This window comes from Rhipicephalus microplus, chromosome X, assembly GCF_043290135.1.
Source record: "Rhipicephalus microplus isolate Deutch F79 chromosome X, USDA_Rmic, whole genome shotgun sequence".
NCBI lineage: Eukaryota > Metazoa > Arthropoda > Arachnida > Ixodida > Ixodidae > Rhipicephalus > Rhipicephalus microplus.
Genome location: NC_134710.1, coordinates 313808892 through 313880980, shown reverse-complemented (window position 1 = coordinate 313880980; position 72089 = coordinate 313808892). Strand labels below are relative to the sequence as shown.

The window sequence follows — 72089 nt, the reverse complement described above, 5'->3', positions numbered from 1 at the left end:
GTGTTCAAAATGCCTGCCTTCGGCAGCAACGCAAAGCATGAACCGCTGTCGCGTCGACTCGATGACTCGGCGCAGTACTTCTGCAGGAATACTCGCACAGGCAGATGTTATCCTGTCCTTCATGTCATTAACATCGCTGGGCTCTGTTACGTAAACTCGATCTTTAACGTAGCCCCAAAGGAAAAAGTCGAGCGGAGAAAGGTCAGGTGATCTTGGTGGCCAAAACATCGCTCCTGCGCGCCCAATCCACTGTTGTGGAAAACGTCTGTCCAACCAGTTCTTCGCCCTGGTAGAAAAATGTGGTGGTGCTCCATCGTGCTGAAACCATACTTGGCGCAGGTCATTCAGGGAAAGACTGCAGACAAGATCATCAATGACAACACCTAATATTTCTTCTGTGTACATCTTTCCGTTCAAGTTGTCCTCAAAAAAGTGAGGTCCGATGATCCTGTCCCCGAGTATGCCGCACCACACATTCACACTCCAGCGAACTTGATGCTTGTGCTGCCTCAGCCAGTGTGGGTTTTCTTGTGCCCAATAATGGGCGTTGTGAAGATTAACACTTCCATTTCGGCAAAACCGAGCTTCATCAGTCCAAATTATTCTGTGCAAAAAGTCATTTTCTTGATCAGTTTTGATGAGGCCCCAATTGCAGAAGTCAACTCGCCTTTCAAAGTCCGCCTCATTTAGGTCCTGATGAAGGTAAACGTGATATGGATGGAACTTGTGCTTTCTTAAAACATTTGTGACTGTTCCGATGCTGCGACCGCACTGATCGGCAATCTGTCGGATGCTGAGCTCTGGCATCGAGGTTACGCACGCGACAACGTCGATTTCAAAGTCTTCATCGACGATTGCCTTCCTGGTCCGTCTCGGAAGGTGGACAGAGCCTGTTGTGCAGAAGCGTCGAAACAGGTTTGTGAAAGTGGGCCTTGTTGGAAGGGGACGGTGTGGGTGGCGAGACGCGTAAAGCTCCATTGCTAACGAAGCGTTGCCATTCATTTCAGCCATTGCAAGCACCACGTCTACTTTTACTTTGGTAGAATACCTCACGCCAGAAGCAGCCATATTAGCTCGAAAGGACTCCACGTGGATTTCCTTGGTAGACCTTCAATGCAGAGACGCTGTGCTCTAACCGGAGGCACCCTAGTGCAGGACGGTCCTGCTAACGCGTTCACAAGAAGATGTCTCAGTGTGATCTAAAGTCACGAAAAAACGTCGCGAAAAATGGTCTCCTGTTATCGCGTTCATCAGGATCATGCGTAAGGCTCATGGCGCACCGCGCTGTCACATTTTGATTTCGCCGGCCGAAGAGGGCAAGGGTAATTGCTATCACCTATGCCTACGCTTCCACCCTCTTCACACACTAAACACCACACGCAACAGATGCGTCACTTTAGGGAGGAGCTTTGCGCGGACCCTCACCCTCTTGCATGCGTAATCGTGCGAAAGACAATTAAACTTTGGAGCCGGATATTTCGGAACACAGGCGTGCTAGAAAAAATCTTCCAACTGAAACTGTGTACAAACACCACTGCCTACATTTTTTCAATATAAACATGCCAACTTACCGCAGCCAGTAAAAAGTTAATTATTAAATTTTAGTTAATTGGGCTGCTGACAGCGATAATTATCATCTAACTTTCTGTCCCCCTGGCCGCTTAACTTATTTGCACAAGTGGTTCTCACGTGCCTTCGAGCGCCTAATTTTAAAAAAATCATAAAGCTTAATTTTGAACACCCGGTATATATATATATATATATATATATATATATATATATATATATATATATATATATATGTATATATGTATATATATGTATATATATATATATCTTTGTGTGTATATGTGTGTGTGTGTGTGTGTGTGTGTGTGTGTGTGTGTGTGTGTGTGTGTGTGTGTAATGATACCCCATCATCACGTAACAAGACTTAGCAAAAGGGGAATGGCTCAGTGCATAATCACTCAGTGCATAATCTTGCCCCTATACGAAAGTAGGCAGGACTAATTATTGTTAGTTGCCTAACTATTTAGTCGAGATTATCGATGCAACTCAAAAAGTAGTCACCTAATTTTTGAAATGTCAATGAAGCAGCGGTGCACAAGTGAAAACGATATCTTTTTAGTGACACTTGCAACAACATATTATTTGCGTGCGCATCTTTTTCCGCGAATAAAAAAAGCCCGTGAAATGTGAAAAAAACAACACGTGACTGCGCTGCCACCCACAAAAAAAAAAGCAAAACCTTGTAATAGGCTTACTGAAACCAACCACTTTGCCTCTCTTCTGTTGCCATACGCGGCCTTTTGCACATTGGCGAGGGTACAGGTCGAGTGCCAACAACATGTGTCGCAGTGTTCCAGGCATTCTTTACGCTCGTTTGTGGAGTAAGATGCACTGTTAAGATAAACACGCCAACGAGTGGCCGCGGCCCGCGTGGCGCGAACTGGTGGCGAGATTTGTAAACGTACTGCACGCGAATGAAAGCGTGAAGGCGGCGCTTGTCGGATTTCGTGTGCTGCTTTCCGCCCCTACGCTTGCCGAGCACTTTCGTTTGTCTGCGGAGCGATTCATGCCACCGCTGGTCTGCCGGCGCCCCGCCATGTTGTCAGCAGGAACATAAATGGTCCAGCTTGCTTCTTGTCTTTTATTTCGCCAGTTTTGAAACGTTTGATCCCAGCCACAGCGGTGAAATTCAGTTTAAAGGCGATATACAATGAAAAGCCATGAAATTTTATTTAGAAGCATGTTCATAAGCGTTTAATAATCATAAATTTTAAAATTTACCATCGCAGAACAGCGGTACAATTATGAGCGACGCAGTGGAAGCGCCAGAAATTTCAACCACCTGAACTTGCATTCAAAGTACACGAGCCTCGAATATTCCCGCATCAATGGATAATGCGGCTGCCGCGGCTGGGATTTGATCCCGTGACCTCAGGCCAGCTGTCGAGTACCACAACTCCTATACTATCATGGCAAGTTAGCAAAACACTTGACGAAAGCTCTTCGAAGGATAAAGACGGCGTGATCCCTATGTTCTGGCTCTGGCTTGCTACATCCAGGCAAATATTAGTGTTAACGTTTGAAATCTTGTGAGCTTTTGATTAAAGAAGCAACATCTGACAAAGTTCCATATTTCTGATTTCGATATTATGCGCTTTTATGAAAAGTACGACGCTTCCTCAACATGCTCGCGCATGAGAAAAGAAGTGCGCAAAACACGAAAGAGAAAATTTATTCGTCATATTTTTGTGACGAAAGATGGAGAAGGCCAAATCTGCAGCCTCTTAACGTTAGAAGAATAAAAAGCTTCGTTGAGTATCAGCTGATGTCACCTCCAGCATCGAGTACGACCATCATCCTTGCAGGCGGAGATATGTGCAGAGCTACCGTGAAGGATGAATCATGCTTAAGCTGCTCCCACACTTTCTTTACGGAAGCGCAGTCGTCGTACATAGATTTGACGCGAAGAGTTTAGCGAAGGAGAGCAGATTTCGTTCCCCCACACGATTTTAATTAAGGTGAAGTCAGGTGACGGGGAGGGGGGAGGGAAGGGTTACATAAGTACCGTTACGGTTTTCAGTGGCCTGTTTACTACGGCAGCGACAGTACACTGACCGTATTCTTTAGTAAAGAGCTCGACCATGAGAAGCATTTCATTCTCAAGTGCTCTTGCCATGCCACATATAAGAGCAGGCACCACCAGAAATTTGTTCAGCGAAGGTTTACGCCCGCAGCTGTGGAATTCTGTGAAAGCGATAATGAAGCCCATCACTTACATAACCTGCAGTGCGAATGCTCACAGAAACGTAAGTCAGAAGCTTAAATTTGCACAACGTTCAAAACAGCCGGCTGCCTTTGATAACGATCAACAAAATTGGTGCTTCACGCAACGAGAACAGGCGGCTTCTTCGAACCACTGAAACATAGCACGGTGTTAGCGCGCGCCGAGCACTATAGGCGGAGAAGTAGCAGATCACGGAGGGGACAAACCACTCACGCGATTCTGTGCGCATGCTTCGCGTTTCTAAATCTCGCCAGCAGTTGGTGCACCGCCGGCCGCGCTCTGACGTGTTCCCTCTAACAGTGAACTATACTGTACGTCGCTATCACTATTCATAGCCCACGATCAACTGCTCTCATTCATAGCGCGGCCTGATCACTGTTCTGATTAAAGCGATTGTAGCTTGACTGTGTATACGATCAAGGTGGCATGTTTCTTTGGACGGAAAGTAAAAGTAGAAAACACCCGCTATCCACAATTTTTTTCTTTCTAAATTTCATTTATTGCTACTGGCTACGTCAAAGTGAGCTTGTTTGAGGGCGATTTTCCTCATGCGCGCAGTAGTCGAGTCTTGATTTATTGGTTGTAATTCGCGGGCTTTCATTGTTAAGACAAAAAAAATCTGCACGAAATTAGTATACGTTGTTCAGGGAAGACCAAAGTGATGTTTGAACATGCGCACATTCGCCTTATTGACATTTTGATAATTAGGCAAGTATTTCTTGATGCGAAGCATTTCTGAACCAACTTCGGCGACGTTGATCTATCCACATATCTATAAAGCCGCCTACAACATTTAGCTCTCCTAGCCATTTCGATAAATGGATCAATACTGAAATTGACACAGCGGCATACCATGACTGTATGACTTGCTCAAATGACTAGTCAAAACACAAAAATCATGACACATGAATATCATGAATGTCATGATTTACATGGCATAGCTTTGCTGCCTATGCGGTGGATTCGCTCATATAACACATTGCAAAACTTGTATGGTATGGCATGACTGCATGCCGAACATAAATAACACGCGCTAAGGGTGAAATCATTACATGCATGTCACATGAGTCATGACTACATGCCGCGCTCAAGGTGCGCTCATAGTTGTTTCGCTAGTTTCAGATATAAAAAATTAGTTTCACGTGACGTGAACGGAAGAGGATGGCAAATGACACGTCCCTACATGATAATCATGGCATGCGTGTCATGTAAAACATGACTACATGCTACGCTCATAGCGTTCACATACACCAAACTTGGTATTACGTGACGTGAATAGACGACGAGCACAAATTTCAGGTGCAAGCATGATAATCATGTCATGTAAGTCATGTACGGCACAGTTTACATGCCACGGGTGGTGCGCTGGCAACCACTTCGCTAAATTTATATACACTTCGGTAAACGTTGAGTGATGTCACTGTATTGCGAACATGAATTACCAAGACCTAACATGCCAATCATGACATGCATGTGATGTACCGCATGATATACCTATCCCGCTCATGGTGCGCTTGCGGCCAGATCGCTAGCTTAGTATACATCATATCAGCCTACCCCTGCGAAGCAAGGGCGGCAGTGTACAACGCTCCTATCTACGTCCAAGTACCGTATTCGCAAAGTGACGTCAACACATTGTTGAGATCACTCATGCGCGAATGCGCTGCCACTTACTCGTTGCTACCAGATCGCCGAAACAAGCGTCTGCGGGAAACAGACCCCGGTATCACTTTTCGTCTTCCAGACAAATTCAGCCGAAGACATGCTAATATACTGCACCGGGTTCGCCTGGGCGTCGCCTTCACTCGCCACTACACCCACCTAATCGGCCGTGCGGACAGCCCGAATTGTGAGCGCTTTCATGTGCGCGACACTTCAGCTCACATGTTTTGTGACTGTGCATTATACGTGGTGCAAAAAAATGCTAACTACAACGTTGGCAAGGATCAGGCAAACGCCATTGAGTGAAAGCCTCATATTGTCAGCAATGAACGACCAAACAATGTCAAACACTGCTACAATGGCTGTTTTAGATTTTATAAAAAACACTGCACTGGATGCTAGACTGTATGGTACAATGCTAAGTGGCTACTGTACATACGCACCACCCCTTCTTGTCCCCATCATCACCATCCCTCTTTCCTTCCCCTTCCCTTATCCGCTGTGTAGCGTAGCAGGCTAGAGCGAAATAGCTCAGGCCGACCTCTCTGCCTGCTAAAAAATTCTCACTCACTCACACACTACCCTTGCTGGTGCTGGTATTACAAACGCTAGTGGGGCCGTTGTTAAGCGACTATTAAGGACATAATTTATTCTTATCTAAATTCGTGAGTGCGCATAACATTGCTACTTGTGTTTACTGTGTACTACGTCCGTCCGCCTCGTAACGTTGTGCTGATGTTACAGAGACATATCAACCTTCTTCTTCCGTGCTTCGCATACCATCGATGCCCACTGTCTGTGCGATATGCCAGTTTTTTAGTTACAAATATGATTGATTACTATTCCTTAATTTGCTGTCATTACGAAAACATTAGTTGCAGCTTGTACACGGGAAATAATATACCCTGTATTGTGTGTTGCTTCGGGTAACGCCATACGTTTTTGTAAATTGCACTGTGTGATATATATCTATATACGGAGAAAGGGTTTTCTCCTAACACCCTTTTTATTCACCCTCAAGCCAGAGACCCTCTGCTTGAACAAACCCAAGCGGTGATGGTATCTACCGGTGAGAGGGTGAATATTATGCATAATGCTCACAATAATTTTCCCGCGTATTGAAGCGGCCAGGCAGGCCACGACTTAGACTTGTGAAGGACCTCACACTACAGGTTTTGCGCGGGAAACATAGACAATCTGACGACATGAACGAAACAAAAAAAGAAAAACTGTTGATTACGTTTTTTCTCGCCTTCACACAATTCTTTTTCTACCTGATGTTTGCATAACTTATTTGCAAAAACAGACACAAACAGTCGCCGCAGCGAAAACAACGCAATTTTAGGTGCCATGCAATCTGTTACGAGGTAGAAGTGCTTATTCGCAAGATTATGACCTGTCTTTAGCTAACAATAATTTTTCTAGATAAAGAATAACTGCAATTTCATGAAATCTCACTCATGCACTGAATCAAAATACATGTCACTTGAGCCAATAAACAATTTTCTCGTAAACGAGCTGTGCAGAAATGCAAACATTTTCTTTTTTTTTTACTGTGAAGGAATTCACGAAAAGAATACGCGAAGTGAAGAGCACAAAAAAAGCTACCTGCGCAGAACAGAATAATGCGAGAAATGTTAGTTTAAGGCTTCAATGACGAATGCAACACGCACTTTATAAAGTACTGATGGTGTTCATACCTAGCAGCACTCGAGGTGAGAGGCAGACGAAACAAGTGAAGACAACGACGCATGCCGGGCACCTTATCACACATCTGTTATGGCATCTTCCGGCCGATCTTTGTACTTCTTCATTGCCTTAAATGCTCATGAACACGGAGAGAACGTTAAAAACGTCGCCGTCGCATCGACGCCATGTGTACTTCTCTCGCATAGGATTCACGCCTGATCCCATCCCGACGATATCCCAACGCAACATCGGAGACGATAAAGACAGATTCAAGCCGCAATCAGAGTAGCAAAAACATGTAGATGTGTAATGCACAAGGCCCCGCCGCGGTGGTCTAGTGGCTAAGGTGCTCGGCTGCTGACCCGCTGGTCGTGGGTTCAAATCCCGGCTGCGGCGGCTGCATTTCCGATGGAGGCGGAAATGTCGTAGGCCCGTGTGCTCAGATTTGGGTGCACGTTAAAGAACCCCAGCTGGTCAAAATTTCCGGAGCCCTCCACTACGGCATCTCTCATAATCATATGGTGGTTTTGGGACGTTAAACCCCACAAATCAATCAATCAATGCACAAGAAAATGTACTGTAGTAAATAACTAGCATGCGTATTTCTTAGAAGCAGTGAGTGCTGTGTTGCCATCTAACGGCCGGCGTGAAGCTGCGTATCACCATCGCTTTTGGCCAGAGTGACAACTCTTGTAATTTTTAAAGATGATAGTCTTTCTTGGGGACCTTCTGCGGAAAAATTTTGGTCTGTCTGTATGTCTGTGTGTACATTCGTCTGTTTGTCCGCCCTAACGATACCTCAAACGGCACCAAACGGCCTACCCCATTCGCAGCGCCCGCCAATATTCCCCAAGGTTTAGCGTTCATAGTTGTGCGATTGTCAATTAACAAGAAATTATTGCGCATATCTGAGGCGCCATAACAACACTTCCAAGTTTTGCATGTTTGCCTTTATACTAGAAGAGGTACACAAAAGTAACTCTAAGGCATGTAGGGTTTTAGCGCACTATTCTGACAGTGCCACGCGATGTTAAAAACGTTGTTTCCAACGCTTTGTTACGACATCATTGAGGTGGAACCTGCCCGTCGCTTTGCGTTCTACACCTTATTACCTCCGAGACTGGCGCGCATCTTTCTCCGCGGTCTGAACGCCTTCGTTTTGCAAGATGGCAGATGGCGCTTGTGTCTAAGGTGCCTCGATGCGCTCGTTCACTTCCACTACACGCACCAGGCGCTCTAACGCAGCGCCTCCAGAATACCCTTCACCAATTTTCTTGCGAAGAACATCAAATAAACGTTTTGTTCACTCTCTCCAAACGCAAAACTATTGTCTTTCGACTACATTTGCTGTGTAACACACAGATTTGGAACCGATTTTTTGTTACTCCAAGACGTTCCCTAGGAGCTCATAGATCGCTATCGCGTCGTGGCGACCGCGGTTTTGTGCGCCGTGGTTGCAGCGAACTGTAGTTTCTTTTTCAATCCACGTGTGTTGGCTTCGCATGTGCCTTCAGAACTTTGTTGTTTTATGCTATCTATGAACGCATCTGCTGCGGTCTTGTCAAAGCAGCGTTGTTTTCACTGGTAGAGCGTTGAACACCAGCGCACTTTCGGAGTGCTGCCAGTAGCGTCGTCGCCAAACATGATTGTTACAAGAACGACCGTGGTTTTGTCCACAGAGGTTGTGGCAACCACGCTCTGTAGAATACAGTAAGGGCGCCGGTCGCAGGCGTATTTCTGAAGCTTAGAGTAAGCTGGTCTCGGGCTTCATTCGATGGTTTTGGTACTGAAGTTCATTTCACACGCTGAAGTTAGGAAAAGTGTTTGGAACTCTGGTTATCACTTCGGTCTCGGTCTCGCTGACACAGAGGAAGTCATGCAATAAACACAGGGGAATTTGGCAGGGGAATTTTACGAATACGTATTTCACGTGGTTTCCCATCATTGAGACTTCTGTACGTTTAGATGAACTCCTCCTAAATTTGCTTATATTAAAATGCGGTGGTTTCGCAAAAAGCCTGGAGCCAACTTACCTGCATTTCTGTTGATGCGGCTAGATCAAGCACGAACAAAAATTTTGATTCCCGAGAGATTTTGAGTACAACCGTACAAACAAGAAACGGTCCGACTACGGGAGTTGCCCGCACAATCTGGGAGTATTCTAAGCACTGCACCAGAGACAAGGAAGGCATGTCACGGAGACAAAGGGTTGGGGCGGGAGGAGGGGAGAAAAACCAGCGTCATACGTTGAAATAATAGAAAAAGGGCGAGATGGAGGCGCAAATTTCACTCTTATAGATTGACATGGTTGGGAGGACGGCGCTGAGACAAACTTTGACCCTCCCCTGAAAGGGAAGCTCGTGCACGCTTATGTCCCAGCCCCCGTACACAACATTGAAAGCTTATTACTTCAATAGCTCAATTTCAGTGCACGTTAAAAAACTCCAGGGGGTAGAAACTTCCTGAGCCCTCTTCTACGGCATCTCTCATAGTCATATGATGGTTTTGGGACGTTAAACCCCATATATCAATCAATCTTAACACAGAAGGCACCAGCGCAATCACGCGGAAGTCGGAATAATTGATCGGACGATTCCGTGCTTTCGCAGCAGCGTAACCCTGCGCAAATGCAGTAGCGCACATGTACGATATGGCGACCATAACTTAATATTCGTTCACGATGCGTGCTGTTAACATAGCTTTCGGTTTCGATACCACCTTGTGGCGCAGCAAGGGCGCAAATTAGACAAAAAAGCCCCCTTTGGAGCAGTAGGGCGCTGTAATTTCCAATCGGCGCAGGTTTCCAACCACTGCACATGAGAGACCACAACCCCCCCCCTCCAAGGGTGGAACAGCCAAAATAAAATTTGGAGCGATTTCTTGAGCAGCAAAATGCTACTTTTGTAGCACTAGAATTTAAATTTGGAGCAGGATACGGGCAAATAATTTTCCTATAAAAGACCAGATTTTGAGCAGTAAGACAAGGAAGGCTTGCTTTAAAAAAATATATGTACTAAGCATTCAACCCACCTAAATCGTGTGTGGTGAACATGAGCACTGCCATTTCCATAAAAGTATAGCATTCTGAATTGCTCCACTAGGCAAACAATGAAGTCCACATTAGCATTTGTCGTGCCTGCGAAATGTTTTGACACATTCTGTGAATTCAAATGTGGCTCTACCAAGCTGGTGACCTTGAAATTCCCTAGATTTGTAAAATCGAAGAGTAGGGATGGGAAAAGAAAAAATGGCGCGCAAGATTTTCTTTCTTGTTAGGGGAGGGAGGTGCAGAAGAAGTGTCATTCGCTGCTCTAAATTATTTCCAGCAACTCTTCTAGACGCCAGCAATCACACTAGTACTGGCAGTTACGCAGTGTATACATACGTGAGTAATGTAACGAAATGTGCGGCGTTCCGCGACTAGCGCTAACAGCTCCTTCCAAATCAGAAAACACTTTTTCGCGACACAAATATGTATTGCGGCGAAGTTGGCTCTTAAGCAGCGTTCTGAGTGGCTTAGAACAAGGCCAAAGGACTTTCGAACCGCTACCCCGCCATTTTGTTTCCTAGGCGGGGAGGTTAGATTCAAGCACGGCCAGGCTGTACTGCACCTGTGCGCTCGCTTCTTAGGGCCTTCGCATCGATGTAGTACCTGCCTCTCGCCACTTGTTAGAGGGGGCGCTGTGACCCTGATCTCGCGTGGAGACGGGCATGGTGGATGAACGTGTTTTATTAGTGCTCCCGATTGACTGCGCAGATAATTGGTTTTGCATGTTTCGAGCTAGCTTTTTTAACTAATAAGGGAGCAGTTAATACCTTTGTTGCACTTATTACATTGTCCGGCTTTTTTTGAGCTCAGTCACCAGGTATTCACTAGTTTCTCTGTGTGTGCGTGTTTGTAGTTTTTTTATCTTGCCCCTTGTGTGTACGTACACCGAACACGCAAATTTTTGTAGTACAGCATAGACTTTTTTTTATAGAGAAGGCTTCGTCGTATGCCATGTTTTGTAATTACCGATTGGGACAATTCATAAGGACAAATCGTGTCAAAAAACATGAGTGAAAAGGTTGTAAATGTTCAGGATGCGGGGTGGGTTTGAAAATTGACGTAACTGCAGACGCGAAAATAGAGGAGGCTGACTCTAATTGTAGGGAATGTGAGGTCGAGAAAAAAACGGAGAAAATGATTATTTCCCAGAGTGAACAGCTCCTGCGAATCACCGTCCTGGATAGTACGTTGGTAACAGAGCAAGAGAAAACAAAGTGTGCGGAAGAAAGGCTGAAGTCCACCGAGGAGGCACTAGCGGAGGTGAACAAATCAGCGGCCGACGGAGAGAATGGTAGGGCACTGGAAACCAGAACGGCAGAAAAGAAAGAGCAAGCAAGCTTGGAAAAAACAGGTTCAGGCGGTTCAATGGTCGCAAGAGCCAGCTTCAGCGAAGTAGTTGTGGGGCTGGGAGGAGACAGAGCAGCCGTCCTCACAGGTGCAAATAACCCCCAGGTGCAGGACGCTCCATCTGAAAAGTCACAGCAAGTGATAACCGTCGGGGCTCGAATTTAAATCGATGCGCAGAAGCAATTAAAGAGAGGGTAAGAGGCGACGAGAGGGTTGGAATAGGGACGTTCCCAGGATGCAAGCTGGAAGCAGTCATAAGTCAAGCGAGGGCAAAACTCAAAACTACAGCTCAAGAATGAATGCTCGTGATAATTGCAGGCGGTTTAAACGATGTCTTAAATTAAGATATGGCAGGACTAGTGACAACACTGGCAAGAGGGGTCGATGATATGTGCGCCATTTTCCCCCAAGTACAGGTAATGATATGCACGATACCGGAGGTGCCAGTGCGTGACAGCAACCTGCAAAGAGCGGTTGTCAACCCAAACCAAGAAATATGGTGGATGAGTCGAGAGAAAGGCTTTGAGGTGGTGGAAATAGAGATTTACATAGGTGGGGTGGTTTTCAACGAGACAGAATTCACTTCGATGAGAGGCTAGGTCATGAGGTGGATGGGCGACATGCAGGACGCGTAATAGCTGTTTTGGGGGGCATGCGGGCCATTCGTGGTGCACGATAGCTAGTAATTAGGATAACAACCAGGCAGACTCTTTGACAGGTGGTATAGACAGCTACGATTCCAAAGTGGCACCAATATCTAAGACAAGTAGAGTCCGGGACAGAAACCGACGTAGCCACGATGGCCGAGGTGATTCAGACGTAGAGTATATTATTATGCAGGGTAGCAGAAATAGGATGAAGTGGGAAGAGATAGAAGATCAGCTGAAGGAGGAGAGGCCGATGGTGTATGGTTTTGTAGAAACACAATTTGGGGACATGGAGCAACCGCATAACAATCTGGCTATGCATGGGAATATTGTAATAAAATCTCTCTCTCTCTCTATCTATCTCTCATTGCTCCAAGTGCTTTATGCTTCCTGAAACGTGCCTCTCGACGGCAGAATAATCCGCAATTTCACTATGTTTCCTCCTGTATCTTCTACGAGCACATGCATACCTCCATTAAGCGGCAAGGCGTCTGTGAAGATTAGTGTATTTTTAACCAAATGATCCTCCTTCTAACCCCAACTTCTCAAACAATCCCTCTCCTTGTTTCCGTCGAGAACACCCCTTCCGCGGTTTCATATCGACTAACACTCTTAGGCCATGTATGCGATACAGGAGATGCAAGGTCAGAGTCGCAGCACCCCTACCTCCGTCATGTGGCGAAACATACTCAAAAACTCTCCCATTGCTTTTGCAATGGGTGAGAAGGCCATAAGAAAAAAATGCGCACGCAGGAGCAGTCTAGCCGAGTCATAGTATAGACGTTGGACTCTGCCCAGGCGTTGCTGCAAAAAACGCCGCCACCAGCACCCCCATCAACGTGCCGGCCATGTATGGGTAGTTCAAAAAGAGCCTTCCGCAAGCGAATTCGCACAGTCCTTCCTCTTTCGTTTCTCTTGAGGCGCGGTTTCATGAAAATCAAGGACCTGGCAAGCTTCTTGCTTCAATCAAACCTCGCTTCAGAAAGCTCATCAAAACAAACTGCGGGTACAATGCGAAAGATGTTTCAGTAATTTAGGCGTACTGCAACTGGCAATTTAAGTGTGTGGGAGCATCGCATGACATCGAGCCCGAGGTAAGTACCCCGGCGTAATTTCTGTAAGGCCTAAATGAATTAAACTTGGGCGTACGCCTGATGCCTAATTCTTGAAGATCATACACAAGAGATTTATTTTACGATCAGTGGTACGAAGTTCGCTTCATCAGGCATGAATATCCTGGCGATTTTTACCTTTGCAGTGCGTTGTCTGTCTATCTCTCCTGTGCGTTGAACTGTTTTATTAAGGATGCTAGAATGTTCTCTTGATGGTTCTCATCTATTTGTCTATACTGCAAATGGCGATACATGCGTGTCGACTTTATCGTTGTACAACGAAAGGCAAAAAACTGAGGCCTCTGAGATAGCTCTCTCTGAGACCTCTGAAATCTACCTGTATGCCATACGGGTTCGCATTTCCTAAAAAATCCGGAACTTGAGGTCTTGGAAGCCCTACACACATAATTCTGTGTGGTGGCGACAACTTCAGATTGTAAGTGGTCATGGCGTGTACGATGCCTATCGCGCGCATCGCTCTCTACTGCTGCACGGGGCGTGGTCGGAGGCTCTTTTAAGCTTCATAATCAAAGTCGCCACGGTTCTCTGTCAAAGCAACTGAAAATAATATCAGGACACGTGCATTATCATACTTTCTTTTTTGAATGGCTGTGGAGAACGCGAGTAACTCCCTTACCCAACACGTTCGCAACGACCCGTATCTAGCACTCTCGCAGTTCTGCTCCGCGATAGTAGCGGAAATCAGTGAAAATGAAGTCATTTACGTTCGTGGCCATTCACAGCACATCATTAGCGTCGACTACGGTCTTTTTTTTTTTGTAGAGCACCAAGCTGTTGCGTCTGCTATTGTTTTCACCGTAGTGCTGGCGAGTGAACCAGCAAGCACTTCACGGTGGTTCAGTGACGCGTCCGACTAGCAGAGAAATTCGTAGCTCTTTTTTCAAGTGCTCAACGTGCAAATACACCTATTTTTTGCTCGATCGTTGTTTCGTACATTCTAGTTGCACCTGGTTGCGCAGCAAACTCTGCAAGGGAGTTGAGCTTTGCACTACTTAAAACTGCGTCGACAGGTGGTGCTGCGTGTCCGCTAAACTCCAGAGTATGACGTCTATAGGGCGTAACTTCTACGCTTGCTTACTAGGCGCGTTCGACCAGCTATAGTAAAAATGGCGCGCACCCATTGGCCCGATGATAGATATCTATCGATGAATGACGCAACAGCAAGCCAGAAAAATGATTTATGTGCCGTTCCTATGGCAACAATCGTGTTGGCTGGCAATGAGGGTGTTCACAAAATCTCTAATACCCATGTTACACAGCCAAAGAGAGCGCGATTAAGACCAAACACTGTTAATCACGTTGAACCACGCTTAGTGCAAACCACGGTTCGCCGATGTTACAAAGCGCAAAAGCAACCTTAGTTAAGATGGCTAACGCTATCTGGAGTAGAACAAACTAACTAACGCACAAATAAACACCGCCACTTTATGTGTATATATGCTCTGAATACTTTCAGCAGCAACAGGATGAAATGCCAAATACGCCCCAAAGTATATTCATGTACTTACCGGTACTTCTTCTTCAGATTGTCTATCTTCATCTTAACCTCTACGCGAGCGGAAAACGCGGCATACATGCTCGAAATGTGATACGCACGTTTGCTGAATGGGAAATTAATATTTCCCGTGAATTCTTGGTGTCTGCGGCAACTTTTTTTTCCGGCTTGATGTCTCGTGGACCCACTAGGTAGCCGCTCTAGTCCGCAGACCAATGGTCGCATCGGTGGGCCCGCGGAACGATTGGCGCAAGGCGTTGTTACTTCGTTTTGTACTTCATCTGGTCGATGGCGATTCGCCTGTGTTCTGAACTAACTACCTAACTTAGAACGTGTTTTGCGGTTAGGGTTTGCCGCAGAGTTTGATTGATGACGCAAAGAACATATGGCCACTTTTCCATCATTTTCTCGCTACAATTGACGCACGTGAGATAATTTTGAAGCTGGTCAGGCATTTTGGCGCCGCGTGGCGCAGTCAAAGCATTTTTTTTTGTTTTGGCGAAGCTCGGGGCAAAAAATATTAAATGTATCAAATTGGCGCAATCGGCGCAACTGTTACACCCCTGCCCCCTCTCTCTCCCACACGCGCACGGCTAAGATTACACCCCCTACCAATTATTATCCTGCTAATGACAAGCGAGAAATCATGAAGAGGACACCCATCAACTTATGTTGTTGAAAGAAAATATCAGACTTTATTAGCGTAAACTTTTCGTGCTCATGTATAGCCACGCCAGTACTTCAAGGTTGTGGCCTCACTTTAGAATTGAACACGGCTAATCACATTCGTCGTGGACGGGCACTGCCACACCACGTCGTCGAGCTGCAAATACTGTCTTAGGTGAGCCCAGCAATGCTTGTCTAGGACGTCCAACTGTGTGAAGTTGTCATCACGTGGCTGACACGTTACATGTGTCTTGACGACACCGGCCAGTCGCATGAACTCGTGCATGCCTTCGATGCTTCGAAATCGCCGACTCACGGCGACCATGGCGTCGGCTACGGAGATGGAGAGTACTTTGGAGAGCTCTGCCACGATGGCTGGGTGCCGGTGTACTCGGTCGAAAGCGGCAGCACAGGGCCTGTAGGGAAATAAAGCGAAATAAATTTCGCGCATGCGGTAAAATGCTGGCTGTATTGATTTCGTCGAAATATGTGCACTCGCATAACATCCACGCGCCAACAAAAGGCCCAGGCGAATGTTTATGCTGTCATAGAGCAATAAATATGTCACTTTTTTTAGGTATCACAACTACCATGAGCTCACCACCTGCACGTGGATTCATTGATATGTAGTGTTCAACGTCAAAAAATCACCATATGAATATGAAACACCGTAATAGAGGGCTTCAAATATTTTGACCACCTGGAGTTCTTTAACGTGCGCTCAAATATGAGAACATGGGACTACAGCATTTTTGCCTCCATCGAAAATGCAGCCGCCGCAGCAGGAATTTGATTCATAGACCTGTGGGTCAGTAGACGAGAACACCACAGACATGTTAAAATTCCTTTTCTTTCCATTAACCATGTCTAAATCTTCATATATAATGTGCTCTAAAATTTCAATTGGTTAAGCATGCAAGTTTTATTCGCTTGTACTTCCTCAATGCATTAATATACATTAATCTTAATTGGTATGATTCACCTACGATTAGTTTTTATTATGACGTGATCATTGACGCAGGGAAGCCTTGAGAAGCTGCTAGCCCGTACGACTGCAATCCTAGAAAGCACGACTAAGAAAAAATTGTACTTCCGCTGAAGAATTCTATGGGTAATCACAGACTGTTGGGCAAGACTCCTTTCATCTGACATGATTGCGATTTCATTACGATATCCTTACGGTGGCGAAATCATTCCGTACCGCTGTGAACTCACGTGTCACACCGTTTGCAGTGCAGGAATTGGGCGGCACGTGCCACATAGCCACAGTTCCGACGTGCGATGTCAAGCACGATAGTGAGGCGGTGAGCTTCACTCGACGAGCAAGGGAACTCGAACCCCACGTCCACGTGGCACAAGGCGTAGTTCGCGAAGATGACAGAGTGCACGCCTCGAAGAAAGCTGTCACTTGCGGATGAGCACCAGCCACACAAACGGAGCTTTCGGATGGTGTTGCTTCGTGCTACAGCTTGACCTAGACATTCGACGCCTTTACAGTGGTCTTCCACGTGAACGCCTAGGCCCAGATCAATGATGCTCCTGTTTCGCAGCAGTGACTGCAATAGACCTGGCCACCAGTCGTGCGATTCGGTCGGAAAGCTCCTCCCTCTTAGCTCCAATTCGAGCGTTTGGAGAGGGCGGGCCACTGATACGAACTGAACGAGAAGCCAGCCCAACTCCTTTTTCCACTCTTCTATTACTAGGTGCAAAACTGTCAATGGGGGAAATGTGGAGAGCTCTTGATAAACTGACAGCACCTTACAAATGTCCCTGGCCCTAATATACGCAAACAGTTTGGAGTAATATTTGCAGTCTGCTAGCGAGATGCTGTCACCGGTGTAATAGTCTACGAAGGTGACTTTCTCTTCACAACCAATTTCTTCGAGCTTGTTCGCGATGTTGGCCAGGTGATCACGGTCGTATTTGTCTGTAACGAGAGTTGCCATCTTTAGGCTGCCTTGTCGTGACAAAACACGAAAGAATTGTTCCCAACGCTCGCTTGTCCATACGTTCAAGCCTAATGTCAAATTTTCGAGCGTGTCATTGTTGGAAATTGCTTCTAGCCAGGAGGCTGTGTCAATGAAATCTATGAGACCAAGCAGGTCGGTGAAGCAATGCCACAGCCTCAAGGTTTGCAACACTTTGCTCTGCGCAAGCATTCTGGCTCCCCTCTTGACACTTTCACCATCCAAACTGAGGTCGTGCGCTTCAAGACTGCTGACCGACCCATTCTCGAGCATGCCCTGAAATATCAGTTTCATGGCATCTCCGCTAACTTCACAGGGGAATCCGAACACGTTCAAGTGTTTTAGTACGTTCGTACCACTCATAAATTCTAAGAACAATTCAGGCTGTTTGAGAATAGCAGGGGCACTTAGCGTCAAATCTCGCAACATGGAGTTGACCTAGAGTGCTTTTAGCAGGAGCCCATTTTGCTCCTTTTTTACAATTGGTGCGGTGAAACCCAGCACGGTTAACGTCTCAGATGTACGAAGAAGCTCCGAAACCATCTCTGGAAACACGTCATGAGGTGAGAAGACTGCATAATTCAGTTCCTCGAGGCGTTTCATCGACAGGAGGACTGCGCGAATTCGCTCTCTTTTACATGGCAAAGGATCAACAAAGGTCAAAGATTTTACGGAATCATTTCCGCTAAGCGTGCAGCAAATTACGACGCTGCACCAATAGGTCATTACCGGATCGCCATTGTACTGTGGAATCTGAACGGACTCCACGCAGCGGTGCGTTTCCAGAAGCCAGTACAGCATGGCAGCGGCCTGCCGTATTTGGTTTTCTTCGGGCCACACATGACAAATGTTGCGGACGTGCACGAGTCCCAGTCGCCTCCCCTCTCCGGGCAACTCGCACAGCTCCAGCTCAATCCAGCTTAGAATTTTGTTCCATTTAGGAATGCTGGCAACGATCTGGCACCTTGTGTCATTGGAGGCTGTGCATGGCAAATGATGGTCGACCAGACTTCCAGAGAAGCCGCCGCTGAAACTTTCCTGGTTCACGAACAGGTCGTCGAGTTCGTCAGTGTAATCATCATTCGCTGGAGGTGCTGCCGCATCACTCTCTGTAGTGTCCATCTTGTCTGCGCAGAAAAAGGAGAAACAATAAAGTTAACACACTCATACACCGTCACCTTAAGCACTATCTCCATCACATTTTCACTTAAGCCCATCGAACATCTGTACCACCAGCAAAGTCTATCGTGCACGAACGGCCGTTATTTCTGTGTATCTTTGCCATTCGACTGAACTAAGATGCTAAAAGGGTAAGGACAAGTATGCCCAGAAGCACATGCACACAAAACAGTTGCTTTTGCAACTTTGTTCTATCAGATTGTGCTGACAGACAAAGGTGACCACTACGCATGGTAGTTGTGACTGACGGTGGGTGTGGCGCAAGGCGCAATTTGCGAAAACGAGTAACATTACTTACAATGCCCACTTCAAATGGCCGAATACATGACATATTGCGAACCATATTTACTTGAGCCCAATAGGGAGCCAACTCTATAAGCGCATTATTCTGGACAACAAAACAATAAAAGAAACTGCCCGTACCTACTTCAACTGTCATCCGTAAGGCGCAACTCCATGTCCCCCCGTAATCGTAATAATTTTGCGTGGACGTTCTCTATTAAACTATTGCGAAAAAAGCTAACTTATGGTGCAGCACGAATTCTACGGGCTATGAACGGAACTCGCTTTTAGTAACGTTGCTAGAATAAACTCAGTTTCAAAGCTCCATCGAAGAGGCTGGCCGTGTGATAGTCATGAGAACTAGTGGTGCTACAGTACAATCTTGCTGCAGCGACGAGGGGCGTGCGTGTTGTGATCGGCGGCAGCGACGTGCAAGCGACTCCCGCGAATAGTTTGCTGTACTCCCACTTCACTTCTCGGACTGTTTTTGGCACTGCGCAGTTTCTTGTACGTAAACACGGTTGTCATGTATAAGGCGTAGTGAGGGAGAGCAGATTTATCTACACGTTGAGATACGCGAACTGACTTTGCACCAGGCGCCTACAGCGGCAACCACAATGACGACTACGCTTCAAGCAACTTCTCATTTGTTTGTTTGTTTATAATTATTTAATTACTTCGAAAACATGGTTACACAGTGGCATGAGCCAACAGAAAAGCTGATATAAATAGCTTGAGAACCTTATTTATGTAGCCTCCGATCGCTTTCACCAAGTGGTGACGGGCTAGCAGACGAACGATCATAAGCGAGCTTGCTGTCTAGCCTTGCGTATCGTAGTGCATATAAAGATTGTATTTCCTTTATTGGAAATATTGTTAATAATATTAATATTATTACTATTAGTAGTAGTAGTAGTAGTAGTAGTAGTAGTAGAAGTAGTAGTGGTAGTAGTATTACATGCGGTAGAATTGGCGGATATGGCAGAAGTGACGCCATTGAGTATTATGTATAATGTGTGACAACAGTTAAAACACAACAATTACAAAACTTGAAGGACGCTTGAGTTTCGCCTTCAAGGCTAACTGGCAATAGCGTAACCGGCCCTGTGCGAATCTCTTTCTCAATTACTGGCCTATAGCTTCGGTCTCGGTGTATGCTTCCACCGTGCCACGAGGGAACGAACGACTGTGCGTACAACACTGGCCGTTTCAAACTGCGGTAGACTGTCTACTGCAAGCACAGTTGCGAAGTGCCCACAGCGCCATAGTTGTTCCTTTTGTGATGCAGCAAAGGGGCCTTTACACTTGCGTACAGCAACACGCAGGCATAAGTTTGAGCGCTCTGTAATGACTGGGCCTTTCTAGCACCCACTCGTTTCACCTCTTTTGACGCCCGGAGTTATACTACGCATCTATAATTAATATAGCGTGGATCGAAGAAATTCTTTCTACTACGTGAACAAAAGAAGTGTAAACATAAGGTCTCGCTTTTTTGGCTGGACGCAATATTAATGAGAACTTCTACTACCAGAAATTCGTATTGTTTCTTTTGTTCCGAATTTGTTTCGACCATTGACATGCTTCTCTGGTATACCAATTCTTGATTGCCACTCAGAGAGCCTGGTATCAATTCTCACTTGTACTGCATTTTGTTTTTGACTCCCAGGTTTCTTGATTTTTGCATAACAGGGATGGGGCTTTGAAACTGAGTCTATTCTAGTAACGATAGCTTTGAGTTTTCGATCTTTGAGTAGTATTAAAGAGACACTGAAGTCAAATAAGAATTCACGTCAGAGCGATAGCTCGCTGTATGACGACGTCTAAAACGACAATATCATCAACATCAGTGCTGTATCTATTGAGAAATTAAAGAAATGCACGAGAGCCCATGTGCTACGCGTCGGACATTTGCAAAGTGTGCCCGAAGACGTTAAAGTACCACCTGTTTTATTCACTAGTAATTGAACTAGCTGCACTAAAGAACTTTTTGTGCGCCAAGAGACGTAATAAAACGCTGCTTCTTCGTTTCTGCAGTAAGACAGTAAATTGGGTCAGTTGGTTAGGATCCAGCGCAACAGCAGATATATATATATATATATATATATATATATATATATATATATATATATATATATATATATATATATATATATATATATATATATATATATATATATATATATATATATATATATATAGGTACTGGGAGCTTACATCACGACATGCGCTGAACAAAAGGTTCACCAAGTTAGTGTTCTCATACTTATGGAGATAATAAAAATTGGCGTAAATACTTTAATTATTTTCATGCAGGGTGACGGATGGTTGACTAATGCAGTTGATACCCCTAATCTTAGTATGATATGCCTCAGCAATTTCTCTTGTTAGCTGGTTGCAGATTCATTCTTTCTAACATAGATAGTGCTTGGTGTTTAAATTCTGTGACCTTATCACTGATATGTCTGAACGTTTTTCTTAATTGCTGCCCCGCTCTTTTGTGAATACGCTTCAGAATTCATAACTTCAGAATTCATAAAGAAGGATACTTTACATGCAACTGCAACGTTTGGCAGCCAGCGTAAAAAGGGCAATAAACCTAGAGTTAGAGGTTTTCTTTAAGGGGAAATCGCACAAGGAAGGCATACCTTTTCGGGCTATAGTCTCGGAAAACGGTAGCTGGCAGTTAGATGTTTCGCGTTTTCTCCAAAGGAACCTAGCACGCCTGAATATATTTGACCCTTTCCTCATACCCAATTCTGATATTGTGTGCGAGTACCTGAAAAACACCTCGAAGAGCTTACGTAGCCCCTTCATCGTTGACGTGAAAAATTTAAATTATTCCCTTCTGCATAGCCAAGTTATGAAATGCGTAAAAGCCTGCATTGTGTTTTGCAACGATAAAGAATCGTTCATCGATGGTTGCGGTATATCTTTAGAATCAAGTCTTGAACTTTTGTCGTTTTACTTTTAGAGTATACCTTTGTGTCGTGGCGGGGGGCTCTTTATGTACAAATGTCTGGAGTCTGCATAAGGTGGTACGTAGCCCCTATCATTTGTGACATTGTTTTAGATAACATTGACAGGCAGCTTGAGGATCACCTTAGTAAGTGCTGCAGTGCCGTTTTTCGTTATGTCGACGATTTTGTAATTTTTTTCCGCAATGCTATTCACCATAAAGGCGTTGATCACATTCTCAAGTTGTTCAGTCAGATGGTATAGGTCTCGCCTTCACTAACGAGGTCTGTAAGAATTACGAGCTACAGTTTTTAGATCTAAAGCTAACCTTTGGTAAAACTCATGCGTCTTGGAATTATTACCCAAGATCAGTGAAGCCTATCTTAAACTACAAGTCTGGCCACTCTAAAATTGTAAAGAGAGTGATTGCAAAGACAATCTTAAATGCGTCGCTCAGGATATTTTGTGTGCACATGTCGAATACAGCTTTTCATAACCAGATGAAACGCTTAGTGGATGCTGGGTATCCTGACAAGGTGATTTCTTCTGTGCGTGAGTCGGTGGTTCGGAACGTTAAGCTCGTGAAACACAGAAGAGCTCAAGCAAATTGTGATGAAAAAAAAATAGAAGTTTTTCCTTATGTACACAAATTGGCGCATGGGCTGAAAAACGTAGGCTCACGGTATGGCATCGACGTTCTTTTGTCCGCCAAACATAAGGTAGGTAGCATTTGCCCGTTGGTTGGTAGTGCGCTGAAGAACAAACAAGCCAAAGGCAGATGCGCTGTGAATTATAAGAAAAGGTACAAAGCATGCGTAAAAAAAGCTGTGTATTTAGCTTCATTATCGTGTGGTAGGGAGTACGTGGTACAGCCTAAACGGTGTATGAATGTTCGTTTAAGGGAGCATGAGTTATAACTTCAAGGGATCTCCAAACTTCATCTACCGAAACATTGCAGGTCATGCGGTTGTCATCCCATTTTTGAGAGAACCAACATCATCATCAAGCATCCTGACCAACTAACAAGAGAAATTGCTGAAGCATATCATATTAAGATTAGAGGTAGCAAGTGTATTAGAGAACCATCCGTCAAACTGCAAGAAAAATAATGAAGGTATTTAGGCCAATTTCGATTATCGCCATAAGTATGACAACACTACCTCGGTAGACCTTTTGTTCGGCGCATGTCGTGATATATTTCGCCCCGTTTTTTTTATAAACAATAGTTGTTAGTCAGCGTAATCTTTTGCTTCTCTGTTGTTCGTTCCCTGTCTGTGTTTATGGTGTTGCGCTGTAAATAACTTCACGATTGTTCGTTTCTGTTTGGTTGATGGAAAAAAGAATCCAAAGACGTGACTACAGGGAGTGGCGCGGGTGTTTTGAAAGTTCGATTTTTAACTGTTTGAGGTGAGCAGGCCTTGCCATCTAGCGGGCGCGTTTGAACCAACCCCTTCTGTTCTTGTGGAAGTCTACGCAGAGGCAAAATACTTTCTCGCAGCTCAAATAACGTTGACGCTACTAACGAAAATTTTCAATTAACTTTCTATTCATTATTCTGAGGGGCTACATCCACATGGAGAAAATGTAGCATGTCCTGTTTAAGGCATACATAATTTTAATACTAAAAAATTACGTTGTTCGATATATTCAACATCAAATTCCGAGCATTAGATCTAGACTGACCGCGTCTGGCGTGCACCGAGCGCAGCGGCACAAAGAAGTGACAGAAAATCGAGGAAATGCGAATGACAGAGCGCAAACGCAGAATCTGGTGAGCAATATATCAGCAATCGTTCTTTGACACACTAGTAGACAGCTAAACGTGTCGGTGCAATGGGTGCCTCTTTTTGTATTGAGACGCGAAAAACCATTTCGTCTCTATGCGAGAATCACCACTGTGACCACTCCCGAGTTCCACAGTTAGCAGTCAAAGAAAAAGTTGATATTGCGGTTTCTATGCACCCAGTTTGAAAGAAACCGATGAGAGCCCGATACAACGGGTCAAAGCGAGGTGCTACACGGGTAAAAAGAGATCACGTGCGGCTTTCACGAAAACGTGGGGCCCCGGCACGCCGTCATTCAAGTTTCGTCTCTCTCATTTATGTAAAAGCCGTTCTTGCATGACGTGGAAGACCAGTAGCGATTTCTGCGCGCCTCGGCCGTTCCGTTACAGTGTCGCCTTTAAAGTTCGATGACTAATATCTCGAACTATGTGTCACTTTAGTGATCTCTAAAGAATGGGTAACCCTTAAACTGACACGTACTACAACCTAATTATAGAATAAAAACTGGAAATTTGGAAGTTATTTAACGAGCTCAATTTGTTTAGTCACAGCAATGCCATTAAAACTGCGGCAGAACACTTCCGCCTTGACATGTAGTTTGTGTGTGAAGATGACCTGAGCATAAGTGTATGAATGGCGAATTTTAAAAATCTGTATTGTCTAAGCAAAAGACAACCTGTATATTTTACTTTCCACGTTGAAAACCAACAATCAACACGGGCACACAAGCAACTAGAGCAATGAACAATCAACGAGCACATACTGCTCAAACACCAACGTGACAGCGGCGTGGTTGACCTAACAAACCATGGTATAGTGTTATTTTACAGCAGTGTTCGACGTGATCCCAGTTATGGCGGCACAGAGGAGAGAAAAAAAAACATTCGGAAATTTCATTCCGTTTTTAAAGCCTTATCACATACAACTACTTTTTCGACTGCAAGTTTAATACAATATGTCGTGTATGAAAACAATGCACAAATAAACAAGTGGGTAAAACGGCACCGCAATCGAGTTTGATATGTGTTACGGCAAGACTATGCAGATGACAAATATACAGGAGAGATAGAGATGGAGCAAAATTTGAATGAATGCGCACGAAAACCGAACATAGTGAGCGAAAATCAGCAATCATTCTCAGGTACACTAGTAGACGTCTAAAAGTTACGTACAGCTTGCCTAATCGTATCGACTTTCGGAATACGTTATGCTTACTTACCGCAAGTTCGACGGGCCCTTTGGAGAGAGCAATGTCGTCACCACTCCGCAAACTTTCCTTGCAAACCCATCCAACTGTACACGTTGACTGTACCAACTGCACTGCCGACTACTGCGCTCTTCAAGGTGAGCTTTTATTCAGAGGCCTCCAAGCAGCTCCGCTTACACTCTCTCCCATCATCCGGGACTCTGGCAGACGACCGCCATACCGGCTCCAAGTTTGCAGGCACGCAGACACGCAGGCGCCATTGACTGCTCTTCGCACGGCGATTGTGTCTCGGGTGTCACAGCCGTTGTGTGTGGTTTGGATAGCTTGGGAAAGTGATGCGGGTCGCTTCCTGGCGCGATATTACAGCGGACACAATATTATGGCCGACGGTGAGGCACGAAATGCGATGTGATGCAGCACCTTCTTTTAACGGTAAATACTTTCTAAATCCTCAGTGAAGGAATCGCCGGGAAGGTGATTTTTTCGCGAGAACTTTGTTATCAGGGAAAGAAAGAAATACGCACGCCTATTTTTTTCGCAGAACCCAAGTCCACATAACTAAATCACTGCGGTCAGCACGAGGCGAGCGAGTGAAGCCCAGAACCCAGTACCCAAGCGCGGTGGCGATGTTGCTTGTTAACAATGCGTTTTCTTCTTCACAGGTTTATCAATACTGACCCTTATCGCTACAAAATACCTTTTTACGGTTGTCTAAATTGGAAAAGAATTACATTATATCTCGTATTTCACAAATTAACTAAACAAAATGTGCAGTTAAAAACCGTAAATATGAAATAAATCCAGAATCAAACAATTTTTTTCGCTTTCTGAGTGTTTTAATACGCAGTAAGGTGTTTACTTTTTTTTTTAAAATTTCTGCTCGTCTTTTCAATGTTTTGGTTCTCTCCTCTCTTTCACCACTTAGTCCTGGAAGGATATAAAAAATATTGGAATTGTGTTACTTACTATTTTGGTTCATTAAACAACATAGTGAAAACAAAAAATAATTTTTTCTGAGCGAAGCCTTGCAAAATCTACAAAATACTCTAGTAGAAGTAAACCTCTGACAAAACGCTTTCAAAAATTCTTTAATTTGTCCCACCTTAACTTGTGGGTTTCAAAAACTCAAAACTACCTTATATCCTAAAAGAGCAATAGACTTTTCGTAAAAAGTGTGGACAAGAGTTCGCATAAAATTGCGAATACAAAAGTGTTTCGACATATTGTGGAAGGATGGCAACTAACCACACTGACTAGGACACAAAGATGACACGCTGCTGCACTAGCAGTGCGATGAAGCAACATCAATTGTCCAGCTGTGTGTCGTTCTTCTTTGTGTCCTCGTCACTTCGGTTGGCTGGAAACTTTCCTTTCTGAAACCAACTAGCCTACACAAACGCAATTCTGATGTCCCCATTGCAGTGACGAACGTAATATACGCAACTGCTGAACTTATCGTTTTACTCAGTAAACATGAACTTATTTCTGCCCATGTTGCCGAAATAGGTTCCTATATGTTCGCGCTACATATCCTACACGGCCGCGCTTTTACGAAAAGACTGATTTAGCATTCCATGAAAGTACGGCCCTGCGAAGCGTTTACATGCATGTCTGGTGCTGAACGGTAGGGCTTGAAATACTAAATTTCAGGTGGAGTCCTCAGTATGATTACGTTGTTTTTTCTCTCTCTCTCTAGTTAAAAATATGCAATGGACATCAATGAGAAAATTGTCTAAACTTAATCGGCTAGATCTGCGGATGTCCACTAATGGACATTCTGAGGAGACAGCATTTTTTTTTGAATGCGGGATAAAGTATACATCATACTGAATTGTAAATATAGGTGCCCTTCAATTTATAAACCAAAAACCTTAGATTTTTTTTTTGGTTGCACAGCTTTACCTTACGTCGTATTCAATTGAACGAGTAGATGTATGTTTTTTGTCATTAGACTGATTCAAGCTGCATGCCGAGTTTAAAAAATATATTCATTGGGGCATCTTTATAACCTGCTCATTATGATCAGTAGAAATTCAAAAAAGCATAGTTCTTGTTTTACATTTCCTTAAGGCTGTGACACATGACTGCTGATAATATTGCTGCATCTCACTCTTTGCTTCAGACCTTGATGTCCCAAATAACATTGCCTTGGACATTTTCGCACATAATGCAGATGCTTGCCTAAGCACTGGAATAAATTATTTCGTAATACGACGTCTTAGTAAACAAGTCCTAAAGCCTAAAAATACCTTTATTGGCGATGATTCAGGGAATAAACTGATGTTTAAAGCTAGCAAGGCTCCACAAGAAATCGGTTTATTCATGGAGGCATGGCGCTAGAAATTTGCAATCATATTCACGAAGCGAACCTAGACACACATCGACAAAACGAAGCTGATTACCGAACATAGGTGCTGGACATCTACTAACCTAATTTGTTAGGCTAATTAAACCTTTTCTGAAGCCGCGAGAAATGTAATTTAGTATGAGTGAAAGCCCAGTGCAAGAGATATCGATGTTACAAGGAGGGAACACTGAAACAAAAATATTTGAAGAACAGTGAGCTTCTTGGTGCGTGTGTTCAAACTAATGCGACTATTCGGCTATAGCGCGAAGTCGCAAAGATGTCGCGATTTTTGTAAGCATTCGGAAATTAAGTTTCTCTACCCATAGTTTTGATATTATGATTTCTAGAGAGATTACAGCGTAACTTAAAACAGAGAACAACCACACCAACGAAGACGAGTGCTGGCTTTCAAGTAAAGTTTAATGTCAAGAACAACTGCTTTATGAAAAATGACAATGCAATATAAGAGCGACAGTACGTGATAAAATAAATACACTCCCTACCCAAACAAAAAGCTAACTACCACAAAAAAGCACACTAAACCAACAAAACAAGCACATCCCTGTCAAGAACAACATGAGCTAATGTCGCAAGAAAGCGCTCTATTAATTTATCAGTTTAAGATGTCAATGGTTTTTCTTAACATTGACATATTCGGTATCGACCACTAAGTTTTTCTTTTTTTTATGTCTTCGATTACCGTTAGCAACCTCAAACATTCGCTTACGTTACGGAAATATTCGCTAATTCATTTTAATGCTCGCAGCATCCGAAAGAACTATGACGCGATTACCACTTTTCTTTCTCTACTGCACCACCAGTTTTCGTTTATCTGCCTTTCGGAAACGTGGTTGTGCGACGCAGACCGTAACATGTATTCTTTTCTACAGTATCAGGCAGAGTATTGTCACCGATCTTATGACGCGCATGGTGGGGCTGCAATTTTTGTTTCCAGTGGGGTTTCGTACACGCGCAGATTTGATCTGTCTTTCACCGTACCACAGTGCGAATCAGTGGTGATCGAATGTGGCAAGTCACCCCTAAACAACGGAAAAAAATTAATCATTGGAAGTGTGTATCGCTCTCCTTCATCTCCTGTTCTAGAATTTCTCTCAAATTTTGATAGATTACTTCACAAGCTATCTTTTGAGAATAAGCAAGTTGTACTGGTAGGGGACATCAACATAAACTTATTAGATATGGAATCCAGTGTCTACTTGGCTTACACGAACTGCTTCAGTGGCTTCGGCTACGAATCACTTATCACTGCTCCAACAAGGTGTGGCCACCAGGGTTCCCAATCTCTTTAGATCATGTCTTAAGCAATTTTTCTCCCGCCCCCGAGGCTGGCGTGGTTGACACATACATTACAGATCACTTCCCCGTTTACATAGCATTTAATGCTAGGCGCTCCAGTGTCAATAGCTGTTTTTACACATCTGTGCTGGATCATGACAAGTTTATCGATGCTATAGCTACAACTGACTGGTCACTTGTTAAGTCCGATATTCTTGATAATTCCTGCTCCGACGTAGAGGCTATGCTACAGAAATTCTGCGCTTTATTTTTAAAGGCCGTAACATCTAGTACATCAACTGTTAAATGCAAGAAACGGTATAAATTTTCCCACAATCCATGGATGACAAACGGCTTATTGACAAGTGTTCGTAAAAAATATAACCTTTACAAAAAAACAAAAAGACAGCCTTTTAATACTTCGCTTGCCCGCCGATGCAGGAAATATTGCAACAATTTGAAAATTTTACTCCGAGAAGCAAAAAAGCGTTATTATGAAAATGAGTTGACCAAACATCAGGGGGACCCTAAAAAACAATGGAACCTTTTGAACAACTTTCTAAACGAATCATCTGGAAACTCACCTATATCTGAAATAATATATAATAATATTTCTTTGCAACAGCCAACTTCTATTACAAATGCTTTCAGCGATTTTTTTTTCTAGGATTCCTACTACACAATCGGGCATACCAAAATGTTCCGTTTCTCGGGTCGCTTCTTCATTTTTTCTTTTGCCCGTAACCGCTGACGAAGTATGCTCAGTTCTCTTGAATCTAAAAAATAAATGCGCAGGTCTTGACAATATTTCTGCGTATCACTTAAAACAGGTTGCGCGTAATATTTCTGGGATACTTATTGATATCCTAATCTAATGTTTAAGCAAGGCGTATTTCTTAAACTTTTAAAGAAATCTAAAATAATTCCGGTATTCAAAAAGGGTGACAAAAGAACAGTTTCTAATTATCGGCCCATATCAATTCTTTCTTCCCTCAGCAAAGTTATTGAAAAACTGTTCGTTGATCGTTTAAGTAATTACCTAAGCAAATTTAATATACTTAATCCGTGTCAATTTGGCTTTCGTTCAAGCAGTTCGACAAGCTTAGCACTAGTTTCATTAATAGATTACTTAAAAAAATCGATTGACTCTGGTAAATTTGTTGGATCTGTCTTCCTAGATTTCACCGAGGCTTTTGACACCATTAATCATGCCACCCTGTTTAACAAATTTGAGGCCTATGGGGTAACTGGAGCTCCATTAACCTTCCTGAAAAATTATCTGCACAATAGAGAATGCTCAGTGTACGTATCAGGCGCTTCTTCTGAAAATAAGCTAATCAATCAAGGCGTGCCCCAGGGGTCTATTTTGGGCCCTTTATTATTTATTATTTATATTAATAATTTTGTCGATGCAATTAAATCAACTCACTGCGTGTTATACGCAGACGACACGACTATAACTGGAGCTGAGGACTCTCTAACTGCTCTTACTTTACACTTGAATAACACACTTCTAGATATTACTATATGGTGCTACGAGAACCAACTTATTATTAACCCAGCCAAAACCAAGTTTATGATATTTAGGTCCGCTCAAAGGCCATTGCCTTTTCATCAACCCTTAACCCTAGGTCCTCACTCTATACCCACCTGTGATACTGTAATTTTTCTTGGTGTACATCTTGACTGCCATTTAAAGTTTAATCTTCACACTGATCACCTCAAAAAGAAAACTGCATTCGGAATTCGGGCTATAATAAAAGCTCGTGAAGTTTTTCATATAAACGTACTTATGTCTCTGTATTTCGCTTTCATTCATTCCCATATCATGTATGGTATCGCTGCTTGGGGAAACACGTATGACTGTCATCTATCACCCATTCAGAACATACAAAATCAGGCGATCCGCATTATCACTAATAGCTCACGATACTCCAGTGCAGGCCATCTACTCCAAGACAACAAAATCCTACCTGTTCGTAATTTATTTTTTATAGCATAGCCGTTCTTCTGTTTCAATTGCGCAATGCACTGCTACCGTTTGAGTTGATTTATTCAGTTTTCTTACAAAACAACAATGTAACCAGATTTGCAATGAACCTTAACTTTTTGCTACCCGCGTCACGCACAAATTATTGAAAAATGACTACTGCCTTTGCGGCCATTACTTTTTGGAATGACATGCCTCTTTCTGTTGAAACGATGCCCACATTGTCATCATTCAAAAAGTCGCTTAAAAGTTTTCTGTTAAATTATTAGCTGCCTGTGCATGGGCTTTTTGGGGGCTTTGCGTTTTTGGTTATGCCGTTTATATCATCGCATTTCGATTGACAATGTCCGCCACTGAACGAGATGTTTTTTTTTTCTTTTTTTTCCTTTCTTATTTGCCTTGCTTTTTGTTGCCTGATGTGTCACCTAGCCTATAAGAATTACTTATCACTCTATATTGTATAATTGATTTTCATTCACTCGTTGCTTGTTAACTTGATCTGATTTATTGATTGTTATAATGCATCGAGGGTCCCGTTACAGTTTTTAACTTTAGGACCCTCGTCTGTATATTAATTTTACTGTACTACTTTTTTAAAATGAATAATAAACTGAAACTGAAACTGAAACTTCAAGAGGTTTGCTGATCCGCAGGTCAAGGGATTGAATTCCGTTCATTGGCGGCTGTATTTTCGATGGAGGCGAAAACGCTGTAGGCCCGTGTGCTCCCATTTGGGTGCAAGTTAAAAAGCTCCAGATGGCCAAAATTTCCGAAACCCTCCACTACGGCTTCTGTCATAATCATATGGTGGCTTGCAGACATTAAACCCCACATATCTAGCTATCTCATTAAGAGGTTACTGCAGCTTTTGCGATTAGTCTTGGATGTTCGTTAGGGTTGCTTGCTAGTACACTTGTTTTTTATAAAACGAAATACAGTTCCATTTTGCGCATGCCAAGAGAGCCCTCTCTCCTTTTTCCCAACTTGTTGTTTTGTTCTTGCAGCAGAGTGTTCAAAGACTTACCTGTCAGCCTCACGGAGAACAGACCACAAGGTAGGAGGATCTTGTACACCATCCCTTTTAAAAAAACAGCGCACTTCTCGTTCTGTGTAATGCTACAACGACTACGCGCCTTGCACGAAGGGTTAGTCTCAACAAAAGCTCTGAAAATTTTCGAGGAGCCGGAAAAACTACGTCGACACCCACACTTGTTTTATTAGCTACAGTTTGTGGACAGCTACAGTTTATTAGCTACACCATCAATATACGGAATTGTTATCTTTTAGGCTCGACGCAACATGCTGTCATCTTTATCACATGCTCTGGTTTGTATCACACGCTGTCGTTTTCCATAAAGCGCTTACTCTTAATTTGGAACTCGGCGCTCGTATTCGTTCGTCTCATTGTCCCGTTTCTTTCCCTTTTGTGTAATCACTCTTGAAATGAATTACCTACAGGCTCATACTCACACTTTGCTGGGAGGCCCGAACGCACGTGTATGCGAGTGTTGTTATTGTTTACATCCGTGGCCTCGCCGCTCCTTTTGACTGTCGTCACGTGGTGCGCCCAGTCCCCGCCACCTGAGGGCTTGTGTCACTGCTTTCCCTTTCTCGGTGGCAGCGCACGCCCGCGCGTGCGCGAGTTTCGAATACACTTCTTTCTTCCTCCTTTTTTAAAATCCCTCTCTCCTATCCCCCTGCACGGAGCCGTGTAGGTTGATTGATCGATTGTTAAGTGGAGTTTAACGTCCCAAAACCCCCATGTGATTATGAGAGACGCCCTAGCGGAGGGCTCCCGAAATTTCAACCACCTGGGGTTATTTAACGTGCAACCAAATTTGAGCACACGGGCCTACAACATTTTTGCCTCCTTCCGAAATGCAGCTGCCGCCACCCGGATTTGATCCCGGGACCTGCGGGTCAGCAGCCCAGTACCTTAGCCACTAGACCACCACGAAGGGGTAGAGCCGTGTAGGTGACTTCCCCGTAAAAACAGTAACAGGTCCGCGCGCTTTTTTTTTCAGTTATTTCTTTAAAGAAAATCTATAGAAATTTTCTAATGGGTACGTAAGTTATTTTTGCGAGGCCAGGATTCTGGCCCACGAGGGGCTAGTTCGTTAAACGTCCACCACGTGCCGCATGAAGTTGAACCCTCCCCCTCGTTCCCTCTTTTCTCCTCCCACCACGGCGCTGACGAGTTCCCTACGGAAGTGGCCTCGCTCTTCAACCTGTTCTCGCCCGCCCCTCATTGCGGGAACCACCCGGTGTCAGTGCATTCTTACTCACGCTGTTTAAGAGCCGGCCTGTGTAGAGTACGCGAACAGGTTCCGGACCGGCCATGAACAATTTTTCAGACTGACGACTTCTTTTTTTCCTTGCCTTGGTTGAATTCGAGTCCTCACAGTTTTGATATAGTCATAGATAATTTATATACGAAGAAGCTAGGACCAACTGCATTACATTCTTTAGTTTTTTTCTCGTCGTAGGTAATCTATTTTAATCATAATATCAGGTTCAATACTTAATTTGTGGCTAAGCCATATTACTTTCCGACCCAAACTTTCTGTAGGGCAGACAAAGTTTGTAATCTTGTTTTTTTAGCTACTAGGCTATTGAAAAGCACGCAAAAAATTAAGAAAGATGTTAGTAGAACGATTTTCACAGGAGAAGCATGTCCAGTATATTGGACACTGGGAGTAAATTGTTGAACAAATAGGTACACACATTCTGCTATTCTCTTAGATAGAGCGCTGCTTTTGGCCCTGTTAGGTTATTAGTCTTATATAACACAAGCGGGGTTTGTTTTGTCCCGAGAAAAAGTTGATCCTCTTCGCTGATCCTCTTCATGCTTCATGCTGTTGATATATTCCCAGCATGCCCCAGTTTTATTTTTATGACTGGGCTTGAAGAGTGTCACGTCAAGCCACCTCTTGTTTTCTTTTTTTCCTTCTAAATTGAGCCCGATGTGCACCAATTGCATCTTGGTGTGAGTGTACTGGACATAGGTAATTTTCGCATTGCCAGCAAAGTTTTTATTAGAAAAACTACATTTTTGCAACAACGTATCGAACAAACATGACAGAACTCATACAATTTAAATGATTTCAATGGTGCAAAGATATGTCCTGAAATACTTTTGTATACTTGAATGCATCATGCGCACGCAGTTTCGCGTAGATTACGCAATTACTTCTAGTGCCCAATAAATAGGTGGAGCTGAAGGGTGAAATACACCTAAAAACATCTTACTCGACTCTTACAGAAGCTACCAAAGTGATTTTAGTTCTGACTGTAGCTCTGCTTATTTTTGTTCATCACTTTTACCGTCATGTTTTTGTCAGCGACTAAGTATATGTATCACCCTGCTGAAATCCCCAAATGGTGATTGCAGTAACTGCAAATAAATAGTAATAATAAATAATGTGTTCAATACCTTAGTCAAGGGGCAGGAAAGGAATGTGCTTGTTAATTACATAGTAAACGCTCCGAGATTGTACTGTGCGGTTATCCTTTGCGGAAGCTCTTTCGCTTTCTTATTTCTTCATAGAGCTTATTCTTTGCGTCGATGTGCGTAAGGAGGTAAGTATAGTTCCATTGAGAAAATAGCACCAGATGCTCGGGACCGACAGCACAGTGTAAGCTGAAGGAGCGGCTTTTGTAGAACTTTTTGTAATTTAGTGTTAACCTCCCATTTGCTGGCATCTCATTGCATGTGTCTGATTTTATAAGGTACTCAGCATAGTTCCGTAAACTGTACTTCAAACAATGCCTGCTTCAAGGGACAGCGTGTGCCTGATTGTTTTTCCACTACTACCTGACAACATTTAATTTAATGAGATTCGCAACTTCAGATTATGCAGCATCGTGTGTTTAACAAAAGATTTGCTACACCTAGAACTATTGTGTCTTTATGTTTTTGGCTCATTTCAATCGCCTTGATATATTACAAATAGTAATAGATAAATTATTTATGTAACACTTCATCTGGCGAGATTTCATTGCGACATGTGAAACGAAATTTCGTAGCGTTATTGCGCACAATACAACTGCTTTATGCAACAGATAGTCGAATGTGCAACGATCTCCGCATTATTGATAAATGTGTTGAAGGCCTGTGCACCAATAAAAGAGCTATCGAATGGGGTCCTTGGCGTACGATGTAAGGGCTAGCATGCTTAACTTATAAGCAATTTTAAACCCACACTGTTTATTTAGGTGTACATCTCAAGTATGTAGTGCTTCCTCTCGCCCCCGGATGTTGTCGGAATTCAGAGCTTGATTTTGCGATATAAGAGTGAATGCACCATAATTATTGCCTATATTAGATTGGGAAATATTGATGATAATCCACCTTTTCACTCAATGGTCTCGCTGATGTATTTGTAAACATGGCAACGGTCATGCTGCAGCCAAGAAAAAAAAGTAATGCAGAACATTTTTTATTAGTCTATAAAACAGGTATTTATTGATAATATTCCATTAGTTGTTAACGTGAGGTCATTACTGGCAGAAATATGCTTTGATTTTCCTTCCAAGAAGAAAGAAAACTGATGTTCACGTTTGGTGCCATCGTATACAGTGTTACAGCTTCGATCCTCCCACAGTTTAGACAAGAGCGTAGGATGAAAATTTAGGTGAATTACATGCTTGATACATGTAGCATTTTATTTTCAACGGCAGAGTGTTTAAACTTCATTTCCAGCCTGGCCCGACGGCCTCTCCGAACCTGGAAAACATGTGTCAGCTAGGCGTAAACAAAGCATTGATATATATATATATATATATATATATATATATATATATATATATATATATATATATATATATATATATATATATATATATATATATATATATATATATATTAACGAGTCGATAGACTGATGTAGCAAGAAGGGGGAAAGAAAACTGAGGAAGAGGTAAAGTAAATGAAAGGAATTGGGGTAGGCCACCAGCATCGTTGCTTCCACAGTCTTCTCGTGTGCGCCAGTAAAATCTGCTTTTTTTTTTCTTAAGCTCAGCAATAACTATCGTTTATATATTAATGCTATACAATTCGCATTTCTTCGCACAGTGCTAAAGCGCCCGAAATGGTCTAGTTTGCAAATGTTACAAAGGGAAGCGACAATAAAATGCATCATGAAACTAGAATTGCATTCTGTTGATAAGTCTGCCTTTTTTTTTAACTGTTCACTGTACAGGTAGGTGAACACACTAAATGCTCATATTAAAATATTGATCACAGATGGTAGGGTTACATTCTTGGTGCTGAGGTGTACGTGACGAACTACTGGAGGAACAGCTGAGTTTTAGTGCCGGAAAGCAACACAGTAACACAATATTTACCTACGGCATTTGTTTTTTCAATTATGGTATACAACAACATAAATCACTCCAAAGATTTTTTTTTCAGTTAGCTTGCCTTTATTAATACATCTCGGCAACCTGGTTTTACATTTATCAACGAAAAAGTTCACTCTTTACACTTTTGTGACGCCCCCTCGAGAGGTACAAACTGACAAAAATATTACCCAGCGTTGTGCATTTAGATAGCTCTTGTTTTCTTTCCGTTTTTTGCCTGCGTTTTTGTTATTTAAGCAGGCGTCACCATGGGTAGAAAACGATCACTGTACCATGTAGAGGGACCCGTGAAAGACACACTATGCGGCAACCTTCCCTCGCTGGTCACCCCACTGGCAGAAAAATAGTTTAAGCCAGCCAAGCGCATTGTCATCCCATATGTGCCGGGCGCCAGTGAAGAGCTCTCCGCGATTCTCGGAAAATCAGGGGCCGAGGTGGTTCGCAAGCCTGCTTCGACGCTCACCCGCTTGCTACCACGGCCGAAGGAAGAAGCAACACCAGCGAGTAGTCTGCAAGTTGCCGTGTTCAGAGTGTCCAGCCAGCTACGTGGGCAAAAGCGAATGTTTGCATTCAGAAAGCCCGTGGAGCGGCCGAAAGGCTTGAACTGCCGTTCCTGACGAGGGAGTCAGCCGCTCAGCGCTAACGTGCGCCTTGCCGGGCATCAATAAACTTCCGCTCTCACTCGTTAAGATTACGCCAACTTAAGAACGACATCAGGAAGGCAGAAGTGCAACGCGGCGCTTTTGCAGAGCCCTTGAGCAGCCCGACCGTATGATCGATTTCTACAGCCTTTCTGTTCTAGAAACAGAGAGGAATTTCGGAAGGTGGTCCTTGCGCGAGTCCTGACGCATTTACAACACGCCAACAAACTTGAACCGCTCTCTAGGAACAATCTCCTCTGTATACGTTCACGGCTTCGGAAACGTGTTGGAAATGAAGAAACACAGTTTTGGCAAAACAAGATACGGATATGTTTTGTGACAAACACAGACAGATCCTGAGGAAGTACCAAGTTGTTCCTCACACCCCCGGCCCTCTACGAACTTCCCAACTTCTTAAATCTTCCACCGAGCCCGACAGATTTCTGCCAAAATGCTTACATTTAAGCTTATAGAATTCACACTCCACAAATTAACGACCTCCAAAAAAAGCAAAAATAAACAAAAAATGTCGTGTGTAGTGCTGGCTGCTAAAATGTTGCTGTTGATTTAGAAATATTTACTTAAACGTCGTATAAACACACACACACACACACACACACACGCACACACACACACACACACACACACACACACACACACACACATATATATATATATATATATATATATGTGTGTGTGTGTGTGTGTGTGTGTGTGTGTGTGTGTGTGTGTGCGTGTGTGTGTGTGTGTGTGTGTCTCAATATCTGCATGTGTTTTGCTTTGCTAATAAGCACCTGAAGTAGCAGATTTATACTTTGTGTAATTGAGTTGCTGCTTTGGTCTGCGTTCGTGCCATCGTCATTCATGGAGCGTGCTTGTCTTGGAAGTTGATACCACGAAGAAATAAGTGAATGAATTCAAGCATACCCGCCTGGGTTTTTGTAAATTGGCTAACTTTGGCAACGTTGGTCGATCTGAAAGCGCGGAGATACTTTTGTAGCACCCCAAAAGCTAAAGCATTACAAAAAAATCAGGTGGGGGTCAGAACCCCCTCATTCACATATAGTTACCATCCTGAACGTCACCGAAGTGCACGTTGAAGGCCTTGAGGTATCTACTAGAGCACTGTGTGCTTAGTAAAACTCTTGGCGCACACACAGAATATCCTAAATGTGAAGGTGTTATCGCTCAGCGTGGGAACTATGTAAAATTCTTTTACCGACATTGTCCAAGTCCCGTCCCTCTGAGGCTGTGCTTCTGAATCATGGTGCAGTGTACAATACTGAGCAAACACTTGTACTCGAGCAAATATAGGAATAGACGGCAGTGATGTCGTCAATGGTATGTTTTCATGAGTCTTTCTGTCGTCGGAGTTTTATAGCTGCCACCACAAACCGAATCACAGTAACCAAACTTGTAGTCAATTTGTAATAATCCAACTGGTACTCAATTCGTAGTCAATTTGTAGAATTGAGTCATGTAAAATACTCCGAAAATATTGAGCCTGTAATGAATTCCGAGAAAAGTGAAATATTCCTGTCATTGATAGAGTGGTGGCCTATAGCAAGAAACATACCTGCAAAATACGACGCAGTTCATTTGTAATCAAACATGCGTTGCAAATCAATCTTATGATATATTTTGTAATGTGTCTACAAATATAAACATCTTTGGATACTTATTGTGTGCTCTTCATGAATCAATAAGAAATAAGTTTTCTTTAATAACACAAACACCTCAATATAATGTGTGAAACGTATGTGTATGTCCCGATTAATATGTAAAAAATTATGCTGTGCAAATCTGCAAACTTTACCTACAAACGAATGCAGATGTCAAGATCATAACAATACAAGGTACGTAAATGCATGCACAATATAATGTTATATTCACTGTGGAGATAATTAAAAAAAGAACGAAAAATGAAATAATTACATTGAAAGTACTGTTGTTTTTTGTCCTTATCAAGCCTCATTACTTTTCTTGGCGTGAAAAAGATCCTATCACCGTTTCGGGACGATAAATTAATAAAGCTACATATTTCAGTTCTCTCAAGCATAGAACAATGGTAGTGCTATGAACACCTCATTACTATCAAAACTAACTACAGCTGCGAAAATTGTACGGACGCCTGGCCTAGGCAGGAGTGCGTGGATGCATGTGTTTATGTACGCGCACACATACAAACTACACGTATGAACATAATGAAGTATGGTTAAACACCTGCTCCCCCTTCCCTCTAGTAAAAAAGTTTCGTACATTGTGCTGCCCCAGACAAATTGAAAAAATCAACATATAAAGAAACACGAATATTTACATATAAGCAGACGCTTACAGCCATGACGTAAGTACGAATAGGATAAAAGAAATTGTCATCAGCAATACTCTTATTCGTAGTAGCCTATGCTACGTAAAAGTTTATTACGTGCTTTTAAACGACCCCATGACCACAGTATTCCTCAAGAAAAGCAAGAAAATCATGATCGGTAATGCGCTCAGTAAGAATTAGAATCTCTTGTATAGGATTAGCGGCACTTTCATAATATTAAAGAAGTAGAACTAAAACAAAATAATAAGGCTTAACGTATAATATCTTTGTTATTTGAGTTCTGCGGACAATATCGCGCTTTTTATTAATGCCGGCGATGATTCACGAAAAAAAAATAATTTGGAGATGTAAAATAAATACACGTTAAAGTATGAGGGGCCCGAAAGAAAACAAACTAAAGAGGGGCCTGAAGAAAACAAAGATAATGTTAGGCGGTCCGGTGAAAACGCGGAATTAGGGGACTAACAATAAAGCCACCCCTCCCACTATGCTTCTCTCATTGACCAAAAAATAAGGTTAGGTTGATTCGCAATTATCGTTAGTCATTTGTAACACATGCACGGCAATCACAATGCTGAAAAGCTTCAAGCAGAAATTCAAAATATTTTAGTAACAACTTGCGGGCCTAAAACACGAATAAACTACTGCACGCGACCTGAAAAGCATCACGAGACTTGAGTGGTACCACAAGATCCAATAAACTTTAGATATAGAGAGGATAGACACACCCACACGCACGCATTGCTCATCTCACAATATTAAATGCGAAGCATTGCAGTAGTTGTCCCAGCAAGATGTGTTACCATCAGCTTTAGGACTGACCACTCCATGACATCTACAACAGCGGAACTAGCTGCTTTGCGTGCTGCACTTTGTGTGGTCAATCAGGAACCATCGCAACAATGGTCGATTTTCAGCTACTCAAGGGCTGCCCTACAATCTGTGCTCTCAGCAATACGTTGCGGTCCGTACAAACAGCTTGTTTTCAAAATTCGATGCCTCCTCCACACTTCACAAGAGAAAGGAGATCATGTGACGTTTCAGCTGCCAAGTCACTGCGGCATCATAGGGAACGAACATGCCGATACTGCCGCGCGGGCAGCCCTTGAAGGAACACGAGAAGAAGCCATACCCCTTTCGCGGAGCGATGCTGCCAGTAATCTTCGACGACTTGCACGTGAAATCACGTTTTCACTATGGTGCCCACCAAGCATCGATGCGAATCGTCAACACCACCTGTCCTCTTTGATGACTCTCCGCATGCCCACTGGACTCGACCGAAGAGAAGCCACCCTTCTTCATCGCTTATGGCTAGGAGTGGCATTTACAAAATCTTACCCCTTTGTCATAGGAATGGCCGACAACGCTCTCTGCGATGCCTGTCATTGCGAAGAGACGCTACACCACACCCTGTGTGGCTGTCCGCTGTATGCCATCCAGAGACAGTCACTGGCATCCATTTTTGCGCGCATCGACAACAGCCAAATGTCTGTGGACACTATTCTGTCAAGTGCCCGAGAGAAGACATTGCAACAGAAGGCGACAAAAGCTCTGTTAAAATTCCTACGCGACACGGACTTGAACAAGCGGCTGTAACAGCAATGTCACACACCGCGAAAGACAAGACTGGACTATGACTGAGTGTGAGCGCGTGTGCTGCCGAAAGTTTTAAGTTTGAGTTTAGTTAACCACGTGACAAGTACACGAAAATACACTGTATACGTGGTTTGGTGCGAAGGGAAAAAAGCTGCATTTCACAGCTTGACTGGCCCCTCCACCAAGAAAAAAAATCTAAACTACAAGTTTACAAAAATACAAAAATTACAGGCAGCGGAAAGCGACAATACAAAAAGAAACACGCATGTGGCCCATGACAGCAAATAATAGAATGACAACTCTGAAATACATACAAAAATATGCATTACAAAGCAATGTATGAAAGAATAAAAACGGAATAACCATTACAGAAATCACCCAACATTCATTTACAACACAATCAGCACATCCAATTTAACATTTCAGTTTTAGACAATACGCAGATTATCAGTTGTTAGTTTCCGTTTGTTCATCACACTTGGAAGGCGGTAACGTAATGTTTATCCCTCTTCCCTCTCTGCTCTCTATCTTTCATCTCCCCCACCCCCCTCCCATGCGCAGGGTTGCAAACCGGCTGCCTATAGGCTGGTTAACCTCCCTGGCATTCTTTTCCTCCCATTTTCCTTCCTTCATTTTTTAGCGACCTTTGGCGACTTTCAGCGTATCTATTTATCTAGCCGCCTACGACTTTTAGCTCTCCTGGCCGTTTTGATAATGGTATCAATACCAAAGTTGGTATGGCATAACATGACTGTATGAAAAACATATTTGACTGGTCATAACATGAAAATCATGACATGTATGTCATGAACGTCATGACTTACATTTCATGGTCTTGTAGCACTTGCGGTGGTTTCGTTCACATGACATGTTGAAAAACTGGTATCGTATAGTATGATTGCATGGCGAACACAAGAGACATACTTAACATGAAAATCATGACACGCGTGTCATGTAACAACATGACTAAATGCCACGCTCATGGTGTGCTCGCGGCCGTTTCGGAAGCGTCACATATACTAAATTTGGCATTACGAGACGTGAATGGATGAAGAAGATATGATACTGGTGAAAGAATGATAAACATGACATGTATGTCATGTAACAACATGACCACGTGCTACACTCATGATGCGCTCGCGGCTGTTTCGCTAGCTTCACATGTACCAAACTCGGTATTACGTGACGCGAACGGACAACATAGGTAAATGACACATCCAAACATGATAATCACGACATGCGTGTCATGTAACAGCATGACTACATGCCACACTGATGATGCGCTCGCGGCCGTTTTGCTAGCTTCACATATGCCAAGTTTGGTATTACGTGAAGCCAATGGATGACGAGGATATGTGACTGGTGCAAACATGATAATCATGACATGCGTGTCATGTGAGAGCATGACTACATGCCTAAGTCAAGGCGACAATACATTTTGACGTGACGTGGTGCATGTGCTCTCCGACATTTATTTCGTCGCGTCACGCTGGCGTTGCCACGCCAGGCGCTGGTCCTGCCATATACTCGCAGGCGTGCCTTGTTGCTTTGACGCATGCGCGTTTCAGCGCGTCCGGCGGCCCTCCATAATGAAAATAGGGAGACGCAGTGTTGTCTTGGTAACGCATCGGCACTAAATGCAGCATGTCGCATTTCACGCCAGTTGCCGTCGGGCGGCGCCGACGCATGATAGCCGCGCCTGGCATCAGACTCGCGTTTTTCTAACGAAGCGTCGCTGTGCCCAGTGTGCTCGAGCGTGGACGCTACATGGGAGTATACTGAGCCCTTCATGATGCGCTCGCGGCCATTTTGCTAGCTTCACATATAACAAATTTGGTGTTACGTGACGTCAATGAATGACGAAAGTATAATGACTGGTGCAAGCATGATAATTCTGACACACGTGTCGTGTAAGAACATGATAACATACCACGCTCACAGCGTGTTCGCGGTCATTTCGCTAGCTTCCCATATATTAAATTTGGTATCACGCGACGTGAACAGATAACAAAGGTAAACGACACATCCAAACAAGATAATCATGACACGGAAGTCATGTACGGCATCATTTACACCCACCTCGTAACGTTGTGCTGATTTTAAAGAGACATATCAACATTTCTCATTCGTGCATGCTTCGCATATCATCGATTCCCACTGTACGTGGGATATGCCAATTTTTATTGTAATGAAATGAATCATGTAGCAAAACCTCTCCCGTGTGCCCATTTCACCGGTAATAACATGAGTGAATAAACATCCAGGCACACCGTAGAAAGAGAATACAAAAAAAAAAGAATGTTCAGTAGCAAATGCTCAGTAAAACCAGAACCGAAATATGATGAGACGGAGAGCAGCCAGCATAAGGCCTTATATGTAGTGAGCGAGTCCAAAATGGAAGCACTGGGTCACTGCTGCATGCTGTGGTTATCTCTGCCGAAAGTAGTGTCAGAATCCTGCCACGTATCCGACTCGGACACGATTTTGACTCCTCCGCACTTGTCCACACACCGCCACTTTGGCAAGAAAAACCTGCTCCCGCCGTAATGATTATCCCTCGGTCAAGCCGACTACTGAGAAAAAAAAAAGGGGGGGGGGGGGTAGACTTTGCAAACAGAAAAAATGTTCATTCTCTTTCGTTGGGAGCTCGGTTAAACTTCTGACCATGGTTGGCGTCCATCCTACCCCCCTTCCCCCAGCGTGTCGTTTGTGTTTGTGGGAATGTGGTTTGAAGAAGGCGTTCGCCGAATCTTCATTGTGCGGACGACGACGCCAGAGGACCATGCTGCCTCCGCTGTCCGCCTACCTTGAGACGAACCCTTGCTCGCGTTCAACGAGATAACAAAAAACGTCTGTCTGTCAAATGGGTATTTTCCTCCTACACCCTGGCTTGAGTATATAGGGTGCCGGGTAATCACCATTGCACTATTACAAGCCCATGCGTATAGTAAGATTGGATGTGATATGAATTCCTAAGTATTGTATGAGGTTACTTGATCTCAAGGTAAATTATTTAAGTAGTATACCCGAGAAGAGTTAGGTGACTTAAATATATGCCTAACTTTACTTAAGTTAATATTTAGTTCCATTAGCCACAAGCTGCACCAGTTAGATATTTATTTAAATCGGAGTGTAGGCGATTACAATAGTCGTTTAATGTAACTGCTGTAAAAGTATCGCAATCATCAGCAAAAAGGTGGATATTAGAAGCTACTTGAGAAGGCAGGTCAATAATATATATTAGAAACAACAAAACACCAATTACCAACTTTTGGGGCACTCCTGAGATAACATGGCACATTTATGAACTGTAGCCATAAGCAGTAACCTACTGTGAGTGATTAGCAAGACAGCATCCGACCTATTTTAATAGATTAATGTCAAGATTTAAGTTCCGTAACTTGTGGATGAGAAGTTTATAACACACTTTATCAAATTCTTTTGCAAAATCTAAAACAAATGCAGCCAGCGGATGATGAACGATCAAGAATTAGATCAGTGAAAGATGTAGGTTGAGTCTCACATGATTATGATTTCTTAAAACCATGTTGTGAAGATGAAAAGATGTTATTTTCAGAGAAATTGAGGGTGCTTTTGGTTACGAAGTATTATATAATAGTTAGAAGCACGTGCTGGTAAAAGAAATGGGCCGATATTTGGTCGTTAAGATTTTGTTACCTAATTTGAGAAGTGGAACTACCTCCCTTATACCTTCCACTGATTAGGTAAAGTACCTGTGTGGAGTGATAGTCTCAATAGAGCTTGCTGTCTTCTGTAGCAAAAAATGCACATGCAAAATACAACGCAGCTCGTTTTATAAAAAATTATTTTTTAAAACTGTACTATGTTCTATTTCCACAATGTGCCTAACAAATAAAAAGATTGTTAGACATTCATTGGGCACACATTTGAAATAAATGCGCGAAAAATCAAACACGAAAGCCGCCAAAAAAATGTGCGCAACCTATATACATATCCCGATACAAATATAAAAAAAATATGACGGGCACAAATTTACAAATTATACCTATAAACAGATGCAAATGCCAAGATCATAACAGAAGTAAGGAACATATGCTCAAGCACAGTAATCGGTAATAAATGCACTTTGTATACATTCAAAGAATAAAAAATAAAGTATTCACAAGTACTTTCATTTCTTGTCCTTATCAAGCCTCAGCAACAATTTTCTCTTTATGAGATAGAGCCCATCACCGACCAAACATTACCACTGCAGTAACTTCTTCCAGTTTTTTGAAGCGTAAAATCATAGTAATGCTCAATTTGGGCATCTTATTGGTGTCAGAACTCACTTCAGCTGCAAAAATCGCACAGAGCCTGGCGAAGGCTGTGCTGTGGTGAGGGGGGGGGGGGGTGCATGTGTACACATACACATGCAAAGAGATGTACCAGCGTGCATAAGGGACGGCAAAGCCTCCACTCGAAAGAAGTTTTTGGCTACACTGCTGGCACAGCGAACAAATAATAAAGAAACCAATAAATAAATATGAATCATTTTGAACTAAATGCTTAAGGCAGCTACAATATGATGAAAGCTTCATGAACATTACTTGTGTTTACAGAACCCTAGGCTATGTTACAGAAATTTATTATAAAAGCTTTCAAGAACTTGAGAAAACAATTGTACAGCAGGTACATGCGTCAGGAAACTGGAATTTTTTTTTTTTAAAGGAGACGCTCAGCTATGATCGCCTACGTGTAGTCACAGGTCAAGTGATTATCCCAGGAGATAGCAGCATTCCTAGGTACTGGTTCGTTCGCAAGTTTTGCGCTGCTGTCCTATTCTTGTGCCTACAGTAAATGAGTTGAAAGTCGCCATGTGAACACAACAACATCGACAGCTGCCGTCGACTTCCTGCGCTTGTTGTTCGAAACTTTTGGATTACACCACAAAGTGGTTTCAGACAACGGAATCGCATTCCTATCAGCCAAAATACAGAAATCCTACGAGTGACAACTGCATCACCGTGGTGAAATTTGCACCGAACCACCCAGCCACAAATGGACAGGCCAAACGCTACGTGGTAGAGCTAACGTGCTCTTGCAAGATACTCTGCGGGGTCATTACAGCGGCGCATTGCACGTTTATTATTTTTTTTCAAGCAACTCACAATGGGCCAGACGGGCCAGGTATCGGCGAATTTCATGTTTTCTTGCGAGCTGCGAACACACATCTCAGCCATTCTGCCAGAACCGCCTTGAAAGGTAACACCAGATTAGGAAGACGCCTCCCGTTGCCGGTAGCTCCACAAACGACAACCAGTGGTCGCCCGCCAATTTCAAAGAATGCCCGAATGAGCGGCAGTCATCGTAAAAAAAAAAAAAGTTTCACCCGGAGTTTTGGTTTGTTGAAGTTAAAGCCCCTTCATCGCGTCTTCTACCGGAAAGCGCATAGAGAGGCTTTAGACCGGGCATTGCCGCTTCCAGGGATGCAAGGATGCACTCTGCCCTCCACCTTGACCGCCCCCCCTCCCCCTCGATGCTGGGCGCGGCGCGCCCGGGGAGTGACGGACTATCGGGGCAATCAGTGTGCCCGCGCACTGGTTGCCTGTCCATTGTGCTCCTCGCCCCTTTTATGGCCCACAGTGGACTCGAAAGCCAGCGCTTGGACCATTTGGACCATGCTGCGCGCAAATGCCTTTCTTGAAAGTAATAAAGTCAGTTCCCTGTTACGTACGCTTGGTATTATGGCTACCATGGACATAACACAGTGCAAATAGGGTTATTAGTTCCTAACAAATTCAACCTCCCCACCTTTCAGCATTATATCTCTCTCTTTTAACTTACTTCCGTTAATATTTTTAATTTCTATCAATAAATTGGAAAGGTGCGCATTGAAAAAAAAAGGAAGTGAATTTATTTATTTAAATATTTGTTATTTATTTCAGAGAAAAAGTGCCATTCTAGTGCCGAACATTGGGCAGGGGTGTGGCGCAGTGGACGCAACATTGTGTAGGAGGTACAGCAGTATAGATAGTGTTGAATGAAAGCGCGATGATTCAAAACGCAAAAAAAAAAGAAGCAACATAAAACATGGTCCACAATCCCAAGAATGGCCATAATACACTAAACAAAACAAAAACTATAAAAACAGTGTCCACTAGGTTATTTTGTTTGGGTAAAAAGTAAAAAGAACTCAAATATTAACTTTATCAAAAATAAAGTCGGCAATGTTAAGAAGCGAGACATTGCAAAATCGAAGAATTTAAGAATCGTGCAGAAGCGAGGCATTGAACCTCAAGCAATCAGTCTGATCAAGATGGGTATTAGAATAAAGTGCACTGTAATATATATGAAGGTGTAGTTATAAGCCATGTGAACAGCTAACGCACGAAGAAACTAGTTGAGATCGACACTTACAAGAATTTCTGGCGGCGTATTGTTCCGCTCTCTGCTTGTTCGATTAAAAAAAAGGTACTTGTATATAGGGGCTCAGTCATTCTTTCAAGATTGGAGGCACGCGTTTCGTGGCGCAAAATTGGTTCGATATAATTAGACTTTATTTTGTATTGCCAGCTTATTATTATATATGCGATAGAACAGCTTCGTTATTTCGCGATAACGTCTCCATTCCAAGGTTTCTAGTTTAGCGCCTTCCAGAAGAACTGACGGAGATGTGTTACATTTACGTATTGAATATGAATTTTACAGCTTTTCGCTGTATTGATTCAAGTTTATCTGTGTTAGCTTGCGTGTGCGGGTCCCAGACAGCCGATGAATATTCTAATATTGGTATTACGTTCGTTTCAAATTTCGGTTTGCCGAATGCCAAAGCGAGTGCCCGTAAGTAGCCTTGTATATTCAAAGCCATTTTCTCAGTTTAACAAACATGTTGGTTTCATCTTGATGTAGATGTAATAACAAGACTAAGGTGCATATACTGTGAGACAAAGGACAAGAATTGATTGCCTAGGTTGTATTGGAATGTTAGTAGATCTTTTTTGCAGGTCATGGTTATCGCCAGAGTTTTTCTCGCGTTAAAGGTCATCTGTCAATTTGTGCACAAATCTTGAATCTTAAAAGAGTTATTTAAAAGAACCTGGTCACTGGATGCGTTAACTACTTTAAAGCGCGCAGGCATTCGCAAAAAGCTTTAGATTTGCTGCAATATCACGGGTGGCATTATTGATATAAACCGAAAAGAGGTCCGAGGACGGATCCCAGAGGTCTGCCAGATTTAAGCGGCGCAGACGGCGAGTTGATACCACCATCCGTAATACCGCGCCCGGTGAATATTACTCGCGCTTTCAAAGCCTAACCTAAGATGCATTCGTTATTTACACTAATTAGCTAATTAGTAGATACCTAAAACTACTATGGAACCTGTAAAACTCGAGAATGTGCTGTAAATTGAGGGGTCTATGTGGTACATACACTGACTGTTCGGAAACGCGCACTTCGTCTTTTTTTTTAAGTACCCTATTGATGCTCTATACTATTGATCTTTACCTCAACGAACTCTAAATATTGTTTTACGAGGTCATGAATGTGCCTTCCATAAGAATCCTCTCATTTTACGCGTACCCTATTTTAATATTTGCGTGGCACCGTAGAGTACACCATCTAAACGCTAGATGGAGCTACGAGGGCTTGACGGCTGTCGCACCCTCAACAAAACTGGCCAGGGAACTTTTTTTTTATCACGCGATTCAAACACGCTCTACACCATCATGAACTAGACATATGCCAGTACCTAAATCCCAGAAAGCAATTGGATATCTTCAAGCACGGCTCTACGGTAGCGATTCAAATGCGGTAAAACAGCCGATATTTCTGAGAGCGCCCATAGGCGCTGTGCATTATTTTTTAATAAGCTAGGGAACTCGCACTATTTCAACTACAATACTGTAACTCCGTCAGAAGAAAGGTTCATGCAGTTGCTACTTCAAACCGTGAAAGCAATGAGAAAATCAGAAAGGGAGAGGAGTTATTATTTTTTTTCTCTCCCATCCCATAGAGTGACGCGGGGCCCCGCCCCCACCGTGCGGGAAAGCGCGCCTCCTGCGCGTGGGCCGGAATCCTGGGGACGCTCTTTGCTGGGCCACCTTCACTATTGATACGTTGGCTATAATATTCTCCAAAGAACGATTTCATCGTAAGTGCTATGTGTGGGTACGAAATTCTTGTGTCGGCTCTTCAGCGGTTGGCTCACGATGGTGAAGGCTAGAGTAGAGATAGACTGCTGCAACATCCGTATGTGACTGTATAATCAGAGGAGCTTGGGTCCAGCACTCGTCTTACATTAGTAACTTTTCTTCATTTGTGTTCACCTTTCCCTCAATGCTTGGTCACGAGTGTGAACGGGACCTCCAAGAATCAAGACGGTTCGAAAAAGCAACCAACTTGCTTGCATTGGTCCTCTTGCCCTTCGAGTGCTCGAGTGCTTGTTTCAGCGGCCAAAATAAGGCGTCGCTTCGAACACGCTCTCTGCAGCTTACACGATGAAAACGGGGCGAGGACAAAACACCGGTGCCAGAAAGCGCAGCACTCGGTCGGCATCTGGTGTCATTCGCAAGGCAACCAGAAGCTCGAGCCGACAGCGGAAGGCCCCGACGCTAGAAAAGGCTTCACTGTTAACGAGTCTGGCCCAGAACCGCAGCGAGAAAATGAATCCGCAGCCACCCTCTTCCACGGTCACGGTCCTGCTGCCGAATAGGTACTTGGTAACTGAGAAAAACAGGAATATATGAAGCGTTCATCTTTTTCAGTCGAAAAATAATCGCTGCTCCAAAAACAACATAATTTTAAATTGGGACAGAAGTTTCATGCCATCTTAAATGCAGTGGTGCAGCTAACTTTGCTGGTAAGCCCTGAGTCCCGTGCGAACGAAGAGTCCGCCAACTCTTGTTTTGTTTTTCATTGTATTTGATCGCAGAATTCGTTAGAGCATAAAGAGGGGACTCGGCACCAAAGCACGCAACAAGATATGCATATATAGAAACGCAGATGCAAGATTAGAACGTGGCTTTCAACGTTTAAGATGCAGCGTGCAATCACTGCTTGGGTGTCACCTTCCAGTGCAAGCTTTTCGCATGAGAAGCATCGCATTGTTACTTTCTGGGCAGTTTAGTCGGTATATACATAGAAAATTTAATGTCACATCTCTAAGTAAATACCGAAGAGCATGAAGACCAACACTCCAAAAAAAAAAAGAGCGAGTGAAAAGGTTGTCTTTACGTCCCACAACAATAATCGTCGTCTATATGGCGTTCCATCCTTGCGCTATCACCCAACGCCCAGCACATTCCGGTAACAATCGACATGCCATTATCAGGGTTACATTGCATTCTCGATAGGAAAGTGGCCAGCGCCAAGGTTTTAAGAAAGGAAGCGCCCGCAAGCCTGCAGACGATTATTGTTGTGGGACAAAAAGGCACTCTTTTTACACGATATTTTTTTAGAGTGAAGATGAAATATATTTACTTCGATGTGGCAGCTCCCGCACGGGAGCCTTGTTCACAATTTTCAGGTTGGGTTAACCACGTTTCATGCAGACCACACAATACTACGCCAAGGCCCCGTCTTCTTTGCTAGTCCGCTCTGTCAACGTTAATCTTTTATCATGTTTTTTTTTCTTTTTACCAATGTTTTTCAATCACAAATGGGACGCTTCGCGTCGTAGTCAGTAGGCAAGCCATCATCGTCAAATGTGGAGTGTGACACCTTCTCTAAAGCGTCTCACAGGTTCAAGTGATTCTGGTGGCAGCGAATTCGTGACACACAGGTGCCATCTACAGGTGGAGCTCGGAAAAAAGCTCGGAGAATCCATCACCGCAACCGTGTGAGTTTTAAAGCGCCGTTTGTCATGCTATATTTTCTCGTAATGCAAGCAAAGGGCAATAGGATGGTGTTTTACAAACATGTCACAGTGCCATCTATTGGTTTCGAGGGGTTTCATTATGAATGGTGGGACCTATTTTTCAGACGTACTGCTGAGAACTCACAAAATCAGTCGGCAAACGTTTCAGGCACACATAGTTTTTGTTAGCAGTAAGCAATATAGGCATATCTGTCGTTTTCAATAATTTATGCTGCCTGTTATGACAACTATTATGAGCCAATCGCACCCTAAAACGGGAGTGTAAATCTCGATAAAACAAGAGAGGAAGTATGTGATCTCTAGGCGCCGCATGACAAAAAAAGTCGGTGACAGAATAAGTCAAAACCACGGATATATTTCAAACTCTCGCTGAGCAAATTAGTGGCGGTTTTGATCTTTTAGTCACTTTCCTTCGAAAACAATAGCTTGCACTGAAATGCGTAGATTACTACACATTTTGTTTGTTTAAAAAATTTATTTCTAACTGCTACTTGGTTATTCACACAAACAACACACGAAATAATATATTGAGGATATTTGGAAAATGATAATCAATTAAAGGCGAAATATGCAGGGCAGAGATAAAGTAATATTTTGCTCATGCTGTCACTACTTGTCAAGTCAAGGCAAAGAAAAAATATTCAAAGCGAGGAATATGCCATTTCCGGAAAGCTTTTAGGTAAATATGGGCCAGACAAATTCACCAGATGTCATCAAACGCAATGTACTTCAACGTGCACTTAGTTGTGAGCTCTTGTCGTAAGAGTAGTCAGTTCGCTATACCAGCGTGAGCACACAGCTTGTGCACGAACAGCTCACCCAGATTGAAACGGGAAGCTCCAATACTGTGCATTTTGTAAAAGTGTCGTTATGCGTATCGCACAAGCCCAAGCTTCTAAAAGATGTGCGATTGCTTGCGTCTAATTTTCTTCTACCAGAAGTGAAGACAATGTGATAGTGATGGGAGCAGAAGATTACAGTTCGGTTCCCTCAAAACGAGCCTCTCCGGCGCCTTCTATGATTCCATACGACCACGACGTCGAGGTGGTCATCTAGAGGTTGACTGAAAGGTGGGCTGCTTGCATGGCCTTAAGTCTTCAGGCATAGAATGCTGCTCTTTTGGGTGAAAAAATTGTTGTTCATTCCCGAAACGAAAGCTTGTACGCTCGCTTCGTGGTGATTTGTGGTATTAAACAATATATGTGTGGCACGCAGGCATGACAGGCATACGTTTCACAGCACAGTGAGAACCATACATTAATAAACGTAACACGCATGCATACTATACTCGGCGACAACTTTTCTTGGCACTGAAGGGAAAGCTACCGAGGTGGAGCTTCTGCTGATGTAGCACTACGCGAAGTAGTCCATTTTGCTGCACGCCTCGTAACGCTGTGGAAAGTGACGGGGGTGCACAATCAGCGTTTCATGTAGACGCAGACGCCGCTTGGCATTTCAGGTGCACGCAAAAAGGTGGGACTATCTCACGCCTTCAAGAATGCGGAGTCACGACAGTTAAGTTGAAAGAATTTCGAGTATAATACTATATGAGCTGCGTCCGGTCTCAAAAAGTTCCACGTGGAAAATAATGGAATAATTAATATTTATTGTCAAAATTATGGGTGCTATTTAGGAACTACATTTACAAGCGGTAGGATGCACACGATTTGGCTCCGTAGCTTTCCCTACGGTGCCAAGAAATGTTGTCGCCGAGTGTATTGCTAATTTTCAGCAACGCAATTTATGTTTACGGAATTCCTTGTGCATATATGCATAGTAAACTAGGAAGTAGTGACACCAGGGTTTTATGTGTCTGGTGGTGCTATGAGAAGAAACCTATATCTAAGGTCATAACGAAAAAAGAAAAATCCTGCCATCTCCACTTCACCAACACTCTCGAAACAGCTATGGGTATGCCCGTTCTTTATGTGGCTATAGCGTGTAATTATATATTTTTCTAATTTTCTGCAAACTGGTTCTTATCTTCGACTTCTCTTGAGCAATAATTGGCCCCGCCGCGGTGGTCAAGTGGCAAAGGTACTCGACTGCTGAACCGTGGGTGGCGGGTTCTTATCCCGGCTGCGGCGGCTGCATTTCCGAGGGAGGCGGAAATGTTGTAAGCCCGTGTGCTCGGATTTGGGTGCACGTTAAAGAGCGCCAGGTGGTCGAAACTTTCGGAGCCCTCCACTATGGCGTCTCTCATAATCATATGGTGGTTTCGGGACGTTAAACCCCCCATATCATTATTTGAGCGAAAATTGTGGTTGGCTCTACGAAGATTGACCCATTTTCACGTGAACTCTCACTCATGCTCACGTCAGGTATTTTTTTCATCGGTTCAACGAGAAACAAGCGCCATCGTGAAATCATCATCATCATCAGCCTGTTTACATACACTGATGGACAAAGGCCTCTCCCATGTTCCGCCGGTCAAATTGGTCAAGTGCTTGCTGCTGCCAATTTATACCCTCAAACTTCTTAATCTCATCGGCCCACCTAGCCTTCTGTCTCCCCTTAACCCACTTGCCTTCTCTGGGAATCCAGTTAGTTGCCCTTAATGACCAGCGGTTATCCTGCAAACAACGCTACATGCCCGGCCCATGTTCATTTCCTATTCTTGTTTTCAACTATGATATCATTAACCCTCGTTAGTTTTCTAATCCACTCTGCTCTCTTCTTGTCTCTTAGGTTACACTTACCATTTTTCTTTCGATTGCTCGCTGCGTCGTCCTCAATTTAAGCTCAGCCCTCTTTGTAAGTCTCGAGGTTTTCTCCGTAGCTAAGTACCGGCAAGATACAGCTGGTATATACCTTCCTCTTGAGGGTTAGTGGCGATCTAACTGTCATAATTTGAGAGTGCTTGCCAAATGTGCTCCACAGCATTTTTATTCTTCTAGTTACTTCAATCTCGTGGTTTGGCTCCATGGTAATTAACCGCCCTAAGTAGACATAGTCTTTTCCAATTTGAAATGCACTATTACCTATCTCGAAGCGCGGCTCTCTTCCGAGGTTTCTGCATATTACTTTCGTTTTCTGCAAATTAATTTTAAAACCTAGCTTTCTGCTCTCCTTGTCTAACTCCGCAATTATGAGTTGCAATTTGTCCTCTGAGTAACTAAGGGGATGAATTGCAACTCATCGTGAAAGCGTTAACTGCTGAACACTAACACTGATATGCAACAATACAGTCCGCTGCATGGTCTCTACCTGACCGTCACCTCGCCATGGCGCGTTTCGCGAACATCATCCACTCTCGCTCCCGCCTGTGCAGTACACGCAGTCCTCCCTTTTCTACCGAGAAACACTCGCGCCACAATGTGAGAGCACAACGCTGCACTTGCAAAGCACGACTCGTAACAGCTTGGCTGTTGAATGTCGCTGCCACCTGTCGTTATTTAAACGTGTCTTACATCAACTGTAATGACTGTTGGCAAATATCACCCGTACATTGCACTGTTACGTTCAAGGCAACGCATTTTTATAACTGCATTGAAGTCATAGTTTAGGTTAAAAGCTGTAGACAAAAGCTGGCAGACACCTCGCGGGTTCTTGTGCAGATGGTTCCAACGTAACCTTTTAATGAGGGCAAGGCTTTTCTTGTTTCATCAGACACGAAAACTGACCAGCTATGTGAGCGGCGTCAACATAAACAAAAATGATCATGTGATGTAGCCAAAATAGCACGTCAGCATGGCGTCACATATGGCGTAAATTAGTGACGTCACTGAGACCTCGAATACCTCTGACAGTAGGAGTCAGTGAAGACCAACGTCAGGTGCAAAAATATTCCAGAGAGGGAAGAACCCATGGAAATTCCTGAAGTTAACTGCAGGGTACTCTGGCGCTGCGATCGTTGAGCTAAGATGGTATTGATTGGTTGCACACGGATTCGCCTAGTTTTCGTGTTTGTGGGCTTCGAATGCACTTGTGGCTTTGTTTCTTCGTGTTTTTGCTTTGTTTCGAAAAAACAACGAATCATCTTAAACTTTGTGATCTGTTTTGAACTAATGGGTCTAAAAGCTTAAGCTGGTGCAGCTTAACTGCTAAATCTTAGCTGATTGTCGGCTTGTGACAAAGCAGCTACAAGCCACGTGAAACAAAATCGAGCCTAACGTACAAACATTCGACAAATCCATCTACAACTCATCATTCTATGCTCACTGAACCACCGTGCTTTACATATAGCACAGACACTAGCGCCAGAGTTCCATTTAGTCTAGTTATTGGGGACCTATGGGATGATGCCCGACCGTGGTGGTCTAGTGGCTAAGCTACTCGGCTGCTGACCCGCAGGTCACGGGATCGAATCCCGGCTGCGGTGGCATCATTTTCGATGGGGGCGGAAATGTTGCATGCCCGTATGCTCAGATTTGGGTGCACGTTAAAAACCCCGGGTGGTCGAAATTTTCGGAGCCCTTTACTACGGCGTCTCTCATAATCACATTGTGGTTTTGGGAGGTTAAACCCTACATATCAACCAAACCTACAGGATGACGTCGGTTCCGAAGGAAAGAAGAAAAAAGAAGTGGATCTAACTTTTCAATAGTGAGCACACGCCAAGCACGATCCCCCTGCGGCTTCTCAGCCCACTCGATACTGTAAGAACAAAATACCTTTGCCTGGGACATCTAGTTCTCTCTTGACGTCCGCCTGAAAACAGCATGTACACGTTCGGTGGTTGTCGTTTGAGACCATTGCCTCTTGCTCTTGCTGTTGCCAGGTTCCACTGTGGAGTTGTTGACTTAGTATTGAGTGGTCTTAGTTCTGATTTTTTTCGCTGCCTCTAGTTGACTTTCTTCGCTTTTGAATCTACTCCAATCTGTTGTGCTGGTGTGGACCAATTATCCTGGCCAGGCGCGATCCACTTGGTCAGCCTCGCTGTCACCTACTGAATTGCCATAAGTGTTCTTCTTTCGCAGTGGGGTCAGCAACATTCCTGTCGCACTGCTGCCTACAAATTGAGGCTTCATCAGGTTTATGAACCCCCAGGCTGTCTAAAAAGAACTGCAAGTCACATCGAACACAGGTTCAGACCATCACCGACGAGCGCCAATTTGGACCCGGTGGCATAGCCTGTAGGCCACCGGATTAGACCTGTGTGCAGGATCTGCTGAAGTGTACTTTCTCCGCGTCAACACAGGTTAGTGCCTTCATTCCGCCTCACCTTGCGTGTACTAAAGGCCTCGTAATAGGCATTGATTCCAACTGAGTCCAGAAGAGACCCTAGACAGGCTTTCGGGAGCAGGCGTAATTTCCGTTTACCATTGCAGTCACCTGATTAATAAAGAGAGGACACCAACCTAATCCGCGATTGTTACATTTGTGGGCACAACTTGCTCGTCAAAAATAAAGCTATGGCCTCTTTTCTTTCGCGTGGAGTCCTACGCTTCTCGTCCAGTACAATGTAAAAACTGCTCTAGATTCGGCCATGGTGCGGGAGGATGCAACTCAAATCTTCGTTGCTGCAGCTGCGGCTAAAGCGATTCCTTAGGAGAACGCTGAGCAACCTCACAAATGTGCTGCCTTTGTAAAGAGAGTCACTCTGCAGACCATTCCGAATGCTCAGCTCCCTCTCAGGAAATACAAATTCTAGAGATAATAGGCTGCCGCTGCTGTTGGCACAGGGAAGCAATTGATATATTTAATGATGACTGGGGCTTCGGCTATTCTGGTGCAGCAGTACTACACATGTCCAGTCTAGACCCCAAGATTTCACAAGCTATTGAATCTGCTCTCAAAAAGGCAATGGCTAAGGCAATGAATAAGATATTATTTAACCTCAGTGACTGTTTATTGCAAATTCTTTCAACTCAGATGATGCAAGAAGTGCAATCACAGGCTACAACAGTTCCTCAACAATCAGACACCATTGACGCCACTGAACTACATAGCATGGCGCTGGATAAATTATCTGAATGTGTTCATAATGCTCAGCAACCTGTTTCCCATGTGCAACCAAACGGTTGTACGCCCCAGCCAAGCACAAGTAATGCTACAGATATGGAAATCGAGATCCTAAATAACAAACGTATACGATCTCCAATCTCTTCAGTCCTAAAGTCAATAACTAAAAAGAATGAGTTGTTGATTAGAATTATGATACGAAGAAAGACAAGGTAGTGTCCTGTGCGGTGCGATCAGCACCATGGGTCAACTAAGGGTACTTCAGTAGAACTGCAGCTCTATATTCTCAGCCTCAACCGACCTACATTACCTCTCTCACCAACTTGACTCAAATATTATATTTCTACAAGAAACTTGGCTTACAGCTAATCAAATTATCATTTTACAGAATTTCGTTGTTTTCGATTAGATTGCCAAACACGGGTTGGTGGTTCAATGATACTAATACCAAATAGATTACGTTATAAAGCGAAAATCGCTTTCAGGATGTCGGACTCTGATTGTGAAATATTAGCATAAGATTTGTACCGTCTAGAATACCACCCTTTTTCAATTATAAATTGTTATTTCCCCACTGATGTACAAAGTACAAGTCACCTTAGCAGCGCTTTGGCAGCCTGTCAAAAGGAAATGGTGCTCACAGGTGATTATTTTCTCACCATTTTTAGGGGGCAGGAAGACAGACCTGTGTGGTAGATAGCTGTGGAAGTGGACCTTTTACCAAAATTTCTCCTGTGTAAATAACAAACACCTAGCAGCAGTTGTTCGAGGTTAGACGCAATCAGTGTTAGATTTGACTTTATGTACCAGTGCGATTAATGTTCTGTCATGGTCAATGGTTGATCTGAAACTAACAGCGACCATCTCCCGGTAGTTTTTGACATTGTTTGTCTAATGACAACTTTAGAGCCGCTATCTCGAGTATATGTACACCATAAGGAAATTCAAATCTATCTGCGTTCCGCCATTGCAAAAGTTCAGAATGACAATGGTCAGAAAATTGCATCTTAGATCGCCTCTATACTTGAAGGATGTCGGAAAAATTTAGAGTTACTCATTCCATTGAGTAAACGGCTATCCTTTCTTCGGTGGACTGATGAATGTACGCGCGATAAAAGAAGAAGGAAATCCGCTTGGAAGAAGCTTCTTCATAATCAATGTCCAACAAATTGGAAAGACTATCAGTTTTTTGCCGGTGTATTTAGGCGCACTGTTAAACGTGCGAAAAAAGAATATGACAGTCAACTTTTCGATTATCTTCCCAAATCAAACAATAAGCGTGCTCTGTTTGCGTATCTCCGGTCAAGGAAGGTACTGACAACACGTTTAACACTTATATTGACACCACAAGAGAGGACCGTCTCTCTCGAAGATATAGCTCAAGGTTTAGAACGACGCTTTAGGACAGATCTTTTGACCATTCTCAACATGCAGGTATCTATGCATGAATTTACAGAAATATTTGTATCTGAATTGACTGAACCTGTACTTTGTTTGCCGATTACTGCCCCTGGACCACATAGAAATGAAAATTTTTTGTTAAATGTTTTACTTCGAGAATCGCCTAATGTTACTTTAGATATCTTGAAATATTCGTTGAAGAACTCATGGATACCGCAAGATCGGAAACTAACTAAAATTATACTGTTGCTGAAGAAAAAAGACGGCAGGTACACATTGGAAAACATATGGCCAATCGCCTTGACATAAAATCTGGCTAAATTGATTGAGAGAATTGTCTATACTCGAATCAATAGATTTATTACCAAAAGGTCAATTCTAAGCCCCTGTCAAATCGAGTTCATCGCTTTGTGCTCCATACGAAATACTCATGTTCATTTAAAAAGTCTTATACAGTTAGCCCGTCGGGACAACAAGTATACAGCTTTAGTTACTTTGGATATCGCTAAACCATACGATACTGTAGAGCATGGTATTCTGTTAGATCGACTGCAATTCCTGAATTTTCCGGCATACATAGTAACGTAGATTCACCAATTTATTTTGGACAGGAAGTTCTCTTGCTTCAAAGGCGGCTTTTCATCGACTATGCGCACAAAAACGAGAGGAGTACCGCAAGGCGGTCCCCGGAGGTATTTAATGGGCTAATGAGCATCATTCTACGTAACCAGGACATATTAACTTATGTTTATGCAGACAATATCGTCTTCTTTGCCACAGCAAACACCATTAGAACGTTGCACGACCGCATGCAGTCTTATCTTAACACCCTGGGGAATTGGCTTGAAGACAATCACTTTTAACTTAATCCGAGTAAATGTGCTCTTCTTGTCTTTCCCTTGAAATATCCCATGAACATCTCATTATGTTAAAATTCTGAGGACATACCACAGGTGGAATGTATTAAATATTGCCACGTCGTAGGTGGCAATATCTTGGTGCAATTTATAATGCATCTCTAAACTGGCGCCAACACATTGAATACATAGCTGGAAACGGTGCATGAGCCGTAGGCATGTTACGTAGGACAAGCGACTACTGAAGAGGCATGAGAAGAGATACAGTAGTAATGATATATTGAATATATGTTCATCCTACTCTGGAATTTGGATGTGTGCTTTTCTCTGGTGCTCCAGCCTACAAAATCCGGCCGCTCATTCGTCTGGAAAGAGCATCGTTACTCCTATGCCTTGGTCTCCACAAAACCATTTCTGACTACGTTTTATACCTAGAATCGAGAGTTCCTTCCCTTTCATGCAGATTTCGTATCTTGGCCGTTCAGACATTTTTAGGAGCTTATGAGTCACCGCTCCAGCCATCGCAGACAGTATTCAAATTCTCTCCGGAACAATTTTTTTGGTGCTAGGTAGCCGTGGTTTCACACCCCACAAATTATATTTGTACCACGTTTTCTGCACCCGCCGATTGTGCGTATCGGCGAGATAAGGCCAACTAGCGATAATTGACCCCATATGGATATTCAATTTGATGACATTTTTTCTAATATTGCAAAGTTTCTCCCCCATCATAGTCTAGATGGTTCATTACAAGAACACTCGCAGAGCATCAAAACAAGTGAACTATTGCTACAGATGCATCAATGAGTGACGAAAAGTCAGATCTTGGTATATCCAGCCCGAACTTCGATTGGTCCTATTCGCTCCGATTACCTGATTTCATAGCCGTTTTTTGTGGCTAAGTTTCTGGCAGTGGTACTCGCCTTACGAAAGCTAAAAGCGAAAATTTCATCGGCTGTTACAATTACAGATTCTCTGTCTCTTTGCGCTGCACTTTCGCTTGGAGCTGAATCGTAGATAATAAAGTAGTTTTATGAATTATTAACCTCTGCCCCCACTTCAGAAAAGTTAGTTTAGTTTGAATGCCGGGCCATAAAGGGTTGCTCTTAAACGAAATAGCCAATTCTTTAGCGAAGTCAGCAATAAGTGGGCCTAATTTACCGTGTTTTCCACCATCCTCTTATGTAACAGCTGCGCGATTTCGCAGGCGTACCATCACGGACAGCTCCACAGGTACAACACTCAGTGGGCCGCAGCGCACGAAGATGTTGAGCTCACCACGGACATTACGAGTACGCACTCTACTATAAATACAGTCACGTTGCCTCACCACGCCATGCATACTCGGTGGATACTTCGTTCTGCTGTGCATTAAATTTCGGGCTGTATAAGAGCCATACTCCTATTCAAACAGCTTTAGCTTAACGGAGTAGGTTGTGTTGTGATGACTGGCAACGCAGAACCATTGAAAATAGTAATTGAAAGACAACACAAGGCAAGCGGTAAATATAGCATCGCCATTCATGCTCTTTACATTCAATGCTTACATTTCAGTTGACCAATATATTTTATAAAGAGTAGCAAACGCACTCACGAACACTGTCCCAAATGCACATGCTTGTATGTGTGCTTACATGCATGTCCTGCTGTTCAGTGTTAAGAAAATATAAACAGCGAGTATTAAGAATGTGAAGAACACGCTTTATCTAAGAGTATTCCACCCGACTACGGTTCTCCGATTTCTAAATATATACCCTTATTGCAACAATATTCGCTCTTACGGTTCTCTAAAGTGCAAGAAGATCAGTTTATATCTTGAATTTCAAATAACTTTAAAAATGTGGAGTTAAAAACCTTATATAGAAAACAAAACGAGAATAATACAGTTAATTCGTTCATGGAGTCTCTTGTTGCGCAGTAAGGTGTTAGATCTTTTTTTGAACATTCTTGCTCGGCTTTTCAATGCCCTAGTTCTCTCCTCTCTTTCACGGGTTACGCTTTTGAAAGGGCGTGAGAATTTACTGAGCTGTGTTGCTTACTGCGTTTACTCATTGGACCTAAACAGTGAAAATAAAAAATGAAAGCTTTTTGTGTAAGCGGGGCCTTGCAAATGCAACAAATACTCCGTAGATGTATGCCTCAGACAAAAACGCTTTGAAATTTTTTCCTAATAATGTCTCGTCATAGTTTTTAGATTTCAATTGCTGGAAATATTTCGTACCCTAAATGTGAAAAAGAATGCTCATAAAAAGTATCCACAAGGTTTGCACAAAACACCCCAAACACGAAAATAATTGGAGATATTGAGGATGGCCTTCAACCAACCACACTGACTTGGACAGAAATAAAGATGCCAAACCGCTGTATTTGTAGGTGGACAAGCGACATGCTTAATCCAGCTTTAGGTCGTCGTTCTTTGTGTGATTGTCACTGCGTTTGGCCGGAAAGCCTCCTCACTCTGTGAAACCGACTAGCTCAGGCAAGCGGTATTCTGATTTTTTTTTTCACACTTCCGACCATTGCAGTGACGAACGTAAAGTGTGGAACAGAAAAGATGATCATGTTGACCGGTAAACATAAACCCATTTCTGTCAAATATCTGCGAGTTTACGTGCATCCCAGTCTAGTGGAAGGATCAATAGCTGGGTTAGCTGGTATCCACAAATTTGAACATTTTTGACACAGCCGAACAACGACGTGGACGACAAAGGGAAAGGGGACAAACCACAGCGCTGACTCCCTACTGAATGTTTATTAAAAGCGAATCATTTTATATAAAATACTGTCTGAGAATTTATTGCTCGGGAATGTACACCTGGTCTCTTTTTTTCGTTTTAGGCTGTTTTGAAAATGTCATGCTGGCTGCTGTATCTTTGGTGTTTTTTATTTGCTTTAATGAGGTGCAATGAATGTGAAGGGTGCACTAGTTTTTTTCCCTTGTCTCTCATTTGCTTTTAACAAAAATTCAATTGCGAGTCAGTGTCGTGGTCTGTACTTTTCTTCCCCATGGTTGTTGTGCTGTGCCAATGCCATCCTAGTGCTCCTTGAAGTTATGATCATGTGAATCTTTTGTGCTCACCTGTTGGTGAATAATGGTGAGGCTAGAGAAAAAATACATAGTGGAGTCCCCAGTATGTTCACCTTGTTTTCTCTCAATCTAGTTCAAGTATTGTAATTGACCTGAATGAAAAGATTTGATAAACTTGGTCAGCTGAGCCTGCTGATAATCTCTTATTTACGCACGTTCAGTGGAGCCAGCATTTATATCTGCATGCATGATAACACCTACACTGTACTGAATTTTAAATAGAAATGCCCTTCAACTACATAGCTTTACATTACGCCTTATTCAATTGAACGAGTGCACATTTGTTTCGTGTCATTAAACCGTTTTTCAAGATGCATGCCGAGGTAAATGAGTATAATCATTAAAGTTTTTGTAAAACCTGCTCGTTATGACAGAAGAAATTTGCACAAGTACAAGGTAGGAGTATATTATACACCGCGCATTCGAACAACGTAGTTCTCGTTATGGCTAATGCTACAAAAATTACTCGGCTTGGTGAAATGATTAGTCTCGACTCAAAGCTGGGAAATGTTCAAGGGAGCCGGAAAGACTACGTTGACACCCACTGTTTTCCTCAGTTTGGGGTATACACCATAAATAAACGGCAGAACAAATATTTTTTTTCTACAATCATGTGCTGCAGGGTCGACGCCACATGCAGTGGTTTTCATCGCACGCTGTCGTTTTTAATAAATTGTTTTTTTTTGTTGGAAGTCAGCGCTCATCCCCACACGTCTCCTTATCCTGTGTCTTTTCCTTTGCGATGTAATCACTCCTGATATGTATTGCCATTTAGCCCATACCCATCCTTTGCTGCAATTTTCAAATGGGGCAGAATTTTACAAGTAACTTCACGCGTACATCTTCTTTGATATTTACTGGACCACCTTATCCTAATTTTTACTTAAACAGGTCTAATCCTGTGCCATTCTCTCGGTGCTCAAGCTGTTGTGAACCTGAAAATATCGCCTATGCTCATCTTATATGCCACCGTTTCGAAAATTAAAGAAAAAAAGGTCTCAAAATTTTATTTTAAAAACTAGGAATTTCCCTTACTACTCCGAACACTTTGTCCTTTTGTACTACTTCATTAAGACTCAGCGACAGGAATGTCTGTGAGCCCTCTGAAAATTCCTATGTGACACAAGGAGGTTACCTTGCTGAGCCGTTGATCAGCTCTCAATTTTTACTAACCACTCTTACATTTAGTATTCCATTCTTATGGTGTAATGACTTAACCTTCAGTAAAATTTTACATAATTATTCCGCCACAGTTAGTAAAAAATTTCTAATATTTCTTTTCTTTCACATTTTTTCACGTTGTACCAAATAATTCAGTCTTTTCAAAACAAAGTAATCATAATTCTCAAGCCTGAATAATCCTTTGTTGTTGACTTACATTAACCACTGCCTTCTTGGCATATCCCCCGTAGTGGGTAAGAGCCACAAAACAGGATCAAGCAAGCAAGAAAGCGATTCACGAGCACGTCATGGGCGGTTCTGCTTGCTCTTCTCTCTGCGAAAGCGTCACCCAGCGAGATGAGTTGCCGGTCGCCAAACCCTAAGTCACCGCAGCGCGAGGCATCGTTTCCGCCAGCCGCACCAGTGCTGGCTTCGCCCACGGAGACCCCACTGAACACAGCAGACAGCTCGCTGTCAGCACAGCGCGAGATCCTGAAGGTGCCATCCGCCGATGCACTGGAAGACTCTCAGCTGGAAGGCAAGAGAACGTACGAGACCGCATTTTCTCCTGATGTCTTTTACCCAGTTTGTTTCTTTCTCACTCCATTCATTTGTTTAAATAGGCGTGCGCTGACGTCCTCATCACGAATGGTTCACTTCCATCACAGGGTTCAACCAACGAGTTAGAAAGAAGGAAGAAGAGGGGAGGTGGCGTTGGTCAACCAGTTGGCAACATAATCCGCATCGCATCAAAGCACTATGTGCCTTTTCCCTGAAGGAAACCCTGAAAGAATGCGAAGCAGCAGCGGAGCGCACGGCGTCGTTTCGGTTGAAATAGGCGTCGACGCGAGTGCTGGAAGAACGGTTTGAAGCGAAACTTGGTGGAGTTTAATGGAGTAAAGATTTGTTTGAAACACAAAGACACGGGAAGTGGGATGCGCGGAAGATGTTCGCGCTTGGCTTGCTTAACTCGCGTCTCGTCAGTGTTACCCGTGCACCGTCTATATTCTCGAACACGGTCGGCGTTCCTTACTCGCACCTCGTCATTGTCGTTGGTCTTTCACTGCCGACGCTTGCGTTCGGCTTCCCTAGCTCGACGTCGTCGGTGTTCCAAGCGCGACGTCACCATACACGAACGCGATCAGCTTAGCTAACCCGCATCGCCGGCGATGGCCCGGAAATGTAAGTGCAGACTAGCGAGGAGCATGCTACGGTGGCGTCCAGCCTGTCGGCGTGATTGCGCGGCATACAGCGGCGTGCTGTCCACATTGCCGGCGCCGTAGTACCACGGCCGGGCTTGACTACGGCTCGCCTACCCGAGGCTTATTCTCGCCGACAGATGGAGAGAGGTGGTGCGGGTGAGGAGTTGATGCCAACCTGAGGAGTGGGCACGAGGTTTGCGAGCGGTGGAGAGAGTACTCAAAACTCAGAAACAAGTGGCCTCTTTGCGGCACCTTCTAGCAAATTGTTCAAAATATACCTGTACATTTGAGTAAATGGGGCAGTTATAAGTACTGAAAGATTCTTAAAGAAAGAAAATAATGTGGGTTATGAATCATGGCACTCGGCTTCTGGGCTGGATGAATTGAGTCGGATCCAAGCCAAGGCAGTCAAAAATCGAAGATGGAGAAATGCTAGAGGCCCATGTATGGTGTCATTTCAGGGTGCATTAAAGGGTTCCTGCCACACATTTCGAAATACGCCTCAAGTGGCTTCATTAGAGAAGTTTATTGCATCACAAATCAACTGCCAAAAAAATTGAATCCATCAAGTAGAAACAAAGATAGACAAAGCGTCGGAGTAGAAAAAGTGCAGATATCTACAGAGTCGACGATGAAGAGTGGAGCAAAGCGTCCATCCGTCCGTCCGTGCATCTGTACGTCCATTCGTCCGCCCGTGCTTCAGTCTGTCTGTGTGTCCATTCGTCTATCCGTGCATTCATGTGGGCATGCGTCCGTGCATGCATCCATGCGTCCTTTCCTGTGTCTGCTCATGCGCCTGTCCATGTGTCCGTCCGTCTTAGTGCACAAACTGCTAATAGACCACTGGCATTTAGGAAACGAGATTAGAAGTAGTGTTGAGACAGCGCCATCTACTATACCATTCGGCATATACTGCCAGTTACACTTAACGCAGGACAAGGTTAGGCTAAAAGGATCTTCGCCCCCCGGAACTCGGAGGGCTCTGCAGGGAGGGGTATTATGCGATAAAACGTTTACGAACTTCAGGACCTTGAAAACGTTTATTTTGTCCGAACTTGCAGCTTACTTCCAGCGGTATGACGAGTAAGCGCGCAGGCATGTCGGGCCATCCCACTGTAGCCGCACTAAGTATGCAGGTCACAATACTTAAAGTGGCCTGTGGCCATAGTCTTTGGTTTCACGGTGATGTGGGTTAACAATCTATTTGTCATTTGTCGAGGGAACTGATATTTATATCTACCTGACATTGAGAATCATTTGTAAATTCTAGGCTTAGTGTGGCGCTATACTATATGGCTCTCGTGTTCTCGGGAGCCTTGACTACCAAACGGTGGCTTTTTCCGGCCATGCTGAAAAAGTGTTTGAGAGCCTATTTTTAAAGACCCCATGCAGATAATGTTGTCCGGAGACCTCCGCTACGGCGTTTCTCATAACCCAAGTAGCTTTTGGATGTCAAAAATTGTAAACCAATGCACAGCGGACATAAAATTAGCGTAGCAATTATCATAGACACAAGTGAGTGCCAGTGAGTCAGTGAAAGAGTGAGTGAGTGAGTGAGTTAACAGTGGAGCGCTTGCATTCTGGTTGATCTACCAGAGTAGTTTTTATGCTAGATGCAAGACAAAGTGATTACTAATAATTTATTTACCCTACGCGATGGGTTAGAGATAATAAATAAACTGAACGGAATTTCACCGATTTGAACACTGCATTGAGTCTACATTTGCACTGCTGATACAGGCCGGCAGCCGAGGAAATCAACTCACTGGTACAAGCCCACTCTCTAAACAACAGATCAAACTTTTTGGAGGTGGACATGTGGCCAGGCAGTATAGACATGGAGATTGAGAATGAAAACTGCGCAGAGACTGAGTCCCAAGCCTACTTCAGCTGTGTCACTTTGGACCGAAAGTAAGCACGGAGTTCCTTCCTTACTCAGTTCGCGAATCTACCCTGTCTTGACGATACATGACATACGCACGCCGACAACGCACATGCGCATATACACGACGCATTTCACCACCAACATATAGCCTCGGTGTTTGAGTGAGGTCCAGTTCAGACGGCATATCAGAAATATTGGTACTGCAACTCAATAAATACACAATGAACAGTATTCTGTGTGTTTTTGTGGGCCTCGTTGTGTTTTCGTTTGGGCTATGTCATGTATTCATAAGGAGTAAAAGTTTCTTAAACATGCAATAATGATTTATCGCAATAGATATTATGCAGAACGTTCATGTGAGTTTTTACCGATGTCGTCACCGCTACGTTCTGCCTATAAAGGCGAATTTGCTAACAATGTGCCGTGATGCAAATGAGGCGAAATGCGTCCGAGACAGAGGTGAAGCCAGTTTTTTTTTATTGGGGCAGCCACCTTACTTTAAGGTCCTTGCGTATGTATACATGCGGATATAGGCATATACATAAGAAAATTGAGAACTTTCAGGGAAGTTTTGACCCCCACCTGGCAAGACCAGTGGTACAAGGGTGACCTCTAAAGGACGGCGAATCGTGGCGCGTTGATGAAGTTCACATGTTCTAAGTGCGTTAAATATGCATCAGGATTCGAACGACCTTCAGCACGAAGAAACATCATCAAGCATGTGCCTCCCTTGCTACCCATAGCTGTACGTATACCGCCGGCGGAGCTTCTTCTTAGGTCCTGCTCGGTGTTAGTCTGATGCACCGGTGCTTTGAATAAGCCCACTGAATACTGCTGAATGAACCGAGTGACGTGCCGATCATTTATTTTTGTTCGGTCGAAGTGCCACTGAGCCTAATTTTCACATTCTGCTTATATATCATCCACCCTTTTTAGCACGTTCCTTGCTAGACTCCTCGATCATTTGTAGTGAATTGTCGCTATTACTGCAAAAGACCCCTAATCTGGCACCACCATTGCCTTAATCGGCCACCTGTGGAGTGTGCGCGCGCTGAAAAGAAATATAAAACAGGGTCGAAGGTACGTTCCCAAAAAAAGAGGAAAACGGTGTGATTTCCGTTATACGACCGCGCAAATTATAAGTAGATGCATCCAGGTATTCTCGCCACCAGCTACGAGTACCCAGCGCTGCAACAATCAGTGAGTGGCTATATCCTATTCCACTCGGATTGAGACACCATGCAGCTATTCCTAACTATCTGAGTTTCGTTGCGCGAGTGGGTGTTTTTTGTTGCTTTCATGTCATTTCCCGATAGAGAAACGCTATCTCAGCGGATAAGGAAAAGAAACAAAACGGAATAATTTTCAATTATCCCGCCCTTTGGATAACGCGTAGGTCCAGAGCACCGAGCACGGTTCAAAGCAGTATCCATGTGAAGCTCACGTATGGGACGAGAGCGAATTGAATAAGCATAAAATTTCACGCTGGATTCGTAGTGTATGTGACAAATGCATAGTTTGAGATAGCCGTTAATTGTGTGTGTTCTGGAAACAACAGCAGCCGATTTGTTACTTCAGTCAATGCCTGGTGTAAAATTTATAATTCACCCGCAGCGTGGCATTTTATTTCGTTCAAGATAAAGTAAGCTCGCCCTTTTCTTTGAAAATAAGTTAGGGTGCCGCCTTATTATGCGATGCAAATTTTGCCGTTATCATTTTTAGCGACAAAATGCAGAGATTCACGGCAGACTACAAATTATCATGAAAACAGTTTGTTTTGTAGATTAGACGTCCTATTTATTATAGTTGACGTCGCGACATACAAAAATAAGACATTCGTTAAACACTCTTTTTGGTGGTGCCCATGGGTGTATTGTATAATATACTATATTGAAGTAAGTTACCTAAATGTCGTCACCGCACCTTTACCCTCATAGTATTGTGTTGCTATAATCGTTATCCTCGTACTCGCATAACCTTCGTATTTATAGGATGCGCTGCGGTTCCTTTGATTTCACGTGGATAGAAGAGGTCTTGTGCGATTTCAGTGGCTATCGCGTTGACACCAGTTTAAGCGAGTCTTCAGATTCAGTTCACCGTTATCACGATTCTTCGAAACTCACGAACTGGAGTGGATGCTTTCTTATTTTTGTAGTTTTGTTTTTCAAGAATTAAAATGTATACTTCACAATACCTGAAAATGTAAAAAAGAAGAAAAGAAAAAAAGTCAACAAAAAGAGCGCCAGGCGTTGTTTCTGTCTCTTCTTCATTTTTCTCATTTTTGTCTTTCCACTATGTCTATAAATTAACTATGCACAAAAGGCCTGCTGTTAGCGTCACATTACCATTTCATAATGGCACATTCGGACTGATAAACAGCGCCTTTCACAAAAGTGGTGTATTCTGTTCCACACGTGTCTCAACGCTATCCTCGCTCTCCTGTTTACAATCTTGCAGTGAAGGGCCACAGTACCGTCTCCAGAGGATGACAGGCTCCAGCTGGAGCCCGAAGACGTTTCTAACCTGGCTTATTGTCCTCTCCGTAATCGTCTTCACCTTGACCGTCATAACAACAGTCTTCCAGACAGGTATGCTACGAAAATCGCAGCACTGATAGCGCACCAATTGTGTAAATTATAAGCAGTTCGATGCACGCTCATTCCAAACCAAAGCGATTACTAAATAATTCAGTGACGAAAGAGACGCCAGTGCGTAAACACACATTGTCGCTTCGATTATGACCGAAATTTTGCCAATATAGTAAACAACAAGAATGCACCAAGGCATTTAATAACGTTAAGAACGAGCCACGCATTCACGATAACCTCTGTTACAAGCAGCAATGTCAAGAAGGTAAACTTTTGCTATGGTCTTTTTTTCTTTTTTTAAAATATCAAAAGACCACTATTGCCCGAATAGCGAACAAAATGCGTCTGCATGTTTTTTCATCGTCTTTGTTAAAGCTATTGTTGGATGAAACTTTAGAATTTATCGGCATTTCCTCTTCAAGGGTGGATGCATACAAGCCTGCCTCTTTCGGCGCTAACCCCGGACTGACGTCATAGGCCGGGTAGCCTGTGGCCTCGCCTTCTTAGAACATTGCCGAGTGCATGAGCGAGACATTGTCTTCGGGTGCTATGCAATGTCTGCCGAGTTTCGCTTGAGTTTCGTGAAACTGGGGATGTTTCTGAGCTCAGGCGACACACCCTTTTGAACGAGCACACAGTATACGAAAAGGTCAGATCCACCCGTCAGCACACCGCGTTTAATTGGTTACGATGGAAGCAGTCATCGCGTCAACGGTGGTCGACTAAGTTGTGCACGGTGTTTTCAAACAAGAGGCATATTTTTTTCATATGTATGTCGTTCCGCTGAGTGCAGAAAGGTACCTATGCAATAAATGTGTGAACTAATTTTGTGACAGTATTTCCAGAGGCACGGGATGTTTAAACTTATTTCGAAGCTTTGAATGCTTTAATGCTTGAACAAAGTCTGTTTTGGAATAATCAGTATGGTGGCTTCTGATATTAGTACCGGTTGAGTGTCTTACAATGTCTCGACTGCAGCGAAACACGATGTCACGCGTTAATCATCACGGTCAGCCTGTAAAATCTAGGGTGCTGTGCGGTCACTGCGCGTTTTCTTTGTTGTCATCGTTCGGTAGCACCGAAGCACGTGCGGCCGGCCCATTAGCTCTTTGGTTAGCCCCACCGCGGTAGTCTAGTGGCTAAGGTACTAGGATGCTGACCCGCAGGTCGCGAGATGAAATCCCGGCTGCGGTGGCAGCATTTCCGATGGAGGTGGAAATTTTGTAAGCTCGTGTGCTCAAACTTGGTGCACGTTAAACAACCACAGGTGGTCGACATTTCCGCAGCCCTCCACTGCGGCGTCTCTCATATTTATAGCGTGGTTTTGAAACGTTAATCCCCACAAATCAATCAATCAATCAATCAATTAATCAAGCTATTTGGCTGGGCGGTAAACTTGGTTAGTTAGGCCCGGACATTCTGTGATCAAGCTGGTTAGGCCAAGTCAGGATAAGACCAAGGCCCGGGCATAGCCAGGGATAGCATACCGGTCCTGTCCTCCCCCCATGAAAAGAAAGATCGTTTCGGCATATCACAAAGAACGAAAAGAAAAACGTTTCAAGGGGATGCCTTCTCAAAATCAAAGTGATGCCCCCCCCCCCCCTCTGCAACAAATTTCTGGCTACGCACCTGGGCTGAGCTATTTACGCCCCATCCTATATAGACCATGATAACGCAGCCATGTAAAGCTCGGACTGAGCTAACTTGAGCATGCTAATTCATAGTCTAACTAAATTATACTAATTATTGAAATTATAATCATGAGCACGCAAAATAAAGTCTTGCTGATTCCCCTTCACCCACATGATGAGAAATAGTATCGTTCTAATAAGGAGTATGTGTATTAGCTCCGTACTGATTGAGGTCTTGCTATTTACAGCAGAGATAATTTACCTTTATCTCAAATGTTGTCTTTTTAGACAAAACAGCTCAGTATAACCGTAATTAGGCTTCAGCCTTTTAAAAAAATAAATTTCAAGACGGAGCTGATTAGGTATTCACTTCAAAGCCGGCAAGCACGTGAGTAGACGACCAACTTAAGGAGCTGCAAGAAGCTATGTTATACCATGCTCCTCAATGGCTATAGCTACGCAAAAGTAGTGCAAGCTCACCAACCTATTTTATACGCAATGAAGCTAACGCTTAATGTTCGCCGCATCAACACTTGACAGTGATGCCATCTCCAAACAGTCACGAATTGAACTGGGAATTTTTGTGCGTCAAAAAGATTGTATACGAGTTCACGTGTGAATCAGTTTGATTGCTAGACGCCCCCGCCGAAGATCGGGTACACACCACTTGGCTCTTGCCGAGGAGCAGTACTCACGTTGAGCCGCACGATTAATATATCAGCTTTATCGAACATACTATGCACATATATGTGCAAAAGTAAAAGTGGTATCACCAAGCGGCTACGATGTTTCCCATTCGATTTCACCGCGCTCACGTATCCAATCACGGCCGCGTATCCGCCATAATGCGAAGGCTTTTATTGACCGCCTGTCCCCATATTTATCTGCATATTTTGATAGGAAGTGAACGAGCAGCACGAGAGTGCGGCGTGTTCACCCTTGCTGCCTTCAAAACAGAAATTTGCACGCTGCAGTTGGAACAACAGGACCTATTCGAAAGAGGGCAAACACCAACGAAAACACCTGTGCAAGTCGCATGTTGAGTTGGCAGAATGCTAGCGCAACAATTACGCTGACGTCGCTGCACTGTTAAAATGGTGACGAGTTTGCACGTGGTGTTTCTTTGATAATCGCCGCAAATGTACCACATGCATTTCAAACGCCACGCGCGTTCTTATAGCCAATTTTATCAACACTGCTGTCACGCTCTCCGCACTGTCTTTATTCCATGGGCACCGTAGATTGAGCTCGGAGCTAAGTAATTTGTCCAAAAAGCTCAAATTATCCTGTTGAGCACCCTTAAACGGCCACTCACCAGGCTCTCAAAATACAAAAAAAACAAGCGGAATACTCTCTCAAGATATTTCCTCCGATCTTGGCAATTTTTTGACGCAGAATATAATCTCTATGTCCCCTACCATGCTCTAGATTGGTCCCTATACGTGAAATATCAAATGTGATTTGTCTCCTGCACTGCTTTGCTATGCTGCAGCCCCCTTTCTTCCTGGTCTCACAGGGATATCGTGCACGATACACCGATCACGCTTCATTTTATGCCTGTAAAGGGCCACTCACCATCCCGCGATTTTAAACGAGGGGGTGACTTTCTCCTATCTTTCATACGTACGGTGCATTCTCCTCGCCCCTTAGTTCTTTAATGCAAGTAAACAATATCAGCACTAAGCGCTCGAGCCTTTGAGGATTTCACGCTTGTGGGCTGCACACTTTTATCGCAGCTCGCGCAGTTGTAAACACACAAATTGAAGTGTCTTGGTTTGATTGTGCACGATATTCATGCATGCGAGACAATGAAGAACAGATGAGCGGCTGCATGGCAAAGCAGTGCTGGAGACAAATCGCATGCGATATTTTGCGTATATCAACAAATTGAGAGCATGAACATTGTAGACGTCACGGGAACTACTGTCTACGTCAGAGTAGAGCGCCAAGAAGGACGAGAAATATAAGGAAAAAATCTGCGCTTTTTGTATTTTTGGAGCCTGGTCTGTGGCCCTTTATATTGTGCAAATAGCGATAACAGCGCGTAGCCGAGAAGCCCGACATCTTGATAAGTTCAGGTGCCTCGTGCTGACATTGTTCACGTGCTTTTAATATT

General features: G+C 43.5%; 1 protein-coding gene across 3 annotated transcripts; it reads right to left on the bottom strand.

Moving 5' to 3' along the window:
* Positions 1–15482: 15482 nt before the first annotated feature.
* On the bottom strand, positions 15483–24957 carry LOC142777220 (uncharacterized). 3 transcript variants are annotated; one of them, XM_075881543.1, is made up of 3 exons: positions 24868–24957; positions 16683–18575; positions 15483–15897 (listed from the first exon to the last, which is right to left on the bottom strand). In XM_075881543.1, exon 2 carries the CDS (start codon positions 17875–17877, stop codon positions 16693–16695), a length of 1185 nt encoding a protein of 394 aa, XP_075737658.1. In that variant the 5' UTR covers positions 17878–18575; positions 24868–24957; the 3' UTR covers positions 15483–15897; positions 16683–16692. The 3 variants fall into 2 exon arrangements, 2 of the variants coding, with proteins under 2 accessions (XP_075737658.1, XP_075737659.1); XM_075881544.1 differs by having other exon boundaries at positions 18178–18575.
* Between the last annotated feature and the right edge of the window lie 47132 nt (positions 24958–72089).

Excerpts from the sequence above, each read along its gene's own strand:
- LOC142777220 (XM_075881543.1), bottom strand. The coding sequence starts at position 17,877 with ATGTTGCGAGATTTGACGCTAAGTGCCCCTGCTATTCTCAAACAGCCT.